The sequence below is a fragment of the Salmo salar genome, chromosome ssa22 (genome assembly GCF_905237065.1).
Source record: "Salmo salar chromosome ssa22, Ssal_v3.1, whole genome shotgun sequence".
In the NCBI taxonomy this organism is placed as follows: Eukaryota; Metazoa; Chordata; class Actinopteri; order Salmoniformes; family Salmonidae; genus Salmo; species Salmo salar.
Window position 1 is genome coordinate 58,818,310 of NC_059463.1, and position 72,089 is coordinate 58,890,398.

General features: G+C 42.9%; 1 protein-coding gene across 1 annotated transcript; it reads right to left on the bottom strand.

The window, feature by feature from the left end:
* Positions 1-24,790: 24,790 nt before the first annotated feature.
* Positions 24,791-47,802, bottom strand: LOC123729659 (hyphally-regulated protein). Its single transcript, XM_045705325.1, has 3 exons — positions 47,679-47,802; positions 25,479-25,546; positions 24,791-25,324 (listed from the first exon to the last, which is right to left on the bottom strand). The coding sequence occupies exons 1-3, from the start codon at positions 47,800-47,802 to the stop codon at positions 24,791-24,793; spliced, it is 726 nt and encodes a 241-aa protein (XP_045561281.1).
* Positions 47,803-72,089: the final 24,287 nt, after the last annotated feature.

The window sequence follows — 72,089 nt, forward strand, 5'->3', positions numbered from 1 at the left end:
ATTTAATTCCGTGGCCCCAACCTAACATTGGAGCCCTGTGGCCCCAACCTAACATTGGAGCCCTGTGGCCCCAACCTAACATTGGAGCCCTGTGGCCCCAACCTAACATTAGAGCTCTGTGGCCCCAACCTAACATTGGAGCCCTGTGGCCCCAACCTAACATTGGAGCCCTGTGGCCCCAACCTAACATTGGAGCCCTGTGGCCCCAACCTAACATTAGAGCTCTGTGGCCCCAACCTAACATTGGAGCCCTGTGGCCCCAACCTAACATTGGAGCCCTGTGGCCCCAACCTAACATTAGAGCTCTGTGGCCCCAACCTAACATTGGAGCCCTGTGGCCCCAACCTAACATTGGAGCCCTGTGGCCCCAACCTAACATTAGAGCTCTGTGGCCCCAACCTAACATTGGAGCCCTGTGGCCCCAACCTAACATTGGAGCCCTGTGGCCCCAACCTAACATTGGAGCCCTGTGGCCCCAACCTAACACTGGAGCCCTGTGGCCCCAACCTAACATTGGAGCCCTGTGGCCCCAACCTAACATTAGAGCTAATATACCCTGTGGCCCCAACCTAACATTGGAGCCCTGTGGCCCCAACCTAACATTGGAGCCCTGTGGCTCCAACCTAACATTAGAGCTAATATACCCTGTGGCCCCAACCTAACATTGGAGCCCTGTGGCCCCAACCTAACATTAGAGCTCTGTGGCCCCAACCTAACATTAGAGATCTGTGGCCCCAACCTAACATTAGAGCTAATATACCCTGTGGCCCCAACCTAACATTAGACCCCTGTGGCCCCAACCTAACATTGGAGCCCTGTGGCCCCAACCTAACATTGGAGCCCTGTGGCCCCAACCTAACATTGGAGCACTGTGGCCCCAACCTAACATTGGAGCCCTGTGGCCCCAACCTAACATTGGAGCCCTGTGGCCCCAACCTAACATTAGAGCCCTGTGGCCCCAACCTAACATTGGAGCCCTGTGGCCCCAACCTAACATTGGAGCCCTGTGGCCCCAACCTAACATTAGAGCCCTGTGGCTCCCCTTACTTTGTATTCATACATCACTCCAGAGTCAAGACAGAAAAATAACACCAAACCCACTGGGGAAACAGTTAGCTTTTAGTGTATTCCCAGTTAGCAAAACCGTTTGATGTTGAAATGATGTAGTTTGACTAGTTTTGCTAACTGGGTTTAAAATTCAAAAGGCACTTGCTCATCTGAACTACCTTTGTTGCAGGTGCATGGTAATGGTTGAATAAGATGAGAAAAATAAGAAACACATACACTGCTCTGGATAGTATCACTACTCTGGATAGTATCACTGCTCTGATAGAATCACTGCTCTGGATAGTATCACTACTCTGATAGTATCACTACTCTGGATAGTATCACTGCTCTGGATAGTATCACTGCTCTGGATAGTATCACTACTCTGATAGTATCACTGCTCTGGATAGTATCACTACTCTGGATAGTATCACTGCTCTGATAGAATCACTGCTCTGGATAGTATCACTACTCTGATAGTATCACTACTCTGATAGTATCACTACTCTGATAGTATCACTACTATGGATAGTATCACTGCTCTGGATAGTATCACTACTCTGATAGTATCACTGCTCTGGATAGTATCACTGCTCTGGATAGTATCACTACTCTGATAGTATCACTGCTCTGGATAGTATCACTGCTCTGGATAGTATCACTACTCTGATAGTATCACTACTCTGATAGTATCACTACTCTGATAGTATCACTGCTCTGATAGAATCACTGCTCTGGATAGTATCACTACTCTGATAGTATCACTACTCTGATAGTATCACTACTCTGATAGTATCACTACTATGGATAGTATCACTGCTCTGGATAGTATCACTACTCTGGATAGTATCACTGCTCTTTAATAAGCTTTACGTATCGGCCTCACGGCCTTCGTCAGAGATTTTTCTCACTGGGTTTACCAATGATTACTCTGAGAGAATATTCCGAGAGCCGGTGGGAAATCTGAGATTCCACTGCCTTCCGAAAGGTTTGAACTGTGATTTATACATATTGATCCTCTGGTAAGAATGAAGTTTGATATGAAACCAAATCCTTTACTAGATTGGTTTGTAAATCCACATTTCAGTATTTATATCCAGTCACAAAAAGATACATCAACAGCTAAAATAGTTTTTTCAAACCGCGTCATTATAATACAGTATTATACTAAGTGGACAAAACATTAGGAACACCTTAATACAGTATTATACTAAGTGGACAAAACATTAGGAACACCTTAATACAGTATTATATTAAGAGGACAAAACATTAGGAACACCTTAATACAGTATTATATTAAGAGGACAAAACATTAGGAACACCTTAATACAGTATTATACTAAGTGGACAAAACATCAGGAACACCAAAATACAGTATTATATTAAGAGGACAAAACATTAGGAACACCTTAATACAGTATTATACTAATTGGACAAAACATTAGGAACACCTTAATACAGTATTATACTAATTGGACAAAACATTAGGAACACCTTCCTAATATCAATTTGTTTAATACGTCCAGTCCTCATCAGGGTGGTAAGATTCGTATTCTTTCTGTATGAATAACAGCGAGTCTGTCTTGATAGCAGTGTCTGCTAAATGACTACAGTATTTTAAAAACATTTTTATGTAACCTTTATTTAACTAGAGCAAGTCAGTTAAGAAAAAAATTCTTATTTACAATGACGGCCTACCAAAAGGCAAAAGGCCTCCTGCGGGGACGGGGGCTGGGATTAAATAAAGAAATAAAGAAATAAATAACATATAAATATAGGACAAAACACAAATCACAACATGAGAGACAACACAACACTACATAAAGAGAGACCTAAAGACAACAACATAGCAAGGCAGCAACACATGACAACACAGCATGGTAGCAACACAACATGACAACAACATGGTAGAAACACAACATGGCAGCAGCACAAAACATGGTACAAACATTATTGGGCACAGACAACAGCACAAAGGGCAAGAAGGTAGAGACAACAATACATCACGCAAAGCAGGCACAACTGTCAGTAAGAGTGTCCATGATTGAGTCTTTGAATGAAGAGATTGAGATAAAACTGTCCAGTTTGAGTGTTTGTTGCAGCTCGTTCCAGTCGTAAGCTGCAGCGAACTGAAAAGAGGAGCGACCCAGGGATGTATGTATAGTATAACTACATTATATTGGATGTATGGTATTTGTTGACTTATACTGTCTTATCTCCAGAAGGAATGTCTCTGAGAGGACATGTTTATAACATCCCGTCCTCATCAGGAGGATGTGATGTGGCAGCTGAACCGACTGCGACACGCAATCTTCTCCCTCCTCAATTTGCAGTGAAGTGTCACGCTAAGGCAGAAAGCAGGAAGCAGAAAGCAGGAAGCAGAAAGCAGGAAGCAGAAAGCAGCATGATCCACGCCTGGTTGAGCTTGATGTTACAGGCTGTATGTGTTGTACACAGCCTCCTCGTGTGTGTGTGTGTGTGTGTGTGTGTGTGTGTGTGTGTGTGTGTGTGTGTGTGTGTGTGTGTGTGTGTGTGTGTGTGTGTGTGTGTGTGTGTGTGTGTGTGTGTGTGTGTGTGTGTGTGTGTGTGTGTGTGTGTGTGTGTGTGCCAGGGTCGGCATATGAAAACGTGTACGTGTCAGTGAATACATATATCCCAGACATTTGTCGCTTTCTACTACCGAGATGGACCAATCCAGAGCAGGGCTGAGTCCCAAATGGCACCCTATACGGGCCCTGGTGAAAGGTTGTGAACTATATAGGGATTAGGAGTCTGGTGAAAAGTAGTGAACTATATATGGATTAGGGCCCTGGTGAAAAGTAGTGAACTATATAGGGATTAGGGCCCTGGTGAAAAGTTGTGAACTATATAGGGATTAGGAGTCTGGTGAAAAGTAGTGAACTATATATGGATTAGGGCCCTGGTGAAAAGTAGTGAACTATATAGGGATTAGGGCCCTGGTGAAAAGTAGTTAACTATATAGGGATTAGGGCCCTGGTGAAAAGTAGTGAACTATATAGGGATTAGGGCCCTGGTGAAAAGTAGTTAACTATATAGGGATTAGGGCCCTGGTGAAAAGTAGTGAACTATATAGGGATTAGGACCCTGGTGAAAAGTAGTTAACTATATAGGGATTAGGGCCCTGGTGAAAAGTAGTGAACTATATAGGGATTAGGACCCTGGTGAAAAGTAGTTAACTATATAGGGATTAGGGCCCAGGTGAAAACTAGTGAACTATATAGGGATTAGGGCCCAGGTGAAAAGTAGTGAACTATATAGGGATTAGGGCCCTGGTGAAAAGTAGTGAACTATATAGGGATTAGGGGGACATGTCCGCATCATCCCTTTCAGTGAGTTACACTTCGGGAGAAACACGGAAACAGTCACGAATGATCACACAAAAGATATCCACTCTAGAAGGCATGTTTGATATATTAGATATTGTCTCTATATGTCATGAGAGGACAGGACAGGGGAGAACAGGACAAGAGAGGAGAGAGGAGGGGAGGAGAGAGGACAGGGGAGGAGAGAGGACAGGGAGGGACATGTGATTAGAGGGGAGGAGAGGAAATGGGAGGAGAGGAGAAGCGGCTGGGCGATGTGGCGTGATGAGGTGAAGCGAGGCGGGTGATACCAGGGAGGGGTGGGTAGGGGAGGAGAAGAAGATAACCCAGGTCATCCACGTTACAGTTGCCTCACCGGGAAAATAACCACAATTCAGGACCTCTCTCTCGCTACACAAGAAGAGAAAGTTGATGGTAAAAGTGAGGTGAACATTTTTTGTTTTCTCAAAAAAGCCATGGGAATTTCCAGTTTGAACGGGAATCTCAGAAAAGGTTTTCAGGAAAATATTCATCCCTTTGGTGTTTGTGTTTGTGTGTTTGTGTTTACTGTCCTGGTGTAACTAATGTCTTGTGGCAGCTGTGTAATCTCTGTTGATTTAATGCTGACCTTGGTGTTCTTTAATACCACACACACACACACACACACACACACACACACACACACACACACACACACACACACACACACACACACACACACACACACACACACACACACACACACACACACACACACACACACACACACACACACACACACACACACACACACTATGGGTAGGACCCATAAGGCCATAGTCAAAGAATCAGGTAACCGTCACGACTTCTGCCGAAGTCGGTTCCTCTCCTTGTTTGGGCGGCGTTCGGCGGTCGACGTCACCAGTCTTCTAGCCATCGCCGATCCACCTTTCATTTTCCATTTGTTTTGTCTTGTTTTCCCACACACCTGGTTTACATTTCCCTCATTACTTGTCGTGTATTTAACCCTCTGTTCCCCCCATGTCTGTGTGTGAAATTGTTTATTGTCAGGTGGGCACGTTTCCGGCCGGTTTGCCCGTGCTTTTTGGCAGCCAGTACTTTGTTATTTTGTACTTTGTGCCTCTCTTGTTCTTTGGGCATTTGTTTTTGTGACGCGGTTGCGTTCTGTTATTATGATTGCCTCAGTAAAGTGCTTTGTTCACTCATCTCTGCTCTGCTGTGCCTGACTCCCATGCACCAGCTACACTCACCCCTTGACAGGAACAGACATCAGCAGGAGACACTGAAGATTCTCATAATAACTAATGTGGCTCGTGTGGCTGGTCCCGTGTGGCTGGTCCCGTGTGGCTGGTCCAGTTGGTAAAGCATGGTGTTTGCAACGCCAGGGTTGTGGGTTCGATTCCCACCGGGGACCAGTACGGAAAAACAAATGTATGAAATGTATGCGTTCACTACTGTAAGCCGCTCTGGATAAGAGCGTCTGCTAAATGACTAAAATGTAAATGTAAAATGTTAACCATTGTTATTACACATTGCCACACAGTCACTGACACAAAGACAGGCTTATGTTACAGTCACACAGTCACTGACACAAAGACAGGCTTATGGTACAGTCACACAAAGCTGAGAGACAGACAGGCAGGCAAGCAGAGAGAGAGAGAGAGAGAGACAGGCAGAGAGACCGACAGATTGAGGATACAGTCACACTCTCTATCTGATTTGGGTCACCGCCCAACTAGGACACTACTCCTCCAGCCTTCTTTCCAATAATACCCATCTTTCTCTCTCTCTCTCTCTTTCTCTCTCTCTCTCTCTCTCTCTCTTCGTCTTTTCTCTCACGGAGTGCATGCAGGCTGCATGGGATTATTTCACCAAATTATTCTGTGAATGTCATTTAGCTAGCAGGGAACATGCCCCAGACATTATTCCCTGGTCCTTCCTCCCTCAGCCATTCTCTCTCTCTCTCAGTGTCTTTGTGTGATTAACATTGAACGACTGAACCATGTCTTCAGCTGGATGATTTAATTATGTCATATGTTTTACTCCCTACACCACTTTCAATAACTTTGTAGAACAGTCCTGTATGCCAAATAGAATCAAATGCTTTTTGGAAGTCGTACATTTTGATGGACATGTTTATCTATCAGGGTGTATAGGGTGTAAATATGATCGGTCGTGCGATGTTTAAGTATAAATCCAATGTGGCTTTTACTCAAGACATTGTGCTTATTAAGGAAGTTTAGAACTCTTACATGTATAATACTACAGAAAGTCTTCCCCAGGTTACTGTTGATAAAAATGCCTCTGTAATTGTTAGGGTCAAATTTGTCTCCGTTCTTAAAGATTGGGGTTATGAGTCCTTGATTCCAGATGTCAGGGAAATAACCTACACTCAGGATCAAATTAAACAGTTTTAATATAGCCAATTGAAATGTTGCACTAGTGAGTTTGAGCATCTCATTTAGGATGCCATCAGGTCCGCATGCTTTTTTAAATTTGAGGGCCTGAAGTTTCTTATGGTCAGTAATTTGGGAGTGCAAAGGATCAATTTGAACGGTGTTGTAGAGTGTTTTAAAATGGGGTGTCCATATGTCACCATTTTGTATCGCTAATTCCTCTTGTTTAGATTTTTTTTTTTAGGTTTTCACAATTTTGCCAGAAGTTGTTTGTGTTTATGGACTCTGCTGCTTGCTGTTGTACTTTTTGGGGGGTTCTGAGTTTATAGAGTTTTAAAGTCTCACAGTAATGATGACGTAATTCACCATTATTTGGGTCTCTGTGCTTTTGGTTGGATAGTGTTCTACGTTTTTTCCATCAATCTGCATCAAACCATTTGTCGTCTGTGGTCTTTTTGAATTTTTTTAAAACAATTTCAGTTGTGCTTCTTTTGCCGTTTGCCTGAATATATAGTTGATGTTTTTTTACTGCTCGATTGATGCCTTCTTTACTGTGAGTAAATGTGGTATCCAGAAAGTTATCTAAGAGTGTTTGGATATTTTGGTTCCAGGTTGCTTTCTGGTATTCTTCTGTGCTGTTTTGGGCCCATCTGTATGAATTTCTGATGTTGTACAGCTTACTGGGCTGTGAATGTGTGGTTGTTTCCATGTCTGTTCTTTTGAGGAACAACGTAATTTGGCTGTGATCAGACAGAGGTGTTAGTGGCTTGACGGTGAATGAGCTGAGAGAGAAAGGGTCAATGTCTGTAATCATATAGTCTACTGTGCTGTGGCCAAGAGGTGAGCAGTAGGTGAATCTCCCCAAAGAGTCCCCCCGTAACCTACCATTGACAAAGTGCAGACCCAGGCTTCTACAGAGCTGTAAAAGATCCCTTCCGTTTTTGTTGACGGTGTTGTTTCTATGGGGGAGATTAAGACAGCTAGAAACAGTATGGCCTGTAATAAAGCTGTCCCCTCATGTGGTCGTTAGATCAGGTAGTGTTCCTGTGCGTGCATTTGTGTCCCCACAGATGAGCACATTTCCCTGGGCCTGGAAATGGCACGTCTCTTCCTCAAGGGTGGGGAAGATCTCCTCTGAGTAATATGGGGATTCTGAGGGGGATATATAATGCGCAGAGGAACACATTTTTCTGCCAGTACAAGTTCTTTTTTCAGTTTTAACCAAATGTGATAATTACCAATTTTGAGGGGATCAATTAGATTTTGTAGTTCGGATTTGTACCAAATGATCAATCCTCCAGTGTCTCTGCTTCTATTGACAGAGCTGTGTTTCTGTGATGGCACAATATCCTCTCTGTAGTCTGTGGGACAGTGAGTGTCTCCTGTAGAGTGATGACGTCAACATCTTCAAAACATTTTTTTAACTCCAGTGCTAAACTCTTCAGTCTGTTAGCAATTTATGTTATGCTTCAATAACACAAACTCCAAAGCAAATCAGGGGGAGAAAAAAAGGTTATTTGAGAAGGACAAATCATAGATGTTATGCTGCGAGGGAGATGTTCAGTCTCCCCTGTCCTCAGCTTTTCTCCACAGAACAAAGGAACAGGATGCCACCCTAGCCTGGGGTTGACCAATCAGAAGTCCTTCCAGTACAACTGGGCCAATGGCCAAATAACAAGTATCCTGCTCCAGACTCAATGTACAGACCAATAAAAATGTGGCACACGTAGCTCTGAGTCCAGGATTGACATTCCACAGATTCTAAACAGATGTTGAACCAAAAACCAACTATGTACATATCCCGTAGTAGTTTATTGTCTATGCACACTAGGAAAGACCTGGGCAGACCACCCCCTGTATTTTGGTTAGTGCACCAGGTGGTGCTAGTTAGGTAAGTAGTGGGTAGGCAGGTAAGGTAGGAGAGGGGGCTTTGATATTTACTTTCTTTGCTTTGGTTCCGTCCAGCCCCTTTTCCCCAACCTTACCGTGCGAAGGAATAAATTCCCAGTAAACGGTATTCTCTACCTTTTTGTCATCCTTACTCACACCAACAGTCCCATACCTATTTCACACCATGGAGAGTTGAGTTGTAGCAGGGTGTTGCGTTCCCTCTTCCGAGAGGCGTACGTAACATAATGGGGGCTCATCCGGGATTCCATTAAACCCACCGGACCCTGCTGCACTGAGCTCTCTGTGATTGAGGTGTGATGGTAGGTTGTGAGTTTGGATGAGTTGTTTATTTTGTGTGTTCAGTACACTTCTGTATACAAGATGGCTGCCTCAGCCATCTCCAAGTTTTTTTGAAGCGCCCTCTATTGATAGTTTGGTGAGGTTTTGTGAAAGCAGACCTTTTAGCTGTAGCTGACCATTATGGATTTGTTATCCCTGAGAAAGCCCTAAAGGCTGAGCTTTTGGTGCTAGTCAGGGAGGGTTTAGTGAGAGAACACATTCTCTCGTTTAAAGATGACGAGAGGGAGGTTTCAGGAGAGGCGACGGGTAGACCTTCCAATGCCAAGTCGGAGGACAGGGCGGAGGAAGGGGTTGCTCGTACCCCCTTTACATTGCCCCGATTCGATCCTTTATCTTCTGCTTCAGGTCGTTCAGGCGGGACCGCTAGGCTGAAGGTGAGGCTGGCCCGTTTAGAAATGGAGCAAAAAGATAGAGAGAGACAGATGAATTTTGAACTTGAAATTAGGAGAATGGAAATTGTCGAGGAGGTGAGGATCCGACAACTGGAGCTAGACGCTGGCTTCAGTGCGACTCCACAAGCTGCTTATCATCAAGCCCACTTTGATGTAAGTAAAAATATAGCGTTAGTCCTTCCATTCCGAGAGTCGGAAGTTGATTCCTATTTCTCTGCGTTTGAGCGTGTGGCTGCTGCGCTGCATTGGCCACTCGAGGTTTGGCCGCTCCTGTTACAATGTAAATTGTCTGGGAAAGCCCAGGAAGTAGTAGCTGTAATATATATATATATACACTACCATTCAAAAGTTTGGAGTCACTTAGAAATGTCCTTGTTTTTGAAAGAAAATCAAAAATCTTTGTCCATTAAAATAACATCAAATTGATCAGAAATAGAGTGTAGACATTGTTAATGTTGAAAATGACTATTGTCGCTGGTAACAGCAGATTTTTTATGGAATATCTACATAGGCGTACAGAGGCCCATTATCAGCAACCATCACTCCTGTGTTCCAAAGGCACGTTGTGTCAGCTAATCCAAGTTTATCATTTTAAAAGGCTTATTGATCATTAGAAAACCCTTTTGCAATTATGTTAGCACAGCTGAAAACTGTTGTCCTGATTAAAGAAGCAATACAACTGGCCTTTTTTAGACTAGATCAGTATCTGGAGCATCTGCATTTGTGGATTCGATTACAGGCTCAAAATGACCATAAACAAAGACCTTTCTTCTGAAACTCATCAGTCTATTCTTGTTCTGAGAAATGAAGGCTATTATTCCATGTGAGAAATTGCCAAGAAAATGAAGATCTCGTACAACAGCTCAAACTGGCTCTAACCAGAATAGAAAGAGAAGTGGGAGGCCCCGGTGCACAACTGAGCAAGAGGTACATTAGAGGGTCTGGTGGGCTTTGAGGGGGCCTGGGGCTCCTTGGTGGTGCAGTGGTCTGGTAGGGTTCTCTGGGTGGTCCTCTGTCCAGTACGGAATGGGGTTTTTGTCTACCAAGTGTCCCGTCCTTTAGAGACTTGGCAAACATCCCTACTCAAAGAAATTAAAGCTACACTCTGGGATTTGAAAAACAACAATAACAAACAAAACTGCACCAGGTTGATGGAGAAGGCTTCCAGATCCCAGACTGTACCTTTTAAAGTACCCACAGTGGTACTGTCTTTAGATATATCTTCTTATTATTTAGTTTCCAACATTATGAATAAATTGTACGTACACACTGATTACTTAAGATGGTGCCGGAGAACAACGTATTCCTAACCAATTGTGTTTTTTTGTTCGTTTCTTTGCGTTGTTTGTAACGTATTTTTTTTAAACTTATTTCATACATAATGTTGCTGCTACCCTCTCTTATGAGCAAAAATAACTTCTGGGCATCAGAACTCCGATTACTCAGCACGGACTGGCAGAATCCTTTTTTTTCCTTTAACGAGTCCGACTGCTTCCCCGGGAACAGGCCCAGATCCCCGTGATTTGCGTGAAGAGGAGGCGGAGAAAAGGGGCCAGAGGCCTTCTGAGAATTCGTAGGTGATCGAATAAACCTCCACTTCCTTCCATTCTGCTAGCAAACGTGCAATCTTTGGAAAATAAAATAGATGACCTACGCTGAAGATTAAATTACTAACGGGACATTCAAAACTGTAAAATCTTATGCTTCACGGAGTCGTGGCTAAACGACGACATTATCAACATACAGCTGGCTGGTTATATGCTGTATCGGCAGGAGAGAACAGCGGTGTCTGGTAAAACAAGGGGCGGCGGATTATTTATTTTTGTAAATAACAGCTGATGCACGATATCTAAGGAAGTCGCTAGGTTTTGCTCGCCGGAGGTAGAGTATCTCATGATAAGCTGTAGACCACACTATCTACCTAGAGAGTTTTCATCTGTATTTTTCATAACTGTCTATATACCACCAAAGACTGAGGCTGGCACTAAGACCGCACTCAATGAGCTGTATTCCGCCATAAACAAACAGGAAAACGCTCACCCAGAGGCGTCGCTCCTAGTAGCCGGGGACTTTAATGCAGGGAAACTTAAATCCATTTTACCAAATTTATATCAGCATGTTAAATGTGCAACCAGAGGGAAAAAAACTCTGGACCACCTTTACTCCACACACAGAGACGCATACAAAGCTCTCCTTTGCCCTCCATCTGGCAAATCTGACCATAATTCTATCCTCCTGATTCCTGCTTACAAACAAAATTAAACCAGGAAGCACCAGTGACTTGATCAATAAAAAAGTGGTCAGATGAGGCAGATGCTAAGCTACGGGATTGTTTTTCTAGTACAGACTGGAACATGTTCCCGAGATTCCTCCGATGGCATTGAGGAGTACACCACATCAGTCATTGGCTAAAGGCTAGAGCTGCAGCTTTCAAGGAGCGGGACTCTAACCCAGAAGCTTATAAGAAATCCCACTATGCCCTCCGATGAACCATCAAACAGGCAAAGCATCAATACAGGACTAAGATCAAATCGTACTACACCGGCTCTGATGCTCACCCAATGTGGCAGGGCTTGCAAACCATTACAGTCTACAAAGGGAAGCACAGCCGAGAGCTGCCCAGTGACAAAGCCTACCAGACGAGCTAAACTACTTCTATGCTCACTTCGAGGCAAATAACACTGAAACATGCATGAGAGCACCAGCTGTTCCGTGAAAACTGTAAGATCACGCTCTCCACAGCCGATGTGAGTAATGTGAGTAAGTATTCAGAAGGCCGCAGGGCCAGACAGATTACCAGGACGTGCACTGCGAGAATGCGCGGACCAAATGGCAAGTGTCTTCACTGACATTTTCAACCTCTCCCTGTCCGAGTCTGTAATACCAACATGTTTTAAGCAGACCACCATAGTCCCTGTGCCCAAGAACACTAAGGTAACCTGCCTAAATGACTACCACTCACGTCTGCAGCCATGAAGTGCTTTGAAGGGCTGGTCATGGCTCACATTAACACTATTATACCAGAAACCCTAGACCCACTCCAATTTGCATACTGCCCTAACAGATCCACAGATGATGCAATCTCTATTGCACTCCATACTGCCCTTTCCCACCTGGACAAAAGGAACACCTATGTGAGAATGCTGTTCATTGACTACAGCTCAGCATTCAACACCATAGTGCCCTCAAAGCTCATCAATATGCTAAGGTCCCTGGGACTAAACACCTGCAACTGGATCTTGGACTTCCTGACGGGCCGCCCCCAGGTGGTAAGGGTAGGTAACAACACATCCGCCATGCTGCTCCTCAACACAGGGGCCCCTCAGGGGTGTGTGCTCAGTCCCCTCCTGTACTCCCTCTTCACTCATGACCGCACGGCCAGGCATGACTCCAACACCATTATTAAGTTTGCCGATGACACAACAGTGATAGGCCTGATCACCGACAATTAAGAGAAAGGAGATGACTGTGGACTACAGGAAAAAGAGGACCGAGCATGACCCCATTCTCATCGACGGGGCTGGTAGTGACGAACTTCAATGCCATATAACTCTCCTTCTGTGGCCTCCAACTGCTCTTAAATGCAAGCAAAACTAAATGCATGCTCTTCAACCGATCGCTGCCCGCACCTGCCCGCCCATCCAGCATCACTACTCTGGACGGTTCTGACTTAGAATATGTGGACAACTACAAACACCTAGGTGTCTGGTTAGACTGTAAACTCTCCTTCCAGACTCACATTAAGCATCTACAATCCAAATTTAAATATACAATTCACTTCCTAATTCGCAACAAAGCATCCTTCGCTCATGCTGCCAAACATACCCTCGTAAAACTGACTATCCTACCGATCCTTGACTTCGGCAATGTCATTTACAAAATAGCCTCCAATGCTACTCAGCAAATTGGATGTAGTCTTTCACAGTGCCATCCGTTTTGTCACCAAAGCCCCATATACTACCAACCACTGCGACCTGTATGCTCTCGTTGGCTGGCCGTCACTTCATATTCGTCGCCAAACCCACTGACTCCAGGTTATCTATAAGTCTTTGCTAGGTAAAGCCCCGCCTTATCTTAGCTCACTGGTCACCGTAGCAGCACCTTTCCTTCCAGTTCTCTGCTGCCAATGACTGGAACGAATTGCAAAAATCACTGAAGCTGGAGTCTTATATCTCTGTAAGCATCAGCTGTCAGAGCAGTTACTGATCATTGCACCTGTACACAGCCCATCTGTAAATAGCCCATCCAACTACCTAATCCCCATATTGTTATTTATTTTTTTGCTCCTTTGCACCCCAGTATCTCTACTTGCACATTTATCTTCTGCACATCTATCACTCTAGTGTTTAATTGCTAAATTGTAATTATTTCTCCACTATGGCCTATTTATTGTCTTACCTCCCTAATCTTACTACATTTGCACACACTGTATATAGGACTTTCCTATTGTGTTATTGACTGTATGTTTGTTTATCCAATGTGTAACTCTGTGTTGTTTGTGTCGCACTGCTTTGCTCTGTCTTGGCCAGGTCGCAGTTGTAAATGACTAGCCTACCTGGTTAAAATGTTCTTTGTCAATAGAGTTACATTTCTTTTTCTTTTTTTTACAATAAATTGATCCACGTCGACCAGACTGCAAAATTAGCTAGTAGCAAACTGTAGCTGAGCAGCTGCGTTCTATTTCGAAAAAACGTTTTACTTCGTTCTTGCTGTTCAACAGCTGCACTGTACTGCCATCTATCTGCCATCCAGGGAACAATCGATATATTCAATGAAGTGATTATTTAGGCCTGCATTAATTAATAAACACATTGAATTGAAATTGTATCATTGTTATGTATTATGAATTGGAAAATGGGAAAATCACTTCAAGCCGCATATTAAGGGCTCCCGGGCTGCGAAATGAGTATCACTGGTATAGAGAGAGGAATTATCGGCTGTATATTATCAAGGTAATGATTTTACTCCTTCAGAGACACACACACACACACACACACACACACACACACACACACACACACACACACACACACACACACACACACACACACACACACACACACACAAACACTTCAGCTCACATGTGAAATTAGATTAATTTCATGGAGATTTTGTCCTGGAGGGGCTCTAGACTTTATAGACTGTGATGTGATGTGATTGCTACTTATCACCTTTAGGCTCTTTATAGAGGACAAGTCCATTACTTGCACACTCTTAGAAAACAAGGTTCTATTTAGAAAATGAAAGGGTTCTTCGGCTGTCCACATAAGAGAAGCCTTTGAATAACCCTTTTTGGTTCCAGGTAGAAACCTATTGGGTTCCATGTGGAACACTTTCCCCAGACGGTTCTGTTTCTGCTCTGTCCAACTCCATTGGTGTAGCCTGGCCTAGACCTGTTTCTGCTCTGTCCAACTCCATTGGTGTAGCCTGGCCTAGACCTGTTTCTGCTCTGTCCAACTCCATTGGTGTAGCCTGACCTAGACCTGTTTCTGCTCTGTCCAACTCCATTGGTGTAGCCTGGCCTAGACCTGTTTCTGCTCTGTCCAACTCCATTGGTGTAGCCTGACCTAGACCTGTTTCTGCTCTGTTCAACTCCATTGGTGTAGCCTGGCCTAGACCTGTTTCTGCTCTGTCCAACTCCATTGGTGTAGCCTGACCTAGACCTGTTTCTGCTCTGTCCAACTCCATTGCTGTAGCCTGGTCTAGACCTGTTTCTGCTCTGTCCAACTCCATTGGTGTAGCCTGACCTAGACCTGTTTCTGCTCTGTCCAACTCCATTGGTGTAGCCTGACCTAGACCTGTTTCTGCTCTGTGCAACTCCATTGTCATTGTCAAGCCAAGCATATTGTTCATGACAATTCCATAAGGAGTTGTCAAGAGAGCAGAATCAGACCGACAGCAAGACTACCAATGCTGTCCTTGTTAAGCTTAATGTTTGGTCTGCCAAATGAGTGACTCATGCAGGCTACCGTATGTACAGTAACTTCATGGTTGAAGGAGTGTTTCTTCTTTACAGCACCGATTATACATGTACTAAAATGAAGAGCACTTACACAAAGTACTGCACATAGCTACTTATATCATACCTTCCTACTACTGCAATGTACTGAACCTACTGACAATGTATAGCAATATAGAGCACAATGTCTCTTCTGTACCTACTATACTGTATCTACTAATATAATGTCTCTTATTCTGTATCTACTGTATCTACTGTATCTACTATATAATGTCTCTTATTCTGTATCTACTAATATAATGTCTCTTATTCTGTATCTACTATATAATGTCTCTTATTCTGTATCTACTGTATCTACTGTATCTACTATATAATGTCTCTTATTCTGTATCTACTATATAATGTCTCTTATTCTGTATCTACTATATAATGTCTCTTATTCTGTATCTACTAATATAATGTCTCTTATTCTGTATCTACTGTATCTACTGTATAATGTCTCTTATTCTGTATCTACTATATAATGTCTCTTATTCTGTATCTACTAATATAATGTCTCTTATTCTGTATCTACTGTATCTACTATATAATGTCTATTATTCTGTATCTACTAATATAATGTCTCTTATTCTGTATCTACTGTATCTACTGTATCTACTATATAATGTCTCTTATTCTGTATCTACTAATATAATGTCTATTATTCTGTATCTACTAATATAATGTCTATTATTCTGTATCTACTAATATAATGTCTATTATTCTGTATCTACTAATATAATGTCTCTTATTCTGTATCTACTAATATAATGTCTATTATTCTGGATCTACTAATATAATGTCTATTATTCTGTATCTACTAATATAATGTCTCTTATTCTGTATCTACTAATATAATGTCTCTTATTCTGTATCTACTGTATCTACTATATATAATGTGTCTGCGTCCCAAACGGCGCCCTGTTCCCTTTAGAGCCCTTTGGTCACTGGTCAAAAGTAGTGAACTATACAGGGAACAGGGTAACTTTCTAGTGTGTATTATCCATGTGCTAGCTGGTCTCTCAGTAGAAGTGGAGTAGCTAGCTAGCTAACCGAAGTACCTCCCTCACACCACCTTATGTAACCTAGATACATAATGAGCACACGGTCTCTCTCTCCCTAAATCCTAAACCATTCACATTAGCATACTACTTATAGTATATAGGGCATACTGTAACCCACTGTGTGCTTCCCAAATGGCGCCCTATTCCCTATATAGTACACTATGGGCCCTGATCATAAGTAGTGCACCATATAGGGAATAGGGTGCCATTTGGGAGGTAGCCAGTGTGCTATAGTATGCCCTATACCTTAAGTAGTATGCTGATGTGGAGAGTTTAGTGCTCTAAGCCAGCCCACAGCTTCCATCGTATTCCCCCGGCGTATTTGGATAAAACTCATGTGGGTCTGTAGAACATGTATCTAAACCTATGTTTCAGGAGGATATAAAGTGTTTATTTGAAGTGCATCTTATGAAGGCTTCATAAGGTCTCGATCTAGGTTGGGCTAAACTAAACATGGCGGTTGTTCGCCTTAGCAATCTCACTAGAATAAAGACCTCCTCCATTCCTGCCATTATTGAAAGAGATTGTGATACCTCGCATCTCAAAATAGGGCAACTTAATGTTATATCTCTCACTTCCAAGGCAGTTATAGTCAATGAACTAATCACTGATAATAATCTTGATGGGATTGGCCTGACTGAAACATGGCTTAAGCCTGATGAATTTACTGTGTTAAATGAGGCCTCACCCCCTGGTTACACTAGTGACCATACCCCCCGTGCATCCGGCAAAGGCGGAGGTGTTGCCAACATTTACGATAGCAAATTTCAATTTCCAAAAAAACGTTTTCGTCTTTTGAGCTTCTAGTCATGTAATCTATGCAGCCTACTCAAACACTTTTTATATAGCTACTGTTTTTACAGGCCTCCTGGGCCATATACAGCGTTCCTCACTGAGTTCCCTGAATTCCTATTGGACCTTGTAGTCATAGCAGATAATATTCAAATTTTTGGTGACTTTAATATTCACCAAACACTGGGAGATGAATGTATCTTTCAGCAGGACAATAACCAAAAAAACACAACACCAAATCCACCCTGGAGTTGCTTACCTAGAAAGGGAATATTCCTGAGTGGCTGAGTTACAGTTTTGATTTAAATCAAAATAAAATCTTTAGCGACTGAGCCACAAATACTCAAAACTGTAATCGCTGCCAAAGGTGGTTCTACAAAGTATTGACCCAAGGGTGTGAATACTTATGTAAATTAGCTATTCTGTATTTCATTTTCAATAAATTTGCAAAAGTTTCCAAAAACATGTTTTCACTTAGGCCTTTGTCTTTTTTTTCTCTCCATTTCTCTCTGTCTATCTGCCGGTCTGTCTCTTTCTCTCTCTCTCTCTTTCTCTCTCTCTCTCTTTCTCTCTCTCTCTTTCTCTCTTTCTCTCTTGCTCTCTTGCTCTCTTTCTCTCTCTCTCTCTGTCTCTCTGTCTCTCTGTCTCTCTGTCTCTCTTTCTGTCTCTCTGTCTATTTGTCTGCCTGCCTGCCTCTCTCTCTCTCTCTCTCTCTCTCTGTCTCTCTCTCTCTCTCTCTCAATTCAATTCAAGGGCCTTTATTATCATGGGAAACATATGTTAACATTGCCAAAGGAAGTGAAGTAGATAATATACAAAAGTGAAATAAACAATAAAAATGAACAGTAAACATTACACTCACAGAAGTTCCAAAATAATAAAGACATAACAAATGTAATATGCATATATACAATGTTGTTATGATGTGCAAATAGAAAATAAATTAACATAAATATGGGTTGTATTTACAATGGTGTTTGTTCTTCCCTGGTTGACCTTTTCTTGTGGCAACAGGTCACACATATTGTTGCTGTGATTACACACTGCTACTCCACCCAGCCACTGTGTACTCTCTGTTTAGGGACAAATAGTATTCTAGTTTGCTCTGTTTTTTTGTTTTTTCCAATGTGTCAAGTAATTATATTTTTGTTTTCTCATGATTTGATTGGGACTAATTGTGTTGCTGTCCTGGGGCTCTGTGGGGTCTGTTTGTGTCTGTGAATAGAGCCCCAGTCTCTCTCTCTCTCTCAATCTCGCTCTCTCGCTTTCTGTCCCCCCCACCCCCCGTCCCCCTCTCTCTCTCTCTCATCTCTCTCTCTCTCTCTCTCTCTCTCTCTCTCTCTCTCTCTCTCTTTCTCTTTCTCTCTTTCTCTCTCTCTCTCTCTCTCTCTCTCTCAATTCAATTTGCTTTATTGGCTTGACGTAACAATGTGCATATTGTCAAAGCTTACTTTGGATATTTACAATATGAAAATAATAAGAATCAAAATTGTCAACGGCACAACAGTAACAACAATAACCAAGGGTCAAAATAACCATACATTGAACAATAACAATAAGCATACAGTAGAGGACATGTGCAGGTTGATTGGTCTGTCAGAAACTGTCCCTCATCTTATGGCAGGCAGCAATGTAGTGCGCTGCCAACCCACAGCTCTCTGCGTCCTCCCCCAACAGGACGGGTAGCCTGTCCTCATCAGAGAGGTCTTTGAAACCTTGATTAAGGGTTTCATATTTGGGGAAATGACACTCTCTAATTGTTTTATATTTTTGACATTTTGTCAGGAAATGCAGCTCCGTCTCAGGTTCTGCTGTGGTGCAGTGGTTACACAGCCTTTCCTCTACAGGGAGCCAGGTTTTCCTGTGTCTACCCTTCTCAATAGCAAGGCTGTGCTCACTGAGCCTGTACTATGTCAAGGTTTTGATCCGTAACCATGGTCAAATGGTTAACCACAGTGTACTGTCGATTTAGGGCCAGATAGCACTGCATTTTGCTTGTGCTTGTGTTTCCTAATAAGCAATGTAGTTTTGTCTTGACTGTGTTGTAATTTGGTTTATTCTGATTGATTGGATGTTCTGGTCCTGAGGCTTCAGTGTGTTAGTAGAACAGGTTTGTGAACTCAGCCCCAGGACCAGCTGGATGAGGAGACTCTTTTCTTTGCTCAGCTCTTGGCATTGCAGGGCTTGGTAATGATATGAGAGGGTGTCACTGTATTTTAGATGTTTCCAAAACTGAATTGCTATTTTTTGAGTTTTTATTATTAGTGGATATTGGCCTAATTCTGCCCTACATGCATTGTTTGTAGTTTTCCTCTGGACATGTAGGATAATCTTACAGACCTCTGCATGCAGGGTTTCAATGGGGTGTTTGTCCCATTTGATGAAATCTTGTTTTGCAAGTGGACCCCACACCTTGTTGCCATAAAGTGCAATTGGTTCAATGACACATTCAATTAGTTTTTGTCAAATTTTAATAGGTATTTCAATTTGTTTTTTAATGGCTTAGAATGCCCTGCGTGCTTTCTCTCTCAGTTTATTCACTGCCTCATTAAGGTGTCCAGTTGAGCTTATTTTAATCCTAAGTAATTGTAGTGTGTGCAGTACTCTACATATGTTGTACCAATTGAGAACTTTGGTCTAATTCTCTGAGATCTGGATCTTCTCTGGAAAATCATTATTTGAGTTTTTTTGGGGGTTTACTACGAGGGCCCAGGTCTGGCAGTACTGCTCTAGCAGGTCCAGGCTCTGCTGTAGGTGTCGCGGTTGTCATAAGGAGAAGCGGACCAAAGTGCAGCGTGTGTGTCGTTCCACATTTTATTTACTCTGTGAAACTATGCGATACATAAACTGAATAAACAAAACAACAAACCGTGACGCAGAGGTGAAACACACTACTCAAAATTAATCAAAACCCAGGTAGAAAAACCCCTACTTAAGTATGATCTCCAATTAGAGACAACGAGGACCAGCTGCCTCTAATTGGAGATCATCCCAAACAAACCAACATAGAAATACAAAAACTAGAACCTAACAACATAGAAATAGAACACATAGAATAAACCCCCCTGTCACGCCCTGACCTACTCTACCATACAAAATAACAGCTTACCATGGTCAGGACGTGACAGTAGGCCATGTGCTGTGGATGACAGCAGGCATAGGTCATTTGCGAAGAGTAGGCATTTAACCTCTGAACTGTGGAGACTAACACCAGGGGCTGAGGATTTTTCTAGAATAGTGGCCAATTCGTTGATATAAATAATGAAGAGTGCAGGGCTAAGATTGCAACCCTGGCGAAGGCCCCGCCTCTGGTTAAAGAATTCTGTTATTTTCTTGTCAATTCTTATGCTGCACGTATTGCCAGTATACATTGATTCAATTATGTAATATATTTTACCCCCTACACCACTTTCAATAACTTTGTAGAACAGACCTGTATGCCAAATAGAATCAAATGCTTTTTGGAAGTCGATAAAGCAAGCGTACATTTTGGTATTATTTTGGTGGACATGTTTATCTATCAGGGTGTATAGGGTGTAAATATGATCGGTCGTGTAATGTTTAAGTATAAATCCAATTTGGCTTTTACTCAAGACATTGTGCTTATTAAGGAAGTTTAGAACTCTTACATTTATAATACTACAGAAAGTCTTCCCCAGGTTACTGTTCACAAAAATGCCTCTGTAATTGTTAGGGTCAAATTTGTCTCCATTCTTAAAGATTGGGGTTATGAGTCCTTGATTCCAGATGTCAGGGAAATAACCTACACTCAGGATCAAATTAAACAGTTCTAATATAGCCAATTGAACTTCTGCGCTAGTGAGTTTGAGCATCTCATTTAGGATGCCATAAGGTTCACATGCATTTTTAAATTTGAGGGTCTGAAGTTTCTTATAGAGCTCGTGGTCAGTGATTGGGGAGTCCAATGGTATTTGATTGTCCTTTTGTCACGGTTGTCGTTGGGAAAGGAGGACCAAAATGCAGCAGGTTGCTCATCTTGAACTTTTATTAAACTCCAAATGAACACCAAAATAACAAAACGAACTCACGATCAACAGTCTTCTCACGCTCAACAGTCTTCTCACGCTCAACAGTCTTCTCACGCTCAACAGTCTTCTCACGCTCAACAGTCTTCTCACGCTCAACAGTCTTCTCACGCTCAACAGTCTTCTCACGCTCACACACGCTAGACAAGAAACAATCTCCCACAAAACCTACACCAAACAATTACCCATATATAGGACTCTCAATCAGAGGCAACGAGGAAGCACCTGCCTCCAATTGAGAGTCCCAAACCCCCATTAACCTAACATAGAAATACACTCACTAGACTAAACATAGAAATACATAAACATAGAACATAAACCAAAACCCGGAAATAATAAATCAAACGCCCTTCTGCAAAAACACCACCCCGAACCACATAAAACAAATACCCTCTGCCACGTCCTGACCAAACTACCATAACAATTAACCCTTATACTGGTCAGGACGTGACACCTTTATAGCTATTTCTAATCCATTTAACTTCTCATGAATTTGGCGTTGTTCTGCATTTGTGTCAATTTGAACAGTGTTGTAGAGTGTTTTAAAATGAGTTGTTCATATGTCACCATTTTGTATCGCTAATTTCTCTTGTTTCAATTTTTGTAGTTTTTTCCAATTTTGCAAAGTTGTTTGTGTTTATGGACTCCTCAATTAGTGTCCGCTGCTTGCTGTTGTACTTTCTTTTGGTTCTGAGTGTACGTTTATAGAGTTTTAAAGTCTCACAGTGTTGTGAAATGGAGTCCAAGATGCAGCGTGGATAGTGCTTATTTTCAATACTTTAATGATGACACTTGGCAAAATAACAAAATGACCAACACAGTCCCGTCAGGTACACTTAGACTAAATGGAAAACAACTACCCACAACCCCAAAGGAAAAACAGGCTGCCTAAGTATGGCTTCCAATCAGAGACAACGAAAGACACCTGCCTCTGATTGGAAACCATACCCGGCCTAACATGAAAACCAAGACATAGAAATAGATAACTAGAACAAACCCACATAGAAACAGAAAACCCAAAATACATACAAAACAAACCCCCCCTGCCACGCCCTGACCATACTACTATGGCAAATGATCTTTTTCACTGGTCAGGACGTGACATACAGTAATGAAGGCCTAATTCACCATTATTTAGGTCTCTGTGCTTTTGGTTGGATAGTGTTCTAAGTATTTTCCTTATAATTGTACAATCTGCATCAAACCATTTGTCATCTGTGGTGTTTTAAAAAATTTTTTTAATCAATTTCAATTGTACTTCTTTTGCCGTTTGCCTGAATATATAGCTGATGTTTTTTACTGCTCGATTGATGCCTTCTTTACTATGAGTAAATGTGGTATCCAGAAAGTTATCTAAGAGTGTTTGGATATTTTGGTTCCAGGTTGCTTTCTGGTATTCTTCTGTGCTGTTTTGGGCCCATCTGTATGAATTTCTGATGTTGTACAGCTTACTGGGCTGTGAATGTGTGGTTGTTTCCATGTCTGTTCTTTTGAGGAACAACGTAATTTGGCTGTGATCAGACAGAGGTGTTAGTGGCTTGACGGTGAATGAGCTGAGAGAGAAAGGGTCAATGTCTGTAATCATATAGTCTACTGTGCTGTGGCCAAGAGGTGAGCAGTAGGTGAATCTCCCCAAAGAGTCCCCCCGTAACCTACCATTGACAAAGTACAGACCCAGGCTTCTACAGAGCTGCAACAGATCCCTTCCGTTTTTGTTGACGGTGCTGTCACTGTTGTTTCTATGGGGGAGATTAAGACAGCTAGAAACAGTATGGCCTGTAATAAAGCTGTCCCCTCGTGTGCTCGTTAGATCAGGTAGTGTTCCTGTGTGCGCATTTGTGTCCCCACAGATGAGCACATTTCCCTGGGCCTGGAAATGGCACGTCTCTTCCTCAAGGGTGGGGAAGATCTCCTCTGAGTAATATGGGGATTCTGAGGGGGATATATAATGCGCAGAGGAACACATATTTTTCTGTCAGTATAAGTTATTTTTTCAGTTTTAACCAAATGTGATAATTACCAATTTTGAGGGGATCAATTAGATTTTGTAGTTCGGATTTGTACCAAATTATCAGTCCTCCAGAGTCTCTTCCTCTATTGACAGCTGTGTTTCTGTGATGGCACAATATTCTCTCTGTAGTCTGTGGGACAGTGAGTGTCTCCTGTAGAATGATGACGTCAACATCTTGAAGATTTTTTTTTTTAACTCCAGTGCTAAACTCTTCAGTCTGTTATTATTCAATAACACAAACTCCAAAGCAAATCAGGGAGAGGAAAAAAAAAGGTTATTTGAGAAGGACAAATCATAGATGTTATGCTGCGAGGGAGATGTTCAGTCTCCCCTGTCCTCAGCTTTTCTCCACAGAAAAAAGGAATAGGATGCCATTTATAACCCCCCACACTAGCCTGGGGTTGACCAATCAGAAGTCCTTGCAGTACAACTGAGCCAATGGCCAAATAACAAGTATCCTGCTCCAGACACAATGTAGCCAAACTCTTAAGTCCAAAGGTTGAGTTTAGGCCCTGAATGTTCCACATGCTAACTGACAGTGATTTCATGTTGCAGAAAGAAAGAATAGCAGTCAGAAATACAGTAACTACTAACTAATGAGTTGTTAAGAGATAAACAGGATAACAGCTAACATTCTTTCTGTTATATATATATAAATATTCCTATTCATTGAACAAGTAAATTATAGTACAATGTGTGTGTGTGTGTGTGTGTGTGTGTGTGTGTGTGTGTGTGTGTGTGTGTGTGTGTGTGTGTGTGTGTGTGTGTGTGTGTGTGTGTGTGCGTGTGCGTGTGTGTGCACATGCATCCGTGTGTGTTTAGTGCAGATGTATTGGAGGAGCTGTTTAATCTCACTTAATCCTTCAGGTTTCTCTGGCTGTGTGTCCAGTCCAGGACTGTGTTTCTCTGGCTGTGTGTCCAGTCCAGGGCTGTGTTTCTCTGGCTGTGTGTCCAGTCCAGGGCTGTGTTTCTCTGGCTCTGTGTCCAGTCCAGGACTGTGTTTCTCTGGCTGTGTGTCCAGTCCAGGGCTGTGTTTCTCTGGCTGTGTGTCCAGTCCAGGGCTGTGTTTCTCTGGCTGTGTGTCCAGTCCAGGGCTGTGTTTCTCTGGCTGTGTGTCCAGTCCAGTACTGTGTTTCTCTGGCTGTGTGTCCAGTCCAGGGCTGTGTTTCTCTGGCTGTGTGTCCAGTCCAGGACTGTGTTTCTCTGGCTGTGTGTCCAGTCCAGGAATGTGTTTCTCTGGCTGTGTGTCCAGTCCAGGACTGTGTTTCTCTGGCTGTGTGTCCAGTCCAGGGCTGTGTTTCTCTGGCTGTGTGTCCAGTCCAGGACTGTGTTTCTCTGGCTGTGTGTCCAGTCCAGGACTGTGTTTCTCTGGCTGTGTGTCCAGTCCAGGGCAGTGTTTCTCTGGCTGTGTGTCCAGTCCAGGGCTGTGTTTCTCTGGCTGTGTGTCCAGTCCAGGACTGGGTGATTGTCTTTATTTTCTCCCCTCGTTCCTCCCCTCGTTCCTCCCCTCGTTCTTCCCCTCGTTTCTCCCCTCGTTCCTCCCCTCGTTCCTCCCCTCGTTCCTCCCCTCGTTCCTCCCCGCGTTCTTCCCCTCGTTTCTCCCCTCGTTTCTCCCCTCGTTTCTCCCCTCGTTCCTCCCCTCGTTCCTCCCCTCGTTTCTCCCCTCGTTCATCCCCTCGTTCCTCCCCTTGTTTCTCCCCTTTTTCCTCCCCTGTCTCCCCTTTTTCCTCCCCTCGTTCCTCCCCTCGTTCCTCCCCTCTTCCCCCCTGTTCCTCCCCCTTTTTCCTCCCCTCGTTTCTCCCCTCGTTCCTCCCCTCTGTTCCTCCCCTCGTTCCTCCCCTCGTTCCTCCCCTTTTTCCTCCCCTTTTTCCTCCCCTTGTTCCTCCCCTTGTTTCTTCCCTCGTTCCTCCCCTTTTTTCTCCCCTCGTTCCTCCCCTCGTTTCTCCCCTCGTTCCTCTCCTTGTTTCTCTCCTTCCTCCTCCCCTCGTTCCTCTCCTCCTGTGATCTGTGGAATTCAGGGCTTGTGTCAGTAAGAGTCAGGTACAGACTGACTAATTACCTCTATCCTCACCCTCCTCTCTCTCTAACCTCCCCCTCCTCTCTCTCTAACCTCCCCCTCCTCTGTCTCTCTCTCCTCTCTCCCGCCCACCCGCCCGCACCTTGTCCGTTCCCTCTCTACTCTCTCCTTCTTTCTGAGACCTTGTTTGTTCCCTCTCTCTTAGTGAGTCTGATAGAGGAGAGGAAACAAGAGGTAGAAAGATTCAGAATCCCAAAACATTGAAAGATAACAGAAACTCTGACTCGTTCGCTGGTGTGTGTGTTGGTTGGGGTGTGTGTGTTGGTTGGGGTGTGTGTGTGTGTGTGTGTGTGTGTGTGTGTGTGTGTGTGTGTGTGTGTGTGTGTGTGTGTGTGTGTGTGTGTGTGTGTGTGTGTGTGTGTGTGTGTTGTGTGTGTGTGTGTGTGTGTGTGTGTGTGTGTGTGTGTGTGTGTGTGTGTGTGTGTGTGTGTGTGTGTGTGTGTGTGATGGTTGGGGGTGTGTGTGTGTGTTGGTTGGGGGTGTGTGTGTGTGTTGGTTGGGGTGTGTGTGTGTGTGTGTGTGTGTGTGTGTGTGTGTGTGTGTGTGTGTGTGTGTGTGTGTGTGTGTGTGTGTGTGTGTGTGTGTGTGTGTGTGTGTGTGTGTGTGTGTGTGTGTGTTGGGGTGTGTGTGTGTTGGTGGGGGGTGTGTGTGTGTGTTGTTGGGGGGTGTGTGTGTGTTGGTTGGGGTGTGTGTGTGTGTGTGTGTGTGTGTGTGTGTGTGTGTGTGTGTGTGTGTGTTTGGGTGGTGTGTTGGGTTGTGTGTGTGTGTGTTGGTTGGGGTGTGTGTGTGTGTTGGTTGGGGTGTGTGTGTGTGTGTGTGTGTGTTGTGTGTGGGGGGGGGGGGTTGGGGTGTGTGTGTGTGTGTTGGTTGGGGTGTGTGTTGGTGCTACCCAACCCCAAACCCAGCTGAGTTAAGTGCCGCTCTGCGATCCTGTCAAGGAAGACAGGAGGAAACTGGATGGACTGGAAGAACGAGTGGACGGGAAGAGAGAGAGAAGGAGACAGAGGAAAGGAAAAGACAGAGATGGAACAGAAGAGAGAAGATGAGACACTGACAGTTGGACTTTTAAATGGTGGCAACAGAACTGACGATCTGACTCTTACCCGAACACTACACCTGGTAAGGCCCTCTCTCTCTCTTCCTCTCTCTATCTCTCTTTCTTTCTTTCCCTCTCACTCTGTCTCTCTCTCTCTCTCTCTCTCTATATATATATATCTTTATCTTTCTTTCTTTCTTTCCCTCTCTCTCTGTCTCTCTGTCTCTCTGTCTCTCTCTCTCTCTCTCTCTCTCTCTCTCTCTCTCTCTCTCTCTCTATATATATATATATATATATATATATATATCTTTATCTGTCTTTCTTACTCACTCTCTCTGTATCTCTCTCTTTCTCTCTCTCTCTCTATCTCTGAATTCAATTCAATTCAATTCTTGGCATGGGAAACATATGTTAACATTGCCAAAGCAAGTGAGGTAGATAATATACAAAAGTGAAATAAACAATAAAAATGAACAGTAAACATTACACTCACAGAAGTTCCAAAAGAATAAAGACATTACAAATGTCATATTATATTTATATTCAGTGTTGTAACGATGTACAAATAGTTAAAGTACAAAAGGGAAAACAAATTAGCATAAATATGGGTTGTATTTACAATGGTGTTTGTTCTTCACTGGTTGCTCTTCTCTTGTGGCAACAGGTCACAAATCTTGCTGCTGTAGTGAAACACTGTGGTATTTCACCCTGTAGATATGGGAGTTTATCAAAATCGGGTTTGTTTTCAAATTCTTTGTGTATCTGTTTAATCTCAGGGAAATATGTGTCTCTAATATGGTCATACATTTGGCAGGAGGTTAGGAAGTGCAGCTCAGTTTCCACCTCATGTTGTGGGCAGTGTGCACATAGCCTGTCTTCTCTTGAGAGCCAAGTCTGCCTTCTGCGGCCTTTCTCAATAGCAAGGCTATGCTCACCGAGTCTGTACATAGTCAAAGCTTTCCTTAAGCTTGGGTCAGTCACAGTGGTCAGGTATTCTGCTACTGTGTACTCTCTGTTTAGGGCAAAATAGCATTCTGGTTTGCTCTGTTTTTTTGTTAATTCTTTCCAATGTGTCAAGTAATTATCTTTTTGTTTTCTCATGATTTGGTTTGGTCTAATTGTGTTGCTGTCCTAGTGCTCTGTGGGGTGTGATTGTGTTTGTGAACAGAGCCCCAGGACCAGCTTGCTTAGGGGACTCTTCTCCAGGTTAATCTCTTTGTACGTGATGGCTTTGTTGTGGAAGGTTTGGGAATCGCTTCCTTTTAGGTGGTTGTAGAATTTAACGGCTCTTTTCTGGATTTTGATAATTAGCGGGTATCGGCCTAATTCTGCTCTGCATGCATTATTTGGTGTTTTATGTTGTACACTGAGGATATTTTTTTGCAGAATTCTGCATGCAGAGTCTCAATTTGGTGTTTGTCTCATTTTGTGAATTCTTGGTTGGTGAGCGGACCCCAGACCTCACAACCATAAAGGGCAATGGGTCAATAACTGATTCAAGTATTTTTATCCAGATCCTAATTGGTATGTTGCATTTGATGTTCCTTTTGATGGCATAGAAGGCCCTTCTTGCCTTGTCTCTCAGATCGTTCACAGCTTTGTGGAAGTTACCTGTGGCGCTGATGTTTAGGCCGAGGTATGTATAGTTTTTTTGTGTGCTCTAGGGCAACGGTGTCTAGATGGAATTTGTATTTGTGGTCCTGGCGACTGGACCTTTTTTGGAACACCATTATTTTGGTCTTAATCAGATTTACAGTCAGGGTCCAGGTCTGACAGAATCTGTGCAGAAGATCTAGGTGATACTGTAGGACCTCCTTGGTTGGGGACAGAAGCACCAGATAATCAGCAAACAGTAGACATTTGACTTCAGATTCTAGTAGGGTGAGTCCGGGTGCTGCAGACTGTTCTAGCGCCCTCGCCAATTCATTGATATATATGTTGAAGACGGTGGGGCTTAAGCTGCATCCCTGTCTCACCCCACGGCCCTGTCTCTCTCTACTCTCTCAAATAATTCTTATTCAGATTCATTAGTAGATACTGACAAAGCAGTGTAGTAGAACAGCATTTCAGATAATACAGTACAAAACAATGAGGATAATGAAATCCAGTTCATTTCAGTAGTAATAATAATAAATGGAATCATGAATACAGGTACAACACCACTGCTGCTGTATTGTGGAACCTTCAGTCAATACATTTAAGGAAACAATGATGATGGTTCCACTGTGTATTACTGTCAGTTAAATACAACAACATGATGATGGTTCCACTGTGTATTACTGTCAGTTATATACAACAACATGATGATGGTTCCACTGTGTATTACTGTCAGTTATATACAACATGATGATGGTTCCACTGTGTATTACTGTCAGTTATATACAACATGATGATGGTTCCACTGTGTATTACTGTCAGTTATATACAACAACATGATGATGGTTCCACTGTGTATTACTGTCAGTTATATACAACAACATGATGATGGTTCCACTGTGTATTACTGTCAGTTATATACAACAACATGATGATGGTTCCACTGTGTATTACTGTCAGTTATATACAACAACATGATGATGGTTCCACTGTGTATTACTGTCAGTTATATCACAACATGATGATGGTTCCACTGTGTATTACTGTCAGTTATATACAACAACATGATGATGGTTCCACTGTGTATTACTGTCAGTTATATACAACATGATGATGGTTCCACTGTGTATTACTGTCAGTTATATACAACAACATGATGATGGTTCCACTGTGCATTACTGTCAGTTATATACAACATGATGATGGTTCCACTGTGTATTACTGTCAGTTATATACAACAACATGATGATGGTTCCACTGTGTATTACTGTCAGTTATATACAACATGATGATGGTTCCACTGTGTATTACTGTCAGTTATATACAACACCAAGATGATGGTTCCACTGTGTATTACTGTCAGTTATATACAACAACATGATGATGGTTCCACTGTGCATTACTGTCAGTTATATACAACATGATGATGGTTCCACTGTGTATTACTGTCAGTTATATACAACAACATGATGATGGTTCCACTGTGTATTACTGTCAGTTATATACAACAACATGATGATGGTTCCACTGTGTATTACTGTCAGTTATATACAACATGATGATGGTTCCACTGTGTATTACTGTCAGTTATATACAACATGATGATGGTTCCACTGTGTATTACTGTCAGTTATATACAACAACATGATGATGGTTCCACTGTGCATTACTGTCAGTTATATACAACAACAGGATGGTGGTTCCACTGTGTATTACTGTCAGTTATATACAACATGATGATGATTCCACTGTGTATTACTGCCAGTTATATACAACATGATGATGGTTCCACTGTGCATTACTGTCAGTTATATACAACAACATGATGATGGTTCCACTGTGTATTACTGTCAGTTATATACAACAACATCATGATGGTTCCACTGTGTATTACTGTCAGTTATATACAACAACATGATGATGGTTCCACTGTGTATTACTGTCAGTTATATACAACAGAATGATGGTTCCACTGTGTATTACTGTCAGTTATATACAACAACAGGATGGTGGTTCCACTGTGTATTACTGTCAGTTATATACAACATGATGATGGTTCCACTGTGTATTACTGTCAGTTATATACAACAACATGATGATGGTTCCACTGTGTATTAGTGTCAGTTATATACAACACCAAGATGATGGTTCCACTGTGTATTACTGTCAGTTATATACAACAACAGGATGGTGGTTCCACTGTGTATTACTGTCAGTTATATACAACAACATGATGATGGTTCCACTGTGTATTACTGTCAGTTATATACAACAACATGATGATGGTGGTTCCACTGTGTATTACTGTCAGTTATATACAACAGAATGATGGTTCCACTGTGTATTACTGTCAGTTATATACAACAACATGATGATGCTTCCACTGTGTATTACTGCCAGTTATATACAATGGAAATAGTAGAGGGCTTTTTTGGGGTCTGGAATGTCCCTCGGGCTGTGGCAATCATCTACATGTCTGAGCTTGAGTTTGAGATGATTTCTTATTTTTACAGGGACAGTACACCTTAAATCAACTTGTCAATAAAAGTGCCTGTTTTACCCTGCAGGCTCGTTTTCAACCACAGTCTCCACAGTCTGGCTGTAATATTTGCGGTTTCTCCCTCACCCAGAATAATTCCCAAATGTATTTCATAAGTAAATGGACAGAAGTTGGGAATTGATTGAGAAATTGTCTTGAGAAATATGATCTTATCTGGGAGTATTTCTCACGGTTGACGAGGCAGTGCTGCTCGGTGTCTACCTCCCCTGACGTGCAGTGACCATTGACACTACTCTTTGCGTTGCCATGTCTTTTTTGTGTCTCCCTTTTTCTATGGCCAATTGGTGGTCACTGAGCCTGTATTTGTACAGGATCTGTCTCTGTTTTCTATCTCTAACAGAACAGAGATATTCTGCCAGTATGGCAGAAATAGGCCAAATAGCAATTTAGTTTATTCTGTGTTTTTGGTTAATTTTCCCATTTTGTCAAATAGGAGGTATTCATTTCTATAACAACCTGATTGATTTCCCTGTGTGTTTGGATAATAGTATTGTTTTATTGTTTTTAACAGCTGACATAGGGGCCACTCTTTTCAGGGTTTAGCTCTTGGGTATCCAGTGCTTAGAATTGTAAGGATGTTTTGGTGGCTTAATTTCAAACTGTGTTTACAATTAAAGGGAATCTTCCGAGTTCCGCTCTCCATGCATTATTATGTGCTTTCGTTGGGATATTTTGGATAATTCTGCTGAATTATGTATGTAGATTTTTCTAGAATTTCTGTTTATAATCATAATTATAGGTTGGACCCTAAACCTCGCTTCCATATAGTACAATTGGTAAAATTATTGAATATTTTGCACCAGATTTGGAATATTTATTTTGAGAATGTTCTTTTTGTGGAGTAAAATGCCTTTTTTCTGGAAAATCATGACTTTGGTTTTCTGAAAGTTACTGTTGAATGCCCAGTTGATGTTTGTATTCCCAAAGAATGTTAAGTTGTTCCTGTAGACCTTGCTGTGTTGGCAGGGGCGAAAATCTGATATCAACTTTGGAGGGGACAATTACATTACATTTTCTCAAGAGCAATTCCTGAGGGGGACACCAAAAGTAGTGCTGTAACACATAGCCTACGTTTAATATGGTAAATGTATATTGAGGAACCAAAGAAATAAGGTGTTTGCCGTACTCCTAACTACCGGTACCTAAAACTACACAACTAATCACAACAGCAATACCATTGCCTTTAACAAATCTTAGTTCAGTCACCAGTTTAATTTGAGAGTGGGGGTATCCATGGCATTTTCCAATTATGTTCCTATTTTACAAGTAAAAAAAATCGAGAACCTTTCATAATGTTGCCAAACAAAGACTCAACAAACTTACCTGAGACTCCCTGTCTCTGCCAGTCTGTCCCTGCATATCTGTCCCCAACTCTGCTGTCTGTGTGCCATCTGTTGCCTGCTCTGCCTAATGACATCATTGTGAAACATTTCCATTAGAATTTCATTTCTTTCTTATGAACATTTTATCAACTAGTCTTTGAGATATTAGGCTACTAGGGTTCTTACTTTGCGTTTTGGTGTACTGAAAAATACTCTGATGTCCGTCTTTTTTCTGCCATTTTTCTGCCATTTTTCTACCTGGTTGGCTACACACACACAGTATGTAGGTTATTTACAGTAGGAGATGGGCTTCTATCATCTTATCTTCTATCATTCTATATGGGCTTCGATCTAAAAGGTAGCTAGCAAATGTGAAACGGATTGCAGTGACAAGAGTTGACAGCTGTATGAGTTCACCATTTACACAACATATGCTGCAACCTTTTGTAATTTTAATCGTTTGTTTCATATTGGCTGGCTTCTAACAATAGCTGAATTTGCAAAGCTAGCGAGCACCAATTCAGTGGGGTTTGCTATAATCTTTGCTACCCGGGTTAAATAAAGGTGAAATAAAATATATAAATAAAAGTTCCCTTGCGACAATTTTGCTTTTGCAACGAGACCATTAAATATATTTAAAACAATGGTAGAAGAGAGTGTAGTTCTGTTCAGTTTATCGCTAAACTTTTCACAGGGACGTTGAAGCACTAACTTACATGCATGCTGATCTTGGAATAAATTGACGATAGCAAAGATTCCATCTTTGACGACGCCACATAAATGGTCCTGTAGACCTTGCTGTGTTGGTGAAAGCAGGACAAGGTCATCTGGGTAGAGCAGGAATCTGACCTCATCTTTGACTGTGAGTCCAGGGGCTGCAGATTGTTCAAACAGCGCTGCTTGTTCATTGATGTAGCTGTTGAACAGGCTTGGACTTGAGACAAGCTGCACTCTTGTCTCACACCCCGCCCTATCTCTCTCTCTCTCTCTCTCTCTCTCTCTCTCTCTCTCTCTCTCTCTCTCTCTCTCTCTCTCTCTCTCTCTCAACAAGTGGATCAGAGTGTCATTTCTGTTCAATTGTGTTACATGGCTGATATTCCAATTCAGAAGTCACGTAAACAAGGTTGGCCCGCCTCCCCTATGCTATTTTCTCTCCCTCTTGATCACTGGCACAAAGCATACATCAAAATGTGGCTTCCTCACATATCAAAATCCAACAAACTGAACAAGCAATGACATGCTGACATGCTGACATGCTGTTCAACGTCGCAAACACCCAGAAATCCCTCCAGCCAATCATGTCTATTTTCACAGCATTCAGCTCATGGTCTGGTTACAAGACCAACTGGTCTACATCAGCATTACTACCTCTTAACTCAGCATTACTACCTCTTAACTCAGCATTACTACCTCTTAACTCAGCATTACTACCTCTTAACTCAGCATTACTACCTCTTAACTCAGCATTACTACCTCTTAACTCAGCATTACTACCTCTTAACTCAGCTCTACTACCTCTTAACTCAGCATTACTACCTCTTAACTCAGCATTACTACCTCTTAACTCACCATTACTACCTCTTAACTCAGCATTACTACCTCTTAACTCAGCATTACTACCTCTTAACTCAGCATTACTACCTCTTAACTCAGCATTACTACCTCTTAACTCAGCTCTACTACCTCTTAACTCAGCATTACTACCTCTTAACTCAGCATTACTACCTCTTAACTCAGCATTACTACCTCTTAACTCAGCATTACTACCTCTTAACTCAGCATTACTACCTCTTAACTCAGCATTACTACCTCTTAACTCAGCATTACTACCTATTAACTCAGCTCTACTACCTCTTAACTCAGCATTACTACCTCTTAACTCAGCATTACTACCTCTTAACTCACCATTACTACCTCTTAACTCAGCATTACTACCTCTTAACTCAGCATTACTACCTCTTAACTCAGCATTACTACCTCTTAACTCAGCATTACTACCTCTTAACTCAGCTATGGGAGGCGTGAAACTACCACCCATGATCCCAGTGAAGAAACAAATTACCAAATTAGCATCACCATATCCCCTCTATTCACACTACTGGCATTACCATATCCCCTCTATTCACACTACTGGCATTACCATATCCCCTCTATTCACACTACTGGCATTACCATATCCCCTCTATTCACACTACTGGCATTACCATATCCCCTCTATTCACACTACTGGCATTACCATATCCCCTCTATTCACGCTACTGGCATTACCATATCCCCTCTATTCACACTACTGGCATTACCATATCCCCTCTATTCACACTACTGGCATTACCATATCCCCTCTATTCACACTACTGGCATTACCATATCCCCTCTATTCACGCTACTGGCATTACCATATCCCCTCTATTCACACTACTGGCATTACCATATCCCCTCTATTCACACTACTGGCATTACCATATCCCCTCTATTCACACTACTGGCATTACCATATCCCCTCTATTCACACTACTGGCATTACCATATCCCCTCTATTCACACTACTGGCATTACCATATCCCCTCTATTCACACTACTGGCATTACCATATCCCCTCTATTCACACTACTGGCATTACCATATCCCCTCTATTCACACTACTAGCATTACCATATCCCCTCTATTCACGCTACTGGCATTACCATATCCCCTCTATTCACACTACTGGCATTACCATATCCCCTCTATTCACGCTACTGGCATTACCATATCCCCTCTATTCACACTACTGGCATTACCATATCCCCTCTATTCACACTACTGGCATTACCATATCCCCTCTATTCACACTACTGGCATTACCATATCCCCTCTATTCACACTACTGGCATTACCATATCCCCTCTATTCACACTACTGGCATTACCATATCCCCTCTATTCACACTACTGGCATTACCATATCCCCTCTATTCACACTACTGGCATTACCATATCCCCTCTATTCACACTACTGGCATTACCATATCCCCTCTATTCACACTACTAGCATTACCATATCCCCTCTATTCACGCTACTGGCATTACCATATCCCCTCTATTCACACTACTGGCATTACCATATCCCCTCTATTCACGCTACTAGCATTACCATATCCCCTCTATTCACACTACTGGCATTACCATATCCCCTCTATTCACACTACTGGCATTACCATATCCCCTCTATTCACACTACTGGCATTACCATATCCCCTCTATTCACACTACTGGCATTACCATATCCCCTCTATTCACACTACTGGCATTACCATATCCCCTCTATTCACACTACTGGCATTACCATATCCCCTCTATTCACACTACTGGCATTACCATATCCCCTCTATTCACACTACTGGCATTACCATATCCCCTCTATTCACACTACTAGCATTACCATATCCCCTCTATTCACGCTACTGGCATTACCATATCCCCTCTATTCACACTACTGGCATTACCATATCCCCTCTATTCACTCTACTAGCATTACCATATCCCCTCTATTCACACTACTGGCATTACCATATCCCCTCTATTCACACTACTGGCATTACCATATCCCCTCTATTCACACTACTGGCATTACCATATCCCCTCTATTCACACTACTGGCATTACCATATCCCCTCTATTCACGCTACTAGCATTACCATATCCCCTCTATTCACACTACTGGCATTACCATATCCCCTCTATTCACACTACTGGCATTACCATATCCCCTCTATTCACACTACTGGCATTACCATATCCCCTCTATTCACACTACTGGCATTACCATATCCCCTCTTTTCACACTACTGGCATTACCATATCCCCTCTATTCACACTACTGGCATTACCATATCCCCTCTATTCACACTACTGGCATTACCATATCCCCTCTATTCACACTACTGGCATTACCATATCCCCTCTATTCACACTACTGGCATTACCATATCCCCTCTATTCACACTACTGGCATTACCATATCCCCTCTATTCACACTACTGGCATTACCATATCCCCTCTATTCAGGATTGTTCCACTGTGTATTACTGTCAGTTATATACAACATGATGGTTCCACTGTGCATTACTGTCAGTTATATACAACAACATGATGATGGTTCCACTGTGTATTACTGTCAGTTATATACAACAACATGATGATGGTTCCACTGTGCATTACTGTCAGTTATATACAACAACATGATGATGGTTCCACTGTGTATTACTGTCAGTTATATCACAACATGATGATGGTTCCACTGTGTATTACTGTCAGTTATATACAACAACATGATGATGGTTCCACTGTGTATTACTGTCAGTTATATACAACAACATGATGATGGTTCCACTGTGCATTACTGTCAGTTATATCAACAACATGATGATGGTTCCACTGTGTATTACTGTCAGTTATATACAACAACATGATGATGGTTCCACTGTGTATTACTGTCAGTTATATACAACAACATGATGATGGTTCCACTGTGTATTACTGTCAGTTATATACAACATGATGATGGTTCCACTGTGTATTACTGTCAGTTATATACAACAACATGATGATGGTTCCACTGTGTATTACTGTCAGTTATATACAACATGATGATGGTTCCACTGTGTATTACTGTCAGTTATATACAACAACATGATGATGGTTCCACTGTGTATTACTGTCAGTTATATACAACAACAGGATGAAGGTTCCACTGTGTATTACTGTCAGTTATATACAACAACATGATGATGGTTCCACTGTGTATTACTGCCAGTTATATACAACAACATGATGATGGTTCCACTGTGTACTACATTCAGTTATATACAACAACATGATGATGGTTCCACTGTGTATTACTGTCAGTTATATACAACAACATGATGATGGTTCCACTGTGTATTACTGTCAGTTATATACAACATGATGATGGTTCCACTGTGTATTACTGTCAGTTATATACAACAGGATGATGGTTCCACTGTGTATTACTGTCAGTTATATACAACAACATGATGATGGTTCCACTGTGTATTACTGTCAGTTATATACAACAACATGATGATGGTTCCACTGTGTATTACTGTCAGTTATATACAACAACATGATGATGGTTCCACTGTGTATTACTGTCAGTTATATACAACAACATGATGATGGTTCCACTGTGCGTTACTGTCAGTTATATACAACAACATGATGATGGTTCCACTGTGTATTACTGTCAGTTATATACAACATGATGATGGTTCCACTGTGCGTTACTGTCAGTTATATACAACAACATGATGATGGTTCCACTGTGTATTACTGTCAGTTATATACAACATGATGGTGGTTCCACTGTGTATTACTGTCAGTTATATACAACAGAATGATGGTTCCACTGTGTATTACTGTCAGTTATATACAACAACATGATGATGGTTCCACTGTGTATTACTGTCAGTTATATACAACAACATGATGATGGTTCCACTGTGTATTACTGTCAGTTATATACAACATGATGATGGTTCCACTGTGTATTACTGTCAGTTATATACAACAACATGATGATGGTTCCACTGTGTATTACTGCCAGTTATATACAATGGAAATAGTAGAGGGCTTTTTTGGGGTCTGGAATGTCCCTCGGGCTGTGGCAATCATCTACATGTCTGAGCTTGAGTTTGAGATGATTTTTTATTTTTACAGGGACAGTACACCTTAAATCAACTTGTCAATAAAAGTGCCTGTTTTACCCTGCAGGCTCGTTTTCAACCACAGTCTCCACAGTCTGGCTGTAATATTTGCGGTTTCTCCCTCACCCAGAATAATTCCCAAATGTATTTCATAAGTAAATGGACAGAAGTTGGGAATTGATTGAGAAATTGTCTTGAGAAATATGATCTTATCTGGGAGTATTTCTCACGGTTGACGAGGCAGTGCTGCTCGGTGTCTACCTCCCCTGACGTGCAGTGACCATTGACACTACTCTTTGCGTTGCCATGTCTTTTTTGTGTCTCCCTTTTTCTATGGCCAATTGGTGGTCACTGAGCCTGTATTTGTACAGGATCTGTCTCTGTTTTCTATCTCTAACAGAACAGAGATATTCTGCCAGTATGGCGGAAATAGGCCAAATAGCAATTTAGTTTATTCTGTGTTTTTGGTTAATTTTCCCATTTTGTCAAATAGGAGGTATTCATTTCTATAACAACCTGATTGATTTCCCTGTGTGTTTGGATAATAGTATTGTTTTATTGTTTTTAACAGCTGACATAGGGGCCACTCTTTTCAGGGTTTAGCTCTTGGGTATCCAGTGCTTAGAATTGTAAGGATGTTTTGGTGGCTTAATTTCAAACTGTGTTTACAATTAAAGGGAATCTTCCGAGTTCCGCTCTCCATGCATTATTATGTGCTTTCGTTGGGATATTTTGGATAATTCTGCTGAATTATGTATGTAGATTTTTCTAGAATTTCTGGTTATAATCATAATTATAGGTTGGACCCTAAACCTCGCTTCCATATAGTACAATTGGTAAAATTATTGAATATTTTGCACCAGATTTGGAATATTTATTTTGAGAATGTTCTTTTTGTGAAGTAAAATGCATTTTTTCAGGAAAATCATGACTTTGGTTTTCTGAAAGTTACTGTTGAATGCCCAGTTGATGTTTGTATTCCCAAAGAATGTTAAGTTGTTCCTGTAGACCTTGCTGTGTTGGTGAAAGCAGGACAAGGTCATCTGGGTAGAGCAGGAATCTGACCTCATCTTTGACTGTGAGTCCAGGGGCTGCAGATCGTTCAAACAGCGCTGCTTGTTCATTGATGTAGCTGTTGAACAGGCTTGGACTTGAGACAAGCTGCACCCTTGTCTCACACCCCGCCCTATCTCTCTCTCTCTCTCTCTCTCTCTCTCTCTCTCTCTCTCTCTCTCTCTCTCTCAACAAGTGGATCAGAGTGTCATTTCTGTTCAATTGTGTTACATGGCTGATATTCCAATTCAGAAGTCACGTAAACAAGGTTGTCCCGCCTCCCCTATGCTATTTGCTCTCCCTCTTGATCACTGGCACAAAGCATACATCAAAATGTGGCTTCCTCACATATCAAAATCCAACAAACTGAACAAGCAATGACATGCTGACATGATGACATGCTGTTCAACGTCGCAAACACCCAGAAATCCCTCCAGCCAATCATGTCTATTTTCACAGCATTCAGCTCATGGTCTGGTTACAAGACCAACTGGTCTACATCAGCATTACTACCTTTTAACTCAGCATTACTACCTCTTAACTCAGCATTACTACCTCTTAACTCAGCATTACTACCTCTTAACTCAGCATTACTACCTCTTAACTCAGCATTACTACCTCTTAACTCAGCTCTACTACCTCTTAACTCAGCATTACTACCTCTTAACTCAGCATTACTACCTCTTAACTCAGCATTACTACCTCTTAACTCAGCATTACTACCTCTTAACTCAGCATTACTACCTCTTAACTCAGCATTACTACCTCTTAACTCAGCATTACTACCTCTTAACTCAGCATTACTACCTCTTAACTCAGCATTACTACCTCTTAACTCAGCTCTACTACCTCTTAACTCAGCATTACTACCTCTTAACTCAGCATTACTACCTCTTAACTCAGCTCTACTACCTCTTAACTCAGCATTACTACCTCTTAACTCAGCATTACTACCTCTTAACTCACCATTACTACCTCTTAACTCAGCATTACTACCTCTTAACTCAGCATTACTACCTCTTAACTCAGCATTACTACCTCTTAACTCAGCATTACTACCTCTTAACTCAGCTATGGGATGCGTGAAACTACCACATTACATTTACATTACATTTAAGTCATTTAGCAGACGCTCTTATCCAGAGCGACTTACAAAATGGTGCATTCACCTTATGATATCCAGTGGAACAACCACTTTACAATAGTGCATCTAAATCTGTTAAGGGGGGGGGGGTTAGAAGGATTACTTTATCCTATCCTAGGTATTCCTTAAAGAGGTGGGGTTTCAGGTGTCTCCGGAAGGTGGTGATTGACTCCGCTGTCCTGGCGTCGTGAGGGAGCTTGTTCCACCATTGGGGTGCCAGAGCAGCGAACAGTTTTGACTGGGCTGAGCGGGAACTGTGCTTCCTCAGAGGTAGGGGGGCCAGCAGGCCAGTGGTGGATGAACGCAGTGCCCTTGTTTGGGTGTAGGGCCTGATCAGAGCCTGAAGGTATGGAGGTGCCGTTCCCTTTACAGCTCCGTAGGCAATCACCATGGTCTTGTAGCGGATGCGAGCTTCAACTGGAAGCCAGTGGAGAGAGCGGAGGAGCGGGGTGACGTGAGAGAACTTGGGAAGGTTGAACACCAGACGGGCTGCGGCGTTCTGGATGAGTTGTAGGGGTTTAATGGCACAGGCAGGGAGCCCAGCCAACAGCGAGTTGCAGTAATCCAGATGGGAGATGACAAGTGCCTGGATTAGGACCTGCGCCGCTTCCTGTGTGAGGCAGGGTCGTACTCTGCGAATGTTGTAGAGCATGAACCTACAGGATCGGGTCACCGCCTTGATGTTAGTGGAGAACGACAGGGTGTTGTCCAGGATCACGCCAAGGTTCTTAGCACTCTGGGAGGAGGACACAAGGGAGTTGTCAACCGTGATGGCGAGATCATGGAACGGGCAGTCCTTCCCCGGGAGGAAGAGCAGCTCCGTCTTGCCGAGGTTCAGCTTGAGCTGGTGATCCGTCATCCACACTGATATGTCTGACAGACATGCAGAGATGCGATTCGCCGCCTGGTTATCAGAAGGGGGAAAGGAGAAGATTAATTGTGTGTCGTCTGCATAGCAATGATAGGAGAGACCATGTGAGGATATGACAGAGCCAAGTGACTTGGTGTATAGCGAGAATAGGAGAGGGCCTAGAACAGAGCCCTGGGGGACACCAGTGGTGAGAGCGCATGGTGCGGAGACAGATTCTCGCCACGCCACCTGGTAGGAGCGACCTGTCAGGTAGGACGCAATCCAAGCGTGGGCCACGCCGGAGATGCCCAACTCGGAGAGGGTGGAGAGGAGGATCTGATGGTTCACAGTATCAAAGGCAGCAGATAGGTCTAGAAGGATGAGAGCAGAGGAGAGAGAGTTAGCTTTAGCAGTGCGGAGAGCCTCCGTGACACAGAGAAGAGCAGTCTCAGTTGAATGCCCAGTCTTGAAACCTGACTGATTAGGATCAAGAAGGTCATTCTGAGAGAGATAGCAGGAGAGCTGGCCAAGGACGGCACGTTCAAGAGTTTTGGAGAGAAAAGAAAGAAGGGATACTGGTCTGTAGTTGTTGACATCGGAGGGATCGAGTTTAGGTTGTTTCAGAAGGGGTGCAACTCTCGCTCTCTTGAAGACGGAAGGGACGTAGCCAGCGGTCAAGGATGAGTTGATGAGCGAGGTGAGGAAGGGGAGAAGGTCTCCGGAAATGGTCTGGAGAAGAGAGGAGGGGATAGGGTCAAGTGGGCAGGTTGTTGGGCGGCCGGCCGTCACAAGACGCGAGATTTCATCTGGAGAGAGAGGGGAGAAAGAGGTCAAAGCACAGGGTAGGGCAGTGTGAGCAGGACCAGCGGTGTCGTTTGACTTAGCAAACGAGGATCGGATTTCGTCAACCTTCTTTTCAAAATGGTTGACGAAGTCATCCGCAGAGAGGGAGGAGGGGGGAGGGGGGAGGAGGATTCAGGAGGGAGGAGAAGGTAGCAAAGAGCTTCCTAGGGTTAGAGGCAGATGCTTGGAATTTAGAGTGGTAGAAAGTGGCTTTAGCAGCAGAGACAGAAGAGGAGAATGTAGAGAGGAGTGAGTGAAAGGATGCCAGGTCCGCAGGGGAGGCGAGTTTTCCTCCATTTCCGCTCGGCTGCCCGGAGCCTTGTTCTGTGAGCTCGTAGTGAGTCGTCGAGCCACGGAGCAGGAGGGGAGGACCGAGCCGGCCTGGAGGATAGGGGACAGAGAAAATCAAAGGATGCAGAAAGGGGAGGAGAGGAGGGTTGAGGAGGCAGAATCAGGAGATAGGTTGGAGAAGGTTTGAGCAGAGGGAAGAGATGATAGGATGGAAGAGGAGAGAGTAGCGGGAGAGAGAGAGCGAAGGTTGGGACGGCGCAATACCATCCGAGTAGGGGCAGAGTGAGAAGTGTTGGATGAGAGCAAGAGGGAAAAGGATACAAGGTAGTGGTCGGAGATTTGGAGGGGAGTTGCAATGAGATTAGTGGAAGAACAGCATCTAGTAAAGATGAGGTCAAGCGTATTGCCTGCCTTGTGAGTAGGGGGGGAAGGTGAGAGGGTGAGGTCAAAAGAGGAGAGGAGTGGAAAGAAGGAGGCAGAGAGGAATGAGTCAAAGGTAGATGTGGGGAGGTTAAAGTCACCCAGAACTGTGAGAGGTGAGCCATCCTCAGGAAAGGAACTTATCAAGGCGTCAAGCTCATTGATGAACTCTCCAAGGGAACCTGGAGGGCGATAAATGATAAGGATGTTAAGCTTGAAAGGGCTGGTAACTGTGACAGCATGGAATTCAAATGAGGAGATAGACAGATGGGTCAGGGGAGAAAGAGAGAATGTCCACTTGGGAGAGATGAGGATTCCAGTGCCACCACCCCGCTGGCTCGATGCTCTAGGGGTATGCGAGAACACGTGGGCAGACGAAGAGAGAGCAGTAGGAGTAGCAGTGTTATCTGTGGTAATCCATGTTTCCGTCAGCGCCAGGAAGTCTAGGGACTGGAGGGTAGCATAGGCTGAGATGAACTCAGCCTTGTTGGCTGCAGACCGGCAGTTCCAGAGGCTGCCGGAGACCTGGAACTCCACGTGGGTCGTGCTCGCTGGGACCACCAGGTTAGAGTGGCAGCGGCCACGCGGTGTGAAGCGTTTGTATGGCCTGTGCAGAGAGGAGAGAACAGGGATAGACAGACACATAGTTGACAAGCTACAGATGTGTTGTTTCTTGTATTATTGTCTCCTGTGTCTTTAGAGAACTGTTTCACTTTGATATCCTTTTTCTTCTGTCCTGATTTTCTCTTTCTTTTCTTCTGTTAACTAGATATTCTTTGTTGTTCTTCGTTAGCTAGCTAGCTTCTTCCAAAGAGTCCCTAGCAACTGCTTAGCAACTGGTAAACAATTCAGCTTGCTAAGATAACTACAATTTTATGAAAAATAGTTATCTTCTTTGTTTGTTGCTTGTTTTTTCTCCTATTCAGTCTTGCAGTTTTCTTTTGCTTTTTTCCGATGTACTTCACTCTAAAAACCATGTAAATTTCAATATTTGTAGGAGCTCATTTTTCAGCTGCTGCTGCTCAAATTGGAGTTCCGGAACTCAACTGAACTCAACCAGCCATGATCCCAGTGAAGAAACAAATTACCAAAATTAGCATCACAATATCCCCTCTATTCACACTACTGGCATTACCATATCCCCTCTATTCACGCTACTAGCATTACCATATCCCCTCTATTCACACTACTGGCATTACCATATCCCCTCTATTCACACTACTGGCATTACCATATCCCCTCTATTCACACTACTGGCATTACCATATCCCCTCTATTCACGCTACTGGCATTACCATATCCCCTCTATTCACGCTACTGGCATTACCATATCCCCTCTATTCACACTACTGGCATTACCATATCCCCTCTATTCACACTACTGGCATTACCATATCCCCTCTATTCACACTACTGGCATTACCATATCCCCTCTATTCACACTACTGGCATTACCATATCCCCTCTATTCACACTACTGGCATTACCATATCCCCTCTATTCACACTACTGGCATTACCATATCCCCTCTATTCACACTACTGGCATTACCATATCCCCTCTATTCACACTACTGGCATTACCATATCCCCTCTATTCACTCTACTGGCATTACCATATCCCCTCTATTCACACTACTGGCATTACCATATCCCCTCTATTCACACTACTGGCATTACCATATCCCCTCTATTCACACTACTGGCATTACCATATCCCCTCTATTCACACTACTGGCATTACCATATCCCCTCTATTCACACTACTGGCAGGAAGAACATTATCATATCCCCTCTATTCACACTACTGGCATTACCATATCCCCTCTATTCACACTACTGGCATTACCATATCCCCTCTATTCACACTACTGGCATTACCATATCCCCTCTATTCACACTACTGGCATTACCATATCCCCTCTATTCACACTACTGGCATTACCATATCCCCTCTATTCACACTACTGGCATTACCATATCCCCTCTATTCACGCTACTGGCATTACCATATCCCCTCTATTCACACTACTGGCATTACCATATCCCCTCTATTCACACTACTGGCATTACCATATCCCCTCTATTCACACTACTGGCATTACCATATCCCCTCTATTCACACTACTGGCATTACCATATCCCCTCTATTCACACTACTGGCATTACCATATCCCCTCTATTCACACTACTGGCATTACCATATCCCCTCTATTCACACTACTGGCATTACCATATCCCCTCTATTCACACTACTGGCATTACCATATCCCCTCTATTCACACTACTGGCATTACCATATCCCCTCTATTCACACTACTGGCAGGAAGAACATTATCATATCCCCTCTATTCACACTACTGGCATTACCATATCCCCTCTATTCACACTACTGGCATTACCATATCCCCTCTATTCACACTACTGGCATTACCATATCCCCTCTATTCACACTACTGGCATTACCATATCCCCTCTATTCACTCTACTGGCAGGAAGAACATTATCATATCCCCTCTATTCACACTACTGGCAGGTAGAACATTACCGTGCACGCACACGCACACGCACACAGTCTTAATGACTGATGCCCAGAAACATCCCAGTCTAATGTCATCTCGTAATGTTCACAGTGATTTCAAAGAGAGAAAGAGACCACTCTATCAGTCTACTTCAATACATTTTAATAACAACCCATGTTTGAACAGCAAAGCTCCTTCATCAGGGTTTTGAATAGTGCTGTCGGATCCGATTCAAGACCAGTGACAACCGGGAGGAAAAGGGTAAACGAATGTCTTCTATCGAGGCTGAGTCCCAAATGTTAGTATAGCACCCTATTCCCTATAATGCGCCCTATTGTTAACCCGGGGCCCATAGGGATTAGGGTGCCATTTGAGACACAACTTAAGAAACTACAGTTGGTCATGGTGGTAAGAGGTTTATTAGCTTCAAAGCAGTGATGGAGGAAGAGTAGAAACTGGTTGCTAAAAGCATATTTTTCTTTAGGAGGATGGGAGGATGTGTAACAGGGAAGCCATCTGTGTGTTTTACTGGTTCTATGGAACCCAAGACTCCCTGGAAAACAGTGGCAAGTATTACTGAGTAGACTATCCTGGGAAAAAAACAACATTTATATATAAAAAATAAACGTAACACAAGAAAATGACAATAACGAGGCTATATACAGGGGGTACCAGTACCGAGTCAATGTGACGGGGTAAAGGTTAGTCGAGGTAATTTGTAAAGTGACTGTGCATAGATAATAAACAGCGAGTAGCAGCAGTGTAAAAACACCACTCCAGCCGACGTTTGGCATTGCGCACGGTGATCTTATGCTTGTGTGCAGCTGCTCAGCCATGGAAACCCATTTCATGAAGCTGCCGACTAACAGTTCTGGTGCTGACGTTGCTTCCAGAGACCCTTTGGAACTCTGTAGTGAGTGTTGCAGCAGAGGACAGACGATTTTTACGCTCTACACGCTTCAGTACTCTGCGGTCCCGTTCTGTGAGCTTGTGTGGCCTACCACTTCGCAGCTGAGCCGTTGTTGCTCCTGGACGTTTCCACTTCACAATAACAGCACTTACGCGACCAATAAACGTTGATTTGAAGAGGTTAATATATGTTGCTCTTATAGGTTGCAAAATTCCAGTAACTTTCCCAAAAGTCCTCGTTTTCCATAAATCCCGTTTGGAAGATTCCCAAAATCAGAAAGGAATGAGCAGGAAATCCTACAACAAGGTGTTCTGGGAATTTGGGGAAATACGCCAGAATTGTTCAACCCTGCTGTTATAGGATACTGTTATGATCGGGTGTAAAATCATCGCCGCGGGCGAAACTCTAGACCGTATCAGTCTGCTGAGTTAAAGTGTAGGTGTTGCCTGTATGTGTAACTATACTGTAGTATTTCGCTCATTCAGTCACATATAAAGATTCTACTACTTTGTCGGCTATACGTTATTTATACAACGGGTGGGTCGAATCCTGAATGCTGATTGGTTAAAACCGCTATACATTTTATAACATGTTAAGACTTTGATTTGTTGATAATTACATGATGAAGGTAAAGTCCATTTACTGGGATATGACGGGCTGGATAACGACTTCATCTATTTTGTCTATGACATATACAGTATATTTCAATATTTTATCTATGACATATATATAGTATATTTCTTTATTTTCTCTATGACATATACAGTATATTTCTATATTTTATCTATGACATAGATACAGTATATTTCTATATTTATCTATGACATATATACAGTGTATTTCTATATTTTCTCTATGACATGTATACAGTATATTTCTATATTTTATCTTTGACATATACAGTATATTTCTATATTTTATCTTTGACATATATACAGTATATTTCCATATTTTATCTATGACATATATACAGTATATTTCTATATTTAACTATGACATATATACAGTATATTTCTATAAAAAAACAGTATATTTCTATATTTAACTATGACATATATACAGTATATTTCTATATTTAACTATGACATATATACAGTATATTTCTATATTTTTTCTATGACATATATACAGTATATTTCTATATTTTATCTATGACATATATACAGTGTATTTCTATAAATGCTCTATGACATATACAGTATATTTCTATATTTTCTCTATGACATAAATACAGTATATTTCTATATTTTATCTATGACATGTATACAGTTTATTTCTATCAGAAATTAGTATTGAGTAATTGCTCTCCCATTACTCACATCTCCAATCAACCTGGGAAGTATATTGGAATTGATCACCATAGTGTAGCTACTGATTGATCATATGTCATTGATCATTCATCGCTAAATACAGTAGAAAAGACCAATAACCAGAAAGAACTAGAGTTGGTTATCATCTTTTTTTTTTTTAAACGTTTATTTAATGTAGATGTATAGAACATTTGATGGCCACTATGAATATCTCTGAAAAATGGTTGTGAATTCTTGTGTTCCTTGTCCTTTTGCTACCTTTTCCCTTTTCCGAATGGGAACATGGTTCCTTTCCGAATGAGCACATGGTTCCTTTCCGAATGGGAACATGGTTCCTTTCCGAATGGGAACATGGTTCCTTTCTGAATGGGAACATGGTTCCTTTCCGAATGGGAACATGGTTCCTTTCCAAATGGTGACATGGTTCCTTTCTGAATGGGAACATGGTTCCTTTCCGAATGGTGACATGGTTCCATCTTACCTAAAGATTCAGCAGATGAAATCATGTTAACATGAAGGTTATTTTTTCTCCCTTGGTGAGTAAAGCACAAGCCTGTCAGGCAGAGATTGTCACAACTGGTAACAGTAACCTTCACTGATGTAGACATGCAATGGCTAAGCCAGCAGCACTGCCTCCTCCTCCTTTCCCCCCACCCTCTCTCCCTCACTCCTCCCCCTCCCCTCTCCTCTCCCCTCCACTCCCCTCGTCTCCTTAACCTCACCTCTCGTCTTGTCTCGTCTCTCCCCTCCCCTCCCCTCTCCTCTCTTCTCATCATCTCCCTCTGTCCACCATCCCTCCCTCCCCTCCTCTCCTCTGTCCAGTGTAGACATGGCACCACGCTCCATTCAGGCGGACACATCTCACTGGGCATCTATTGAGCCTTCTACTCGTGACACACTCCACTTAATGGACCACAGAGTTTAGGAGGGAGGGAAGGAAGGAAGGAAGGAAGGAAGGAAGGAAGGAAGGAAGGAAGGAAGGAAGGAAGGAAGGAAGGAAGGAGAGGTGGAGAGAGGGAGAGGTGGAGAGAGGGAGAGGTGGAGAGAGGGAGAGGTGGAGAGAGGGAGAGGAGGAGGGAGAGGTGGAGAGAGGGAGAGGAGGAGGGAGAGGTGGAGAGAGGGAGAGGAGGAGAGAGGGAGAGGTGGAGAGAGGGAGAGGAGGAGGGAGAGGAGGAGGAGGGAGAGGTGGAGAGAGGGAGAGGAGGAGAGAGGGAGGGGAGGGAGGGATGGAGAGAGGGAGAGGTGGAGAGAGGGAGAGGGAGAGGAGGAGAGAGGGATGGAGAGAGGGAGAGGTGGAGAGAGGGAGAGGAGGAGAGAGGGAGGGGAGGGAGGGAGGGAGGGGAAGGTGCAAGGGAGGAAGTAAAACTGTGTCAGTAGTACATGCTAATTAGCAGTACATTATTAAAACAGATCTGAACAGAACAGATCCCGGATCATCATGCAGAACACTGGGCCAGTAAATGAAGCAAGGACTAGGGTTGTGTCCCAAATAGCACCAAAATTGACCAGGGCCCATAGTGCACTATACAAGGAATTGGGTGCCATTTGGAATGCAGTCTAATCATCACTATCAATCATCAGCCTCATAACTACAGCGGAGAAGAAGCAAAATGTCTGCTATTACTAACTAACTGGGGGTGGTTGGAAAATGAAGATGGTAATTTGATGAAATGTTTTGCTGACAGCTAAATTTACTTTAGAGGATTGTATGTACTACAGTACCAAGCTAACAACCTCTGTCATCTTCTGTCATCAACACTGGTCAAACAGCCTCCGTCATCATCACTGGTCAAACAGCCTCTGTCATCATCACTGGTCAAACAACCGCTGTCATCATTTCTGGTCAAACAACCTCTGTCATCATCACTGGTCAAACAACCTCTGTCATCATCACTGGTCAAACAACCTCTGTCATCATCACTGGTCAAACAACCTCTGTCATCATCACTGGTCAAACAACCTCTGTCATCATCACTGGTCAAACAACCTCTCTGCTATCATCTGTCATCAACACTGGTCAAACAACATTCATTGATCCTTAATGTATACAGTATATTAACATATAGATATACTATGTACACTATACCACTTAATAGCCCGGGCGTTGATTTGCTTAAATCACTGAACAAAACAGGCGCTTATTACAGACAGGCTTCTATTTGAGCCAGGCCTCTATTTCCTTAATGCACACAGCTTTTTCTCATTTGCGTAGTTAATTGTTTAATTCCAGCATTCACTTCCAGCATTTAATCAATTTCTTAATTTCCTGCAGTATTGTGTTATGATTTACATACTGTGTCATGTTTCTTTTGTGTTAGTACATGTCTCTCTCTCTCTCTCTCTCTCTCTCTCTCTCTCTTTCAATTCAATTCAATTTGCTTTATTGGCATGACGTAACAATGTACATATTGCCAAAGCTTACTTTGGATATTTACAATATGAAAATAATAAGAATCAAAATTGTCAACGGGACAACAGTAACAACAATAATCAAGGGTCAAAATAACCATACATTGAACAATAACAATAAGCATACAGTAGAGGACATGTGCAGGTTGATTGGTCTGTCAGACACTGTCCCTCAACTTATGGCAGGCAGCAATGTAGTGCGCTGCCAACCCACAGCTCTCTGCGTCCTCCCCCAACAGGACGGGTAGCCTATCCTCATCAGAGAGGTCTTTGAAACCTTGAATAAGGGTTTCAAATTTGGGGAAATGACACTCTGTAATTGTTTTATATTTTTGACATTTTGTCAGGAAATGCAGCTTTGTCTCAGGATCGGCTGTGGTGCAGTGGTTGCACAGCCTTTCCTCTACAGGGAGCCAGATTTTCCTGTGTCTACCCTTCTCAATGGCAAGGCTGTGCTCACTGAGCCTGTACTATGTCAAGGTTTTTCTAAGGTTTTGATCAGTAACCATGGTCAAATGGTTAACCACGGTGTACTGTCCATTTAGGACCAGATAGCACTGCATTTTGCTTTGTGCTTGTGTTTCCCAATAAGCAATGTAGTTTTGTTTTGACTCTGTTGTAATTTGGTTTATTCTGATTGATTGGATGTTCTGGTCCTGAGGCTTCAGTGTGTTAGTAGAACAGGTTTGTGAACTCAGCCCCAGGACCAGCTGGATGAGGGGACTCTTTTCTTTGCTCAGCTCTTGGCATTGCAGGGCTTGGTAATGATATGACAGGCGGTCACTGTATTTTAGATGTTTCCAAAACTGAATTGCTCTTTTTTGAGTTTTTATTATTAGTGGATATTGGCCTAATTCTGCCCTGCATGCATTGTTTGTAGTTTTGGACATGTAGGAGAATCTTACAGAACTCTGCATGCAGGATTTCAGTGGGGTGTTTGTCCCATGTGGTGAAATCTTGTTTTGCAAGTGGACCCCACACCTTGCTGCCACGAAGTGCAATTGGTTCAATGACACATTCAATTAGTTTTAGCCAAATTTGAATAGGTATTTCAATTTGAATTCGTTTTTTAATGCCAGGCGTGCTTTCTCTCTCAGTTCATTCACTGCCTCATTAAGGTGTCCAGTTGAGCTTATTTTTAATCCTAAGTAGTTGTAGTGTGTGCAGTACTCTATATATTTTGTACCAATTGAGAACTTTGGTCTAATTCTCTTAGATCTGGATCTTCTCTGAAAAATCATTATTTTAGTCTTTTGGGGTTTACTGCAAGGGCCCAGGTCTGGCAGTACTGCTCTAGCAGGTCCAGGCTCTGCTGTAGGCCATGTGCTGTGGATGACAGCAGGCATCTGCGAAGAGTAGGCATTTAACCTCTGAATTGTGGAGACTAACACCAGGGGCTGAGGATTTTTCTAGAATAGTGGCCAATTCGTTGATATAAATATTGAAGAGTGCAGGGCTCAGATTGCAACCCTGGCGAAGGCCCCGCCCCTGGTTAAAGAATTCTGTTCTTTTCTTGCCAATTCTTATGCTGCACGTATTGCCAGTATACATTGATTTAATTATGTCATATGTTTTACCCCCTACACCACTTTCAATAACTTTGTAGAACAGTCCTGTATGCCAAATAGAATCAAATGCTTTTTGGAAGTCGATAAAGCAAGCGTACATTTTGGAATTATTTTGGTGGACATGTTTATCTATCAGGGTGTGTAGGGTGTAAATATGATCAGTTGTTCGATGTTTTGGTATAAAGCCAATTTGGCTTTTACTCAAGACATTGTGCATATTAAGGAAGTTTAGAACTCTTACATTTATAATACTACAGAAAACCTTCCCCAGGTTACTGTTCACGCAAATGCCTCTGTAATTGTTAGGGTCACATTTTTCTCCCTTCTTAAAGATTGGGGTTATGAGTCCTTGATTCCAGATGTCAGGGAAATAACCTACACTCAGGATCAAATTAAACAGTTTTAATATAGCCAATTGAAATTTTGCACTACTGAGTTTGAGCACCTCATTTAGGATGCCATCAGGTCCGCATGCTTTTTCAAATTTTAGGACCTGAAGTTGACAAAGTACAGACCCAGGGTTCTACAGAGCTGCAACAGATCCCTTCTGTTTTTGTTGATGGTGCTGTCACTGTTGTTTCTATGGGGGAGATTTAGGCAGTTAGAAACAGTATGGCCTGTGTGGTCTCTCTCTCTCTCGCTCTCTCTCTAGATTCTTCAAAGTAGCCACCCTTTGCCTTGATGACAGCTTTGCACACTCTTGGCATTCTCTCAACCAGATTCACCTGGAATGCTTTTCCAACAGTCTTGAAGGGGTTCCCACATATAATGAGCGTTAACGTTAAATCCCAGACGAAGCTTTAGCATTCTTATAGATGCAACGGAAAGACAATATATCCCATAGAGCCCATTACCGGGGTGTTTGACAGGTCATTCTAAATATTTCCGCTGTCATAAGGTTAGTTGGAAAAACGAGTGTATGAAAGACTAAAATGAAAGCAATCAATCCAGCGAGATTGAAGTGACAAGTGGATTTTGTACCCCTCATACACAGGACATAGATGGCTGAAAAAGAGATCCTCAAGTTGGTGGGGCATGAGGCATTGCTATTTCAAATAGTATTTGAACCTAGATCTGACGGGGTCCACTACAGAACAGGACAACCAGATAGCTCTTTTGTCTTGTCTTGTCTTGTCTTGTCAATGACACGTTGTATTTCAGGCAGACGGCCAGGGAACCTGGGAGCGCAATGCCAATCAGCCAGACGTCAGATCTGCTCTTAATAATCAATGCCTATTTTGAAGCACCAACCACAGAACAAATACCTTGCTTTGCGTCAACCATCGCCTGCAGTGTGTTCAGCCTGCAGTGTGATCAGCCTGAAAAAGATCCCTTTATAGATATGATGGCTCATGTGAGATGACACTTCACGGGTACAATCTTTGTGCTATTTTCTCTGCATCAAATAATCAGGGGCGGTTCTTCTAAAAGCTTCAGGATTTCATATACAGAGTAGGTATAGTCCATGGAATGCTGTCAGTATTTACATTAGGAGTGGTTAATGTATGTTTAATGGCATGGCATGTCTATGGCATGTTTAACGAAAAATGGCGCCGAAGAAGGCTGACGTTCTACCTCTCCCCAACCGATTGTGTTTTTGTTCGTTTATTTGCATTGTTTGTAACTTATTTTTTTACTTACTTTGTAAATAATGTTGCCGCTACCATCTCTTATGACCGAAAATAACTTCTGGACATCAGGACTGCGATTTCTCACCACGGACTAGCAGAATCCTTTTTTTCCTTTAACGAGTCTGACGAGCCCAACGTGAACGATATACTGCTTTCTCGGGAACAGGCCCAGATTCCCGTGATTTGCGTGAAGAGGAGGCGGAGAAACAATTCGTAGGCGATTGAATAAACAACCACTTCCTTCCATTCCGCTAGCAAACGTGCAATCTTTGGAGAATAAAATCAATGACTTATGCAGAAGATTAAACTACCAACGGGACATTCAAAACTGTAATATCTTATCCTCTCTAGGGTATGTGGGACGAAATCATCCCACCTACTCAACAGCCAGTGGAATCGAGTGGCGCGATATTCAAATACCTTAGAAATGCTATTACTTCAATTTCTCAAACATATGACTATTTTACACCATTTTAAAGACAAGACTCTCGTTAACCTGTTGGGGATAGGGGGCAGTATTTGCACGGCCGGATAAAAAACGTACCCGATTTAATCTGGTTACTACTCCTGCCCAGTAACTAGAATATGCATATAATTTTGAAATCGGACAGTGTGGTTAGATTAACGAGAGTCTTGTCTTTAAAATGGTGTAAAATAGTAATATGTTTGAGAAATTGAAGTAATAGCATTTCTAAGGTATTTGAATATCGCGCCATGGGATTCCACTGGCTGTTGAGTCGTGGAATCCCATGGCTGTTGAGCCATGGGATTCCACTGGCTGCTGGCCCATAGAGGTTAATCTAACCACACTGTCCGATTTCAAAAAGGCTTTACAACGAAAGCAAAACATTAGATTATGTCAGCAGAGTACCCAGCCAGAAATAATCAGACACCCATTTTTCAAGCTAGCATATAATGTCACAAAAACCAAAACCACAGCTAAATGCAGCACTAACCTTTGATGATCTTCATCAGATGACACTCCTAGGACATTATGTTATACAATACATGCATGTTTTGTTCAATCAAGTTCATATTTATAACAAAAACCAGCTTTTTACATTAGCATGTGACGTTCAGAACTAGCATTCCCACCGAACACTTCCGGTGAATTTACTAAATTACTCAGGATAAACGTTCACAAAAAACATAACAATTATTTTAAGAATTATAGATACAGAACTCCTTTATGCAATCATGGTGTCCGATTTTAAAATAGCTTTTCGGCAAAAGCACATTTTGCAATATTCTGAGTAGATAGCTCGCCATAACGGGCTAGCTATTTTGACACCCACCAAGTTTGGCACTCAGCAAACTCAGATTTACTATAAGAAAAATTGGATTACCTTTGCTGTTCTTCGTCAGAATGCACTCCCAGGACTTCTACTTCATCCATAAATGTTGTTTTGGTTCAAAATAATCCATAGTTATGTTCAAATATCCTCTGTTTTGTTCTTGCGTTCAAGACACTATCCGAACGGTGACGCGCGGACGCGTATCGTGACAAAACATTTCTAAATATTCCATTACCGTACTTCGAAGCATGTCAAAAGCTGTTTAAAATCAATTTTTATGCGATTTTTCTCGTAAAATAGCGATAATATTCTGACCAGGAAACCCTGTTTTCGTTCAAAGACTCAAAGTTGAAAACGGAGTCGTCTCGTGCACGTGCGCCCCCGTCTCATTGTTCTCAGATCGACCACTTACCAAATGCGCTACTGTTTTTCAGCCTGGGACAGCAGAGTCATCATTCAACGTTCTGGCGCCTTCTGAGAGCCTATGGGAGCCTTACAAAGTGTCACGTTACAGCAGAGATCATCTGTTTTCTATAAAGAAAGTGTAGAAGGCCAAGAAATGGTCAGATAGGGCACTTCCGGTACAGAATCTTCTCAGGTTTTTGCCTGCCATATGAGTTCTGTTATACTCACAGACACCATTCAAACAGTTTTAGAAACTTTAGGGTGTTTTCTATCCAAATCAAACAATTATATGCATATTCTAGTTTCTGGGCAGTAGTAATAACCAGATTAAATCGGGTACGTTTTTATCCGGATGTGAAAATACTGCCCCCTACCCTAGAGAGGTTAAGCTTCACGGAGACGTGGCTGAACAACGACACATTGGCTTCATCAATAAGTGCATCGATGACGTTGTACACACAGTGACCATACGTACATACCCCAACCAGAAGCCATGGATTACAGGCAACATCCGCACTGAGCTAAAGGCTAGAGCTTCTGCTTTCAAGGAGCGGGACTCTAACCCGGAAGCTTATAAGAAATCCCACTATGCCCTCCAACGAGCCATCAAACAGGCAAAGCATCAATACAGGACTAAGGTCGAATCATACTACACCGGCTTTGATGCTCGTCGAATGTGGCAGGGCTTGCAAACCATTACAGAGTACAAAGGGAAGCATAGCCGCAAGCTGCCCAGTAACACAAGCCTACCAGATGAGATAAACTACTTCTGTGCTCTCTTCGAGGCAAAAAACACTGAAACATGAGAGCACCAGCTGTTCTGGAAGACTGTGTGATCATGCTCTCCGCAGCCGATGTAAGACCTTTAAACAGGTCAACATTCACAAGACTCCAGGTCCAGACGGATTACCAGGACGTGTACTGCGAGCATGCGCTGACCAATGGGCAAGTGTCTTCACTGACATTTTCAACCTCTCCCTGTCCGAGTCTGTAATACCAACAGGTTTTAAGCAGACCACAATAGTGCCTGTGCCCAAGATCACCAAGGTAACTGCCTAAATGACTACCGACCCGTAGCACTCACGTCTGCAGCCATGAAGTGCTTTGAAAGGCTGATCATGGCTCACATCAACATCATTATCCCAGAAACCCTAGACCCACTTCAATTTGCATACCGCCCCAACAGATCCACAAATGATGCAATCTCTATTGCACTCCACACTGCCCTTTCCCACCTGGACAAAAGGAACACCTATGTGAGAATGCTGTTCATTGACTACAGCTCAGCGTTCAACACCATAGTCCCCTCAAATCTCATCAATATGCTAAGGATCCTGGGACTAAACACCTCCCTCTGCAACTGGATCCTGGACTTCCTGATGGGCCACCCCCAGGTGGAAAGGGTAGGTAACAACACATCCGCCACACTGATCCTCAACACAGGGGCCCCTCAGGGGTGCGTGCTCAGTCCTCTCCTGTACTCCTTGTTCACTCATGACTGCATGGCCAGGCACAACTCCAACACCATCATTAAGTTTGCTGATGACACAACAGCGGTAGGCCTGATCACCTACAATGACGAGACAGCCTATAGAGAGGAGTTCAAAGACCTGGCGTGTGGTGCCAGGACAACAACATCTCCCTCAACATGATCAAAACAAAGGAGATGATTGTGGACTACAGGAAAAAGAGGACTTAGCATGCTCCCATTCTCATTGACGTGGCTGCAGTGGAGCAGGTTGAGAGCTTGAAGTTCCTTGGTGTCCCCATCATCAACAAACAAACATTGTCCAAGCACACCAAGACAGCCGTGAAGAGGGCTCGACAAAACCTATTCCCCCTCAGGAGACTGAAAAGACTTGGCATGTGTCCTCAGATCCTCAAAAGGTTCAACAGCTGCACCATCGAGAGCATCCTGACTGGTTGCATCAGTTCCTGGTATGGCAACTGCTCAGCCTCCGACCGCAAGGCACTACAGAGGGTAGTGCGAACGGCCCAGTACATCACTTGGGCCAAGCTTCCTGCCATCCAGGACCTCTATACCAGGCAGAGTCAGAGGAAGGCCCTACAAATTGTCAAAGACTCCAGCCACCCTAGTCATAGACTGTTCTCTCTGCTACCACACGGCAATCGGTACATGAGCGCCAAGTCTAGGTCAAAGAGGCTTCTAAACAGCTTCTCCCCCCAAGCCATAAGACTCCTGAACATCTAATCAAATGGCTACCCAGACTACTTGCATTGCCCCCCCCCTCCCCCTTTTTACACCGCTGCTACTCTCTTGTTATCATCTATGCATAGTCACTTTAAAACCTGTTGTGGATAGGGGGGCAGTATTTTCACGGCCGGATAAAAAAAAAACATACCCGATTTAATCTGGTTACTACTCTTGCCCAGAAACTAGAATATGCATATAATTAGTAGATTTGGATAGAGAACACTCTAAAGTTTCTAAAACTGTTTGAATGGTGTCTGTGAGTATAACAGAGTATAACAGAGAAGATTACAAGCAGGAAGTGGCCTGTCTGACAATTTGTAGTCCTTCTGTTGCATCTCTATCGAAATTACAGTATCTGAGCTGTTACGTGACACTTTCTAAGGCTTCCATTGGCTCTCTAAAGCCTTCAGAAACCGGATTGACGCGTCTCCTGTCTCTGGGCAGATAACAGCAGCACAGTTTGTCAGTGGACTGCCTGGTGACAGAGAGACTGGAGGTGCGCGTTCACGAGACCTCGCCATTTTTTCTTTTCCTCTTTGAATGAATACAACATTGTCCGGTTGGAATATTATCGCTATTTCACGAGAAAAATAGCATAAAAATTGATTTTAAACAGCGTTTGACATGCTTCTAAGTACGGTAATGGAAGATTTTGATTTTTTTTGTCACGAAATGCGCTCACGCGTTACCCTTTGGATAGTGACCTGAACGCACGAACAAAACGGAGGTATTTGGATATAACTATGGATTATTTGGAACCAAAACAACATTTGTTGTTGAAATAGAAGTCCTGGGAGTGCATTCTGACGAAGAACAGCAAAGGTAATACAATTTTTCTAATAGTAATTCTGAGTTTAGTGAGCCCCGAAGTTGGCGGGTGTCTGAATAGCTAGCCTGTGATGGCTGAGCTATGTACTCAGAATATTGCAAAATGTGCTTTCGCAGAAAAGCTATTTTAAAATCTAACATAGCGATTGCATAAAGGAGTTCTATATCTATAATTCTTAAAATAATTGTTATGTATTTTGTCAACGTTTATGATGAGTAATTTGGTATATTCACCGGAAGTTTTGGGTGGGAATGCTAGTTCTGAACATCACATGCTAATGTAAAAAGCTGTTTTTTGATATAAATATGAACTTGATTGAACAAAACATGCATGTATTGTATAACATAATGTCCTAGGAGTGTCATCTGATGAAGATCATCAAAGGTTAGTGCTGCATTTAGCGGCGGTTTGGGTTTTTGTAACATATATTCTTGCTTTGAAAATGGCTGTGTGATTATTTTTGGCTGGCTACTCTCCTGACATAATCTAATGTTTTGCTTTCGCTGTAAAGCCTTTTTGAAATCGGACAATGTGGTTGGATTAACGAGAGTCTTATCTTTCAAAAGGTGTAAAATAGTCATATGTTTGAGAAATTGAAGTTATAGCATTTTTAAGGTTTTGTATTTCACGCCACGCTCTACCATTGGATATTGGTGAGAACGTCTGTTCCCTAACAGGTTTAATAACTCTACCTACATGTACATATAGTCTCACTATTGTTATTTTACTGCTGCTCTTTAATTACTTGTTACTTTTATTTCTTATCTGTCTTTTTTAAAACTGCATTGTTGGTTAGGGGCTCATAATACCTGTTGTATTTGGAGCATGTGACTAATAAAATGTGATTTTGATTTGATGTTTACATTAGGAACAGTTCATGTATAGACTATGGCATGTTTACATGTATGTGTGTGTTTATATAACCACAGAGAGCCTGTTTGTAATAAATGTGTGTACAGAGTCGTGACTGGGGCTGACCCTATCTGTCCCTTAGGCTTAGATATCACCCCCATCCTTAAAAGACCTCTCCCTTCCCTCAGATAGGCCCCTCCCTCCCTCTTCTTCCCTCCCTCTCTCCCGCCCCAGAGTGTACTTTGTTAAGCCCAGAGAGAGGTCTTTATGACATGTTCGATATGTCAGAGTGGAGAGTGGTCCTTCAGGGTCTGGTCTGGATGTCTCAGAGTGTCAGAGTGGAGAGTGGTCCATCAGGGTCTGGGTCTGGATGTCTCAGAGTGTCAGAGTGTCAGAGTGGAGAGTGGTCCTTCAGGGTCTGGTCTGGATGTCTCAGAGTGTCAGAGTGGAGAGTGGTCCATCAGGGTCTGGGTCTGGATGTCTCAGAGTGTCAGAGTGGAGAGTGGTCCTTCAGGGTCTGGTCTGGATGTCTCAGAGTGTCAGAGTGGAGAGTGGTCCATCAGGGTCTGGTCTGGATGTCTCAGAGTGTCAGAGTGGAGAGTGATCCATCAGGGTCTGGTCTGGATGTCTCAGAGTGTCAGAGTGGAGAGTGATCCATCAGGGTCTGGGTCTGGATGTCTCAGAGTGTCAGAGTGGAGAGTGGTCCATCAGGGTCTGGGTCTGGATGTCTCAGAGTGTCAGAGTGGAGAGTGATCCATCAGGGTCTGGGTCTGGATGTCTCAGGATGTCAGAATAATAAAGACCTCTCTGTCCCAGGATTAAATATGTGCTGAATCAATTAAACATATGGAGCACATAATCCCTCTCATTTGACATGAACTAGCTTTGGGATGAAACTTCAAATATTTGTACAGGTATTTGACTTTAACTGTAGCTACAGTACTACAAAAATATGGATAGGCGATGTGCTGGATCAACGGTATACATAGTAGAAACCTGAAAATCCTCACATTCACTCTGCTCACACATGGATGGGGTTTGGGATGACACTTGAGTATAGAGTATATAGTTTGACTTTAACCTTAGCTAATAATATGCCTTGAATTTGAAACATATTGGCACAAAATGGCTACGGTGCTACGCGTAATGTTATGTCATTTAAATTCCACCTTTTATAATTGAAGATATACCATTCTGCCCTTTCAGGAGAAAGATGGAGTCGATATTTAATGACGTTAAAATGTTTTTTTTTTTTTAATATGCCGATATCCAATCAGCAGCGATCACTATCAGATAATGAAACACTATTCCACAACCAGATGAATCACAGAGAAAAACATTAGTTTAACTTTGCCTTTGAGTCATGTAGACGTTTCTAAAATTCCTTAAAAAAAATTAAAAAATCTCGGCCCCCCCCCAGGCTCAATTGCTACCATGGTTTGACAGATAGAGTCGGCTGTTGGACAAGATTAACTTTTTTACTAACTGTAAAAAAAAAAGATCCTTTATTAATAAAAAAATAAATAATATGTTATATGTTTACATTTTACTCCCCCCCCCCCCAAAAAAAAATAAAACAGGGGTGTGAACGTAGCTAAATGTTCAAAAGAACTTCTAAGTGTCATGCCAATTACATGTTATCACGGTTCTATCTCTTGCGTTTCGAAACCGTATCGTACGATTCATCCAGTGTGTATGATATATGTCTCCGGTCTCTACATGAAAGTGTTCTGACAGATTAATAAGATAAAATAAAAATCTGGCTAATCTCAGATCTGCTTTCGAAAAAAAACATTTTACACCATCCAACTACCTCTCTGATATCATTAACCAAACACAGTCTGTTCTTCACCTGGGACACCATCAGCTTTCATTGACAATACCCATCCATGAACACGATGATGACAGAGGATCTTGTTTGTCCCAAACGTTCATTTGTAACGCGTTGTGTTAACACCTTTACAATCAGTCAATGATGTGGTGGAACAAACACCTCCTGAAGCACGTCAATCACCCACACCAGGGGATCTCAGCCGGGGGTATTAGAACCCCTGAGGGTACTTAGCCGATCCGGGGGGGGTGTTACTTGAGAAGAGTCATGAAACAATATGCTTACTGGTAAAATAATCATTCATCATTTAATGGACTTGTATTTTTGTGTCAGAACACTCCCCACACATCAGCTATCAGGTGGAGAGGTGAGAAATTATATTTTTCAATTAGGAATGATGGGGATAATTAGGTGGCCATGATGTAATGAGGGCCAGGTTGGGAATTTAGCCATGACACCGGGGTTAACACCCCTTACTCTTACAATAAGTGCCATGGGATCTTTAGTGAAACACAGAGAGTCAGGAAACCTGTTTAACATCCTATCCGAAGGATGGTACCCTACACAGGGCAATGTCCCCAATCACTGCCCTGGGGCATTGGGATCTTGGGAAAGAATGCTTCTTACTGGCCCTCCAGCAGGAGGAAATCTAGATATGTGGTAGTACAGTAAGCAAAGAAGGCTAAGAATCACCTAAATGTCACCCCAAGTAGACAGCCACGTATTTCCAGAAGCATTTACATGCCTGACCAAATCAATAATGTGTTTTAACATGCAGACCGTATTACCTCTTAAAATGAACAACCACTGTTACACCTCACCGCATGTCTTTCTCTTGTTAAAGGAGCCTGTGTTATCATTGGTTTATGATCATTTGCTATAATTGAGGTCCCTCTCCCAGCCCAGATTGGGATGGTGTTAGGGAAACATTTTCATGGGGTAAAAAGCAATGTCTTAAATGCAAAATTTACAATGAATCTTATTGTAATCTGACAGCATTATTTAATTTGAAAATGTTCTTTAACAGTTTCCATTATAAAGAATCAACTATTTAAGCATTGCTCAATTTACTAAACTCTTGTTAAATTATAATCTCTATTTAAGGCACATTGTTCAAGAAAAGTTTCAAATTAAATCACTCTGCCGGATTACAATGAGGTTTATGGTAAATGTTGTTTAGGGTTACAATATAATAGAATCCCTCTGCCAGATTACAATGAGGTTTGAAGGGCAGCGATCGGTTGAAGAGCATGCACTTAGTTTTGTTTGCATTTAGGAACAGTTGGAGGCCACGGAAGGAGAGTTGTATGGCATTGAAGCTCGTCTGGAGGATTGTTAACACAGTGTCCGAAGAAGGGCCAGAAGTATACAGAATGGTGTCGTCTACGTAGAGGTGGATCAGAGAATCACCAGCAGCAAGAGCGACATCATTGATGTATGCAGAGAAGAGAGTCGGCCCGAGAATTGAACCCTGTGGCACCCCCATAGAGACTGCCAGAGGTCCGGACAACAGGCCCTCCAATTTGACACACTGAACTGTATCAGAGAAGTAGTTGGTGAACCAGGCGAGGCAGTCATTTGAGATGCCAAGGCTATTGAGTCTACCGATAAGAATGTGGTGATTGACAGAGTCGAAAGCCTTGGCTCAGCCAGGTCGATGAATACGGCAGCACAGTATTGTCTCTTATCGGACCTTGAGCGTGGCTGAGATGCACCCATGACCAGCTCTGAAACCAGATTGCATAGCGGAGAAGGTACGGTGGGATTCGAAATGGTTGGTAATCTGTCTGTTGACTTGGCTTTCGAAAAGCTTAGAAAGGCCGGGTAGGATGGATATAGGTCTGTAGCAGTTTGGGTCTAAAGTGTCTCCCCCTTTGAAGAGGGGGATGACCCAGCTTTCCAATCTTTGGGAATCTCAGACGATACAAAAGAGAGGTTGAACAGGCTAGTAATAGGGGTTGCAACAATTTTGGCAGATAATTTTAGAAAGAGATGGTCCAGATTGTCTAGCCCAGCTGATTTGTAGGGGTCCAGATTTTGCATCTCTTTCAGAACATCAGAAATCTGGATTTGGGTGAAGGAGAAATGGAGGAGGCTTGGACAAGTTGCTGTGGGGGGTGTAGGGCTGTTGACCGGGGTAGGGGTAGCCAGGTGGAAAGCAACGAAAACTATCTACCACACTCTCTATTCTCTTCTCCAGTCAGCAATGCGCTAGGTTTTGATCAGTGTGGACTGGTCCAGTCAGCTAGGTTCTGTTCAGTGTGGACTGGTCCAGTCAGCTAGGTTCTCTTCAGTGTGGACTGGTCCAGTCAGCTCGGTTCTGTTCAGTGTGGACTGGTCCAGTCAGCTCGGTTCTGTTCAGTGTGGACTGGTCCAGTCAGCTCGGTTCTGTTCAGTGTGGACTGGTTGTTGTGACAGACAGGTGATGGATGGTGATGATTGCATTCCTCTCGGTTTAACAGACTTTAACAGGCTAATTAGAGTTAGCTGTTTTCCATCTTCTTCTCTCTACACACACACACACACACACACACACACACACACACACACACACACACACACACACACACACACACACACACACACACTGCTTTTCTCTTCCGCTTGTCTCCCTGTCTTACAGACGATAGATTGCCACCCTGACGACTACAATTGTCCCTGGCGACGCAGCTGAGAGCAGAGGCCCTTCAGAGCCTAACACTGACAAACTGCAATTAACTACGGGAGAAGTGGTGAATTATTAGAATCCTGTGTGTGTGTGTGTGTGTGTGTGTGTGTGTGTGTGTGTGTGTGTGTGTGTGTGTGTGTGTGTGTGTGTGTGTGTGTGTGTGTGTGTGTGTGTGTGTGTGTGTGTGTGTGTGTGTGTGTGTGTCTGTGTGTGTGTGTGTGTGTGAAATAAAAAACAGTGACAATTATTGTCTGTGGAATCTTTGGAGTCTGTAGAATGAGCACCTTTGATATTGACTTTAAATGTTGTTGCCGGGCGGAGTCCAGAGAGGAGGTGCTGATTCAGGAAGTGGGCTGTTCATTAGACCGTTACATGGAGCAGGCTTTTGCACCTCATGTCACGCCTAGTCAGCCTGGGATACAGATGCACGTTGGTGGTGTTGATATCTGGCAGTCTGAACAACCCACATAGGCTTAGTGTACTTGTCCTCCAGATTTCAGTCCTGCCTAAGAACTACTGGCTAGGTACTACTTTGTTTCAGCTGTTATGTTCAGTCTATTATTTAATTTTTTAAATGTTTTATTTCACCTTTGTTTAACCAGGTAGTCCAGTTGAGAACAAGTTCTCATTTACAACTGCAACCTGGCCAAGATAAAGCAAAGCAGTGTGACAAAAACAACAACACAGAGTTATAAATAAACAAATGTACAGTCAATAACACAATAGAAAAGAAAAATAGAAAAATCTATATTCAGTGTGTGCAAATGTGGAAGAGTAGGGAGGTAAGGCAATGAATAGGCCATAGATGCAAAAATAATTGCAATTTTTGCATTAATACTGGAGTGATAGATGTGCAGATGATGATGTGCAAGTAGAGATACTGGGGTGCAAAAGAGCAAGAGGGTAGGTATTAATATGGGGATGAGGTAGTTGGGTGGGTTATTTACAGATTGGCTGTGTACAGGTACAGTGATCGGTAAGCTGCTCTGACAGCTGATGCTTAAAGTTAGAGAGGGAGATATAAGACTCCAGCTTCAGAGATTTTTGCAATTCGTTCCAGTCATTGGCAGTGGAGAACTGGAAGGACAGGCGGCCAAAGGAAGTGCTGGCTTTGGAGATGACCAGTGCAATCAATATACCTGCTGGAGCGCGTACTACAGGTGAGTGTTGCTATGGTGACCAGTGAGCTGAGATAAGGCGGGGCTTTACCTAGCAAAGACTTAGGAAAAGACTTGGGTAGCCAGTGAGTTTGGCGACGGATATGTAGTGAGGGCCAGACAACAAGAGCATACAGGTTGCAGTGGTGCGTAGTATATGGGGCTTTGGTGATAAAACGGATGGCACTGTGATAGACTACATCCAGGTTGCTGAGTATTGGGGGCTAGTTTACAGTCTAACCAGACACCTAGGTATTTGTAGTTGTCCACATATTCTAAGTCAGAACCGTCCAGAGTAGTGATGCTAGGTGGGAGGGCAGGTGCAGGCAGCGATCGGTTGAAGAGCACGCATTTCGTTTTACTAGCATTTAAAAGTCCACGGAAGGAGAGTTGTATGGTGTTGAAGCTCGTCTGGAGATTTGTTAACACAGTGTCCAAAGAAGGGCCAGAAGTATACAGAATGGTGTCGTCTGCGTAGAGGTGGATCAGAGACTCACTAGAAGCAAGAGCGACATCATTGATATACACAGAGAAGAGTGTCGGCCCGAGAATTGAAACCTTTGGCACCCCCATAGAGACTGCCAGAGGTCCGGACAACAGGCCCTCCGATTTGACACACTGAAGTCTTTCTGAGAAGTAGTTGGTGAACCAGGCGAGGCAGTCATTTGAGACGCCAAGGCTATTGAGTCTGCCGATAAGAATGTAGTGATTGACAGAGTCGAAAGCCTTGGCCAGGTCGATGAAGACGGCTGCACATTACTGTCTTTTATCGATGGCGGTTATAATATCGTTTAGAACCTTGAGCGTGGTTGAGATACACCCATGACCAGCTCGGGAAACCAGATTGGATAGTGGAGAAGGTACAATGGGATTCGAAATGGTCGGTGATCTGTTTATTAACTTGGCTTTCGAAGATTTTAGAAAGGCAGGGCAGGATGGATATTTCCTTGTAAGTTGTACATCATGGTCCAAACACACCAAGACAGTCGTGAAGAGGGCACGACAACACCTATTCCCCCTAAAGAGACTGAAAAGATTTGGCATGGGTCCTCAGATCCTCAAAAACTTCTATAGCTGCACCATCAAGAGCATTCTAGCTGCATCATCACCTGGTATGGCAGCTGCTCGGCCTCTGACCACAAGGCACTACAGAGGGTAGCGCGAACGGCCCAGTACATCACCGGGGCCAAGCTTCCTGCCATCCAGGACCTCAAACCAGGTGGTGTCAGAGGAAGGCCCTAAAAATTGCCAAAGACTCCAGCCACCCTAGTCATAGACTGTTCTCTCTGCTACCGCACGGCAAGCGGTACCGGAGTGCCAAGTCTAGGTCGAAAAGTCTAAACAGCTTAACGGCTTTTACCCCCAAGCCATAAGACTCCTGAACAGCTAATCAAATTACTACCCGGACTATTTGCATTGGTTAAGGGCTTGTAAGTAAGCATTTCCTTGTAAGTTGTACACCTGTTGTATTCGGCGCATGTGACAAATAAAATGAGATTTTATTTAGATGTTATTTTATTTGAAGTTCTGCCCTGGATGGTGGAATATCTGTGTACATGTAGTATGTTTTTGCTTGATTCAAGGTACAGTTTTTCTGTGGGTTTCTCTCTCTCTTTCTCTCTTTCCTCTTCCTCTTTCTCTGTCCTCTATCTGTCTCTCATTTGCTCCATCTCTCTCTCTCTCTCTTTCTCTCTCTCTCTCTCTCTCTCTCTCTCTCTCTCTCTCTCGCTCTCTCTCAATCCTCTTTCTCTCATTTTCTTCCTCTCAATCCTCTGTCTCTGTCCTCTCTCATTTTCTCTCTCTCTCTCTCTCTCAATCCTCTCTCTCTGTCCTCTATCTCTCAATTCAGTTCAATTCAATTCGCTTTATTGGCATGACGTAACAATGTACATATTGCCAAAGCTTATTTTGGATATTTACAATATAATAATATATAAAAATGAGAATCAAAATTGTCAACGGGACAACAGTAACAACAATAACCAAGGGTTAAAATAACCATACATTGAACAATAACAATAAGCATACAGTAGAGGACATGTGCAGGTTGATTGGTCTGTCAGAAACTGTCCCTCATCTTATGGCAGGCAGCAATGTAGTGCGCTGCCAACCCACAGCTCTCTGCGTCCTCCCCCAACAGGACGGGTAGCCTATCCTCATCAGAGAGGTCTTTGAAACCTTGAATAAGGGTTTCATATTTGGGGAAATGACACTCTCTAATTGTTTTATATTTTTTACATTTTGTCAGGAAATGCAGCTCTGTCTCAGGTTCTGCTGTTGTGCAGTGGTTACACAGCCTTTCCTCTACAGGGAGCCAGGTTTTCCTGTGTCTACCCTTCTCAATGGCAAGGCTGTGCTCACTGAGCCTGTACTATGTCAAGGTTTTTCTAAGGTTTTGATCAGTAACCATGGTCAAATGGTTAACCACAGTGTACTGTCCATTTAGGGCCAGATAGCACTGCATTTTGCTTTGTGTTTGTGCTTGTGTTTCCCAATAAGCAATGTAGTTTTGTCTTGACTGTGTTGTAATTTGGTTTATTCTGATTGATTGGATGTTCTGGTCCTGAGGCTTCAGTGTTTTAGTAGAACAGGTTTGTGAACTCAGCCCCAGGACCAGCTGGATGAGGGGACTCTTTTCTTTGCTCAGCTCTTGGCATTGCAGGGCTTGGTAATGATATGACAGGCGGTCACTGTATTTTAGATGTTTCCAATACTGAATTGCTCTTTTTGAGTTTTTATTATTAGTGGATATTGTCCTAATTCTGCCCTGCATCCATTGTTTGTAGTTTTGGACATGTAGGAGAATCTTACAGAACTCTGCATGCAGGATTTCAGTGGGGTGTTTGTCCCATTTGGTGAAATCTTGTTTTGCAAGTGGACCCCACACCTCGGTGCCATAAAGTGCAATATTCAATTCGTTTTAGCCAAATTTATTTCAATTTGTTTTTTAACGGCGGAGAATGCCCTGCGTGCTTTCTCTCTCAGTTCATTCACTGCCTCATTAAGGTGTCCAGTTGAGCTTATTTTAATCCTAAGTAGTTGTAGTGTGTACAGTACTCTATATATGTTGTACCAATTGAGAACTTTGGTCTAATTCTCTGAGATCTGGATCTTCTCTGGAAAATCATTATTTTAGTCTTTTTGGGGTTTTCTGCCAGGCCCAGGTCTGGAAGTACTGCTGTCTCTCTCTCTTTCTCTCTCTCTCTCTCTCTTTCTGTCCAGAGCAAAGCAAAGTATATACAGATTTTTTTTCATAACAACCATAGCATTTACTGTCCAAGACCGTGTCAGTACTACAGCTCTGAGTGAGGGCAGAAAGCTTCAACAATGTTCAACATAGCACATTAAACCCAATGTAAAAAGGTTTTTCACATTGATAATTGTCACTCTGTTTTATTTGTGTGTGTGTGTGTGTGTGTGTGTGTGTGTGTGTGTGTGTGTGTGTGTGTGTGTGTGTGTGTGTGTGTGTGTGTGTGTGTGTGTGTGTGTGTGTGTGTGTGTGTGTGCAATCATTACTGTATAAAATCAAATATAATTTATATTTCAGTTATGTGTCGGTGATAACACGTCGTTAATGACGTTAGACCGTTAGGAACGGAACACTAGCGGGAGGATTCGTACCAATCAGCCACTTCAGAACCCCATCCAGGCCGTTACCATGGTGACGGAGAGGGTGAATAGGGGATAAGTGGAGGGAAATGTCAGGAGGACTTTGCAGACACGTGCAGTTGTCTTACACACGCTGGTGAAGACACACACACACACACACACACACACACACACACACACACACACACACACACACACACACACACACACACACACACACACACACACATATATATACACACACACACACACACACACACAAACATATCCAGACACATCCATTCATTCACACACACTCTCACACACACACACACACACATCCACACACACACCACAGCTTGATCACACACACACAAACATATCCAGACACATCCATTCATTCACACACACACACACACACACACACACACACACACACACACACACACACACACACACACACACACACACACACACACACACACACACACTCAATCATTTCATTTTTTTTGTTGGTCTCTAGGTATTCAAAAGTTTTCAACTTTATCTCCCTGGGGGAGTTATAACTCCCTCCCTCCCTCCCTCGACGGGAGACCAGATGCTGCTGGAAGTGGTGTTGGAGGGCCAGTAGGAGGCCCTCTTTCCTCTGGTCTTAAAATACAATTTCAGGTCAGTGATTGAGGGGATACTGCCCTGAGGTCACTAAAGATCCCATCGTAAAAGTAGAGGGTGTTAACCCCGGTACCCTTTTCTACATTCCTAATCCGGCCCTCATACCATCATGGCCACCTAATCATCCCCCAGCTTCCAATTGGCTCATTCTTCCCCCAGCTTCCAATTGGCTCATTCATCCCCCAGCTTCCAATGGGCTCATTCATCCACCCTCCTCTCCCCTGTAACTATTCTCCAGGTGGTTGCTGTAAATGAGAACGTGTTCTTAGTCAATATACCTGGCAATATTTTTTTTTAAAGATCGATGCCACATAACCAGATCATTTTAAGGGCTGAACACAGGGCTGAACACTATATAACCTTTGATCTGAAATAGAGCAGGAGACTGGAGACTGATGTACCCGTGGAGGAGATTAAAGGTGAGGTTTTATCGACGCAATGTCCCAGATAGCACCCTATTCCCTATATAGTGCACTGCTTTTGAATAAAGCCCTATGAGCCCTGGTTAATCGTAGTGCACTAACAAGGGAACAGAGTGCCATTTAGGACACAGCCCTTGTCTGGAGCGATCAGAGAGACAGAGAGAGAGACAGAGAGAGAGACAGAGAGAGAGACAGAGAGAGAGACAGAGAGAGAGACAGAGAGAGAGACAGAGAGAGAGACAGAGAGAGAGACAGACAGACAGACAGACAGAGAGAGAGAGACAGACAGACAGACAGACAGAGAGACAGAGAGAGAGACAGACAGACAGACAGACAGACAGACAGACAGACAGACAGACAGACAGACAGAGAGAGAGAGAGACAGAGAAAGAGACAGAGAGAGAGACAGAGAGAGACAGAGAGAGAGAGAGAGAGCGATGTGTTAACCTGACCATACCCTGACCTTCTGAGCCACCTCTCTCCGGTCTGTATAGACAGCCTTTCCCTAACCCTGTCACTTTTGGGAAAGCTGTTGTTTTTATTCAGAGAGAGAATGTCAGTTACACTCAGTGACAGTACAGTTTGCTGTCAAGAGGTAGATAGTGTGTGAATCATTGTTTATTTTTTATTTTACAGCACTTCTTTAACAAGAGACTTGGGGACCAAAATCTGTCAGATTTGATCAATAAAAAAAAAACATTCAATAACAAATGATGATGATGATGGATACACAGACAGTCAATATGTATCTAAGAGTAGCTATAATATTATATAATGAATACCTAGAACTTCAATAAAGACCAATCTCCATACATTCATCCGATAAATTAATGAATTGTTTTGATAAATACATTCTGTAACAACAATACAAAGCATTTGAACTTTTTACTGCAGTGGGTTAAATCAGGGTTACACAGAGTGTTTCTGGGTAGTCTTAAACAAATCTACTTGGAAACAAAAAGTTTACACCTCACACACATTGTTATGGGCTTAAAGAAGAAGAAGACACCTGTTGTGACTTTCTGACCAGTATAAGGGTTATTTGTGATTGTAGTTTGGTCAGGACGTGGCAGAGGGTATTTGTTTTATGTGGTTCGGGGTGGTGGTTTGTTTAGAAGGGTGTTTGATTTATTAATTCTGGGTTTTGGGTTATGTTCTATGTTTTTGTATTTCTATGTTCTGTCTAGTCTTTTGTATTTCTATGTTTAGGTATTGGGTGTTGGACTCTCAATTGGAGGCAGATGTTTTCTAGTTGCCTCTGATTGAGAGTCCTATAATTAGGTATGTGTTTGTGTTTGGAGTTTGTGGGAGATTGTGCTAGGTATAGCTTAGTTGCCTTACCAGCCTGGTATGCGGCATTGCATTTTGTGTACGTGTTTATTTTGGTTTCCCTTCTTTTCCGTAATAAAGAAGATGAGTACACATGATCCCGCTGCGTTTTGGTCCGACAATGATTTTTCCTTATCGTCTGACGAAGAAGAATGTGACTGTACTATATCAGATATAGTTCAAATGTATTACATATTGAGTTCGCGTCACAATATTACACTTTATATACCTCACAGAAGACTGGAATATAATAAAACCGTTTGACATAGAAACACTAGATTTGTCAGTGTTTTAAAAAAAAAATGTAATCTTGATTAATTATGAAAAATATTAATAATATTCCACCCGTGAGGCCAAAGATGGAGCTTTTGGTAATTGACTACAGGAAAAGAGCTACAGTGTTTCAAATAAGTATTTAACTGAATCCACATTAGCCCGCAGCCCGTAATCTGAGTCCTTCACGGAGATTCCATTAAAGTTAATGAACCTGCAACGATAGAGCCAGCAGAGACCACATCAACCGCCGCCATATAACGAAGCCTATTACAGCTGGGACGTGTATACTTAGACTATAGTCAGCAGAGTACAAAGAGAGACTGTATACAGATGCCGTATCTTAATTTGACCCGATTTATCGCAGCACGGAAATAATCCTGCAGAAACTGGAAATGTGAACTATTGTAATCGATTGTAATTAATGGAGAATTTTTTTTTTAGGGGATGATACATTCGTTCAGGGCAAATCAAGTCTGGAATTTAAAAGTGGAAATTACAAACTTTAAAAAGCCTTTTTAAACCTTGAATACACTACAAGTTTGCATATTCTGGCCTCGAGCCATCCTGATTTAGAGAGTTTAAGGCATCTGTAGTTGGAATGACAGAAAGGGGAGTCACATGGCCAACCTGCCTACATACCTACCTTGCTGTTGCCTAGCAACACATCTGCAAATAATACCACTACAATACAGCAATTTGTTGATGCTTTTTCTACTCAGGGTGGCGGAGGGAGGCTGAGGGAGAATGAGGGAGCCTGAGGGAGGCTGAGGGAGGCTGACGGGTGGCTGGGAGGAGGCTGAGAGGAGGCTGAGAGGAGACAGAGTGATAGGGAGGCTGGGGGAGGCTGGGGGGATGCTGAAATGAGGCTGAGGGGAGGCTGAAATGAGGTTGAAATGAGGCTGAGAGTGTTAGGGAGGCTGGGGGAGGCAGGGGGAGGCTGGGGGGAGGCTGAAATGAGACTGAAATGAGGCTGTTAGGGAGGCTGGGGGAGGCTGGGGGGAGGCTGAAATGAGACAGAGTGTTAGGGAGGCTGGGGGAAGCTGAGGGGAGGCTAGGTGGAGGCTGAGGGGAGGCTGAGGGTGGATGAGGGTAGAAAGCTATTAGCGGTGAATATTAGGCCTGACTGCTGGACTGTCTGACAGCCTTCATTATTCTGACTGGTGGGGGAACCAGGCGCTGCAGGTGCTGCCTGGCCCAGACGAAGACCAACACATCCTACCACATCTAGACAGAGAGAGAGACCAACACAGCCCTACCACAGCTAGACAGACCAACACAGCCCTACCACAGCTAGACAGAGAGAGACCAACACAGTCCTACCACAGCTAGACAGACCAACACAGCCCTACCACAGCTAGACAGACCAACACAGCCCTACCACAGCTAGACAGACCAACACAGCCCTACCACAGCTAGACAGAGACAGACCAACACAGCCCTACCACAGCTAGACAGAGACAGACCAACACAGTCCTACCACAGCTAGACAGAGAGAGACCAACACAGTCCTACCACAGCTAGACAGACCAACACAGCCCTACCACAGCTAGACAGACCAACACAGCCCTACCACAGCTAGACAGAGACAGACCAACACAGCCCTACCACAGCTAGACAGACCAACACAGCCCTACCACAGCTAGACAGAGACAGACCAACACAGTCCTACCACAGCTAGACAGAGACAGACCAACACAGTCCTACCACAGCTAGACAGACCAACACAGCCCTACCACAGCTAGACAGACCAACACAGCCCTACCACAGCTAGACAGAGACAGACCAACACAGTCCTACCACAGCTAGACAGAGACAGACCAACACAGTCCTACCACAGCTAGACAGAGACAGACCAACACAGCCCTACCACAGCTAGACAGAGAGAGACCAACACAGTCCTACCACAGCTAGACAGACCAACACAGCCCTACCACAGCTAGACAGACCAACACAGCCCTACCACAGCTAGACAGAGACAGACCAACA

Bases quoted from the DNA above. Each gene is read 5' to 3' on its own strand.
- LOC123729659 (XM_045705325.1), bottom strand. From the start codon at position 47,802: ATGGAGCGTGGTGCCATGTCTACACTGGACAGAGGAGAGGAGGGGAGG. The intron at 25,547-47,678 runs GTGAGGTTAAGG...CTCCTCTATCAG, and splicing joins GAGACGAGACAAGACGAGAG to ACTCACTAAGAGAGAGGGAA. The intron at 25,325-25,478 runs GTGCGGGCGGGT...TGAATTCCACAG, and splicing joins GTAGAGAGGGAACGGACAAG to ATCACAGGAGGAGAGGAACG.